Source organism: Pelmatolapia mariae, linkage group LG12, assembly GCF_036321145.2.
Source record: "Pelmatolapia mariae isolate MD_Pm_ZW linkage group LG12, Pm_UMD_F_2, whole genome shotgun sequence".
In the NCBI taxonomy this organism is placed as follows: domain Eukaryota; kingdom Metazoa; phylum Chordata; class Actinopteri; order Cichliformes; family Cichlidae; genus Pelmatolapia; species Pelmatolapia mariae.
In genome coordinates, this window is record NC_086237.1 from 32,403,923 (window position 1) to 32,472,982 (window position 69,060).

Genomic DNA, 69,060 nt, shown 5'->3' on the forward strand with positions numbered 1-69,060 from the left:
AGAACCATGAGATCAGCAAGGTCTTTACGTAAAACACATTGATTGTTTGTGTAATCACTACTTTTTTGACCTACGTTTGGCTCAAGAAAAATATCTCACTCGCAATCAAGAATACTGGTAATGTTATTTTCCATCTTTGAAATGCTAATGTTTCATTTGGGTCATGACATTCAATTAAATGCACTGCCACCATCTGAAACTATTGAGAAGACCCTGAAAGTTATGTTTATCAAATTCTAATTTAAAGCAACAAGTACATTTTGAAAGAAGCTTTATAATATTTCGTCCAATTTCAATGGGCCCTGTAATAAAAAAAAATATTGTAATAAACAAACAAATGAACAAAAAACACTAAAAAATATAAAAGAAAAAAGAAATCCTAAAAGTGAAGAATAACAACAATAAACACTTTTAAAATTTTACAGTTTAAATTTTTCTTTTTGTTCCTCTTAATATTTTATATTTTTATGACTTATAACTTCTAGCAGCACTGGATGAAATATATTGTTCTTCGCTCATTTTTCACATTTACTGACTTTCTTGCTTTTTTAAATAAACTAAAGGTGAGTACATCAAGAAAAAGTGGAAAAACAAAACCACAAACAACATAATACATAATAATATGTGATTTCTTCCTACTATTCATTAAAATCAAATGACGGTTTCATCTTGAGGTAAAAAGTGATACTACTGTGGTCCATCTGACACTTCACTGCATTGACCTGTGCTAATACTTCATAACTCAGACTGTGATGAGTTACAACATGACACATTTTGTGGGAAACGACTAACAGGTAGTTTTAGTTTTAAAAAAATGAGATGAATTTAAAATATGGCATAAAATGCTTTTGACAAATATTCCAGGGACTACTTTTTTAAATTTTGAGGGTCACATATTTTCACATATGCTCACTAATCTGAATGCCCAATGGTACAACCATACAATACAAAACAACAGTGTAGCTGTCTGTTTATAAAGATGAAGCCAATGTGAAAGTGCCTTAAACCTGCATCCTATGTGAAGGGCCGCTACAATGCAATATCCGTGGCTGCGTGAAGGCTTTCGGTACTATGAGTCTGTGGGTAAACGGCAATGGAAAACACAATCCTGTTGAGTTCATGGTCTTAGTCACTCATTTAGGATCATATTGAATAAAAATCAAAATGTATTTTAGAAAATTTGGTCATACCATGTTTCAAAAAAGGAGGATTAGCTGTAGTATTTTCTACTCACTGGTTAACGATTCATTTGCAAATGAGAAGCAGTTTATTAAAAAAATGAATCTGTCTCCATGTATTCTATATTCATTGTGTTGGCATTTTTCATTTGAAGAGATTTTTCTACAAAAGCCTAGACTGTGTTTTTTTCCGTGTCTTAACCAATGCCTGGAGTTTTCTGAGGGACCAGATCAACTACTGTGTCTTCAGTTGAGAGCAACACTGGAGAGATGTAATGATTTGATTCTTCAAAACTACCTGCTGTTTAAAAAATAAAAATTATGTTATATGTTATGGAGATTTTTTTTAAATATATAGATTTTTTACTGGAGAAAGAAGACCTACCTTTTTTAAGGATATGATAAAGAATCCAGAGTGGAGGAGCAAGCAACATGAGTTTGATGACCATCAAAACAGCAAAGATGATATCGTGATCTACTGAATTAGAGAGGATACAGAGACACAGATACAAAAGAGGGAGACGAGCACCAGTTTACAATGATGAGTAAACGGGCTGAATATAATAGAATATTTTAATTTAAGTTGTTGTCAGTTATTGTACACAGTATCTAGGAAGCAAGCCATGACACAAAAATAAACAATAAGTACTTCCTTACCTGTTTTAACTTCTGCTGTTGTAGGGTTACTTTGCAGGATGATGTTTCCACCAGTAACACTGTCAGGCCGAACAACAAAGGCAGAGATTTGTAGGAAATACTTTGTGTCTGATGTTAAATTGGAGATGCTGATGCTCATCGCTGCAGAACCATTGGTGCAGGAGTAAAGGACTGTCTCACATCTACTGTCACATATGGTCACATTGTAACTGTGTGGTGTCGTCTGCATAAAGGCAGAGATATTCCAACTAAGATTCACATGTTCCGCACCCACTGAGTCCACTGTCACCGACTGAGGGGAATGTGGACCTGTGGGAAGAAAAACAGTCAGAGTCGAGTAAGAGCTCAGGTATGGATCATGGATCATAAAAAAGAACATGTTATCAGATAGGTTTGATGAAAAATGATGGAGAAAACAGAGATTTAAATACCAGGTGATGGGTTATTATATGAGGAGAGCTAGATAGGTCAGTGAGGGGGCATCTAGCCAGCAGCAGAACCAGTATCTGCTCTTTTGTGGGGAGGAACAGGAGAATCCTGCCAAAATACTAAAAAATGATCTCCAGCATGAACTACGGTGGACTAGTACATCTATCTAAACTGGTTGGAGGTAGTGTCTCATGTTACTGTGCTTTGAGCAGGGATCTCCAACTTCAGTGAGCTGCGGGCCACTGCTGGCACTGTCATCTCATTGTATTATTTCAAATATTGTATGACAAGACAAAACTGCAAATGTGAACACAATTTTTTTCTCACTCTTAACTAACTGAAGCTTTTCATTGAACTACCAAATAAACAAATTGGTACTCTCTTTCTGGCCAGACACATTGCAGCACTTCTGCAATAATTATGTTCACATTTAACAAAATAAAAATGCAGACATGAGTGTGCACATTAGTTTTTTACTGCCAGTGAAAAATGTTTTCTTTACAAATAACTCTCTCACTGAACTAACGCAGGCAGTCCCTCAACATGTTTGTACTGTCTGCTCATATTGCCTTCATATTAAATAATTTTTTGCTTTTTAATGAACTTTTTAAGGAACAACAGGAAAGAAATCCCCCCTAACAAAAAGAGCAATTTCAAGGGCCAAATTGCATTATATTTCTTCACCTCAACATATGGGCCGCAAGTAGGGGTGACACGGGCTGGAAGTGTCCCCGGGCCGTGAGTTTTAGGGCCCTGCTTTAGAGGTTTAAACCAGCAAAACTATTTTAATAATGATTTTTTTTTTTTTTTTTTTTTTTTTTTTATGACTACAAAACCCGGGGGTTTGTAGTCATAACCTGGTTAGTGGCTCTGGTCGCTCTTAGAGGGTGTTCTCCTCGTGGCTGCGTGCAGCGGGGTTGGGGGATGGTCTGTGCTGGCGGACGTAGGTTACTGGCCTGGTAGCCTGGCTGCCCCTGAGTGGATCCGGGGCAGGCGTGGGGGCTTGGGGTTCGGGGGTGCTTCGTCTCCGTGATGGGGCTCTGGCTGGGCCTTGGGGGCTTCGGTCCTCGTCAGTGTGTCGCCGAGGTTGTGGGCGGGTGGGTGCACGGGGGCTCAGCCCTGGCGCAGGGGGCCTCTGGTGCATCGGCCTAACTGGGGGGCTCTTCAACTGGCAGGGAGGTTGTTCCATCCTTGCAGAAGTCCACTCTGCAGGTGGGGGAGAGACATAGGAGAGGTGGAGAATAAACCTAACCTGGGTGTCTGTTGTCTTGTGTAGTCTGGGAGATGATTGAATGTTGGGGTGGGTACAGATTCCTCTGCGGTGGGGTGGGGTGGGCTTCCCCGGGTCCTGTGGGGCTTGGCGGTGCTGCTGCCGTAGGCCCCGGTCTGGATGGGCCTGGGCTCCCTTGCCTTGGTGGGTACCAGAGGACGGGGGTGCCTACTGGGGTCAGCGGGGGAGCTGGCCCTAAGGAGGGGCATCTTGCCCCTCCCTTCTTTTCCTCCCCATCCCCGGCTGCCTCCCTCTTCCCGCTCCACCACACCCACCCACACAGGTAGGGCCTTGGGGTGCGGGTGTGTCACCAGGGTGCAGGGGAGGCATCCCCCCCCTCCCCTCTGTCCCCTTCTGGCCACCTGTGCCTCAATTTTATTCCACAACTTAGACATCCACATTATTCACACTCTCATAACACACACACATATATATAGGGGCTTGAGGGTGACCACGTTAACAGCGTCCAGTGGACGGTCTGTGTAACCCTACCTCTGGCGCCGGTGCCCACCTCTCAATTTTAAATCCATGTAGACATCGAGGGTTCTCGGGAGGGGCCGTGCTAACACCTGCTGCTCTCTGGCAGCAGCACCATGCCCTCCCTTGTTTTAAATGCACTTTAGAACAACACGCAGCAACACTACACATGAGCGGGAGGAGGGAGGTATGGGGTCTTCACACACCCCCGTTCTCTACTAGCTATCGGGGCGGGGGGCTGGGAGGAGGTGTTGGCTGTCCGATCGGCCTCCCTGCTGCTGCGGAGCCTGGGGCGGTCTGCTTGCCTCCACCCCGGGGGAAAGGGTCACATCTCTTGGGTCTGGGTGCCGTTTCCCCCTCTGGGGGCGAGGGTACCTGGACCCGGGGTATAGAGTATGTTTGGGGAGTGTGATTGTGTGTACATGTCCATGTATGTCTATCCCTACGTTGGGTGAGTGCTGAGTGTTTGTATATGTGTGCATGAGGGTGGGAATGCATGTTTGTGTCTGTGTGTGCCTGTTTGTCTGTGTCTATATGTCAGGTCGCGTCTAAGACTCCACCTCCCTGGGAACACCCAGGCCCTCCAAAGTGTGGAGGCCTATCTCCCCTCACCACACTCCCTGCCGGTAACTGATGCCCTCAGGGGTTGGTGCATTGGTGGTTCTTGGTGTCCGGGGCTGGGCGCTCAGGTATGCACCAGCTCACTCCCGGTGGCTACTTGGCGGGGCCTGGTGCCTGTCGCTCGGTCAGGCCTCTTCCGGGGCAAAGGGGGCCCTCGAGCCTCCGGCCTCGGGGCCTGCGGCTCGGTTCACTCTGGCACAGCTGGCTGCCGGCAGAGCCGGCGGGCACGCCAGTGCAGCCCCCTCTGGTTTCTGCTCCGTGGCTACTGGGTGACCCCTCGTCTGGGGATCTCCTCAGCCCTTCCCAGGAGGGTGGCACGGATGCCCCTCCGGTGGTACTCCTTGGGCTCTCGCACTCTGGGGCCTCTGGATGTCTGGAGCCTGGATCTCCTCCATGCCTGCTTCATGCCCTGGGGGACGGGGCTATGGCCCTCTACACCCTCTAGCAGACCGTTACATGGGGAAACCTTTTTTATACAAGCGCGCTGATCCACACAGGTGTGCACACGGGTGTTCACTGTTCGTAGACATAAACTACACCTTTCTTAGCTGCTACTTCAAAGCACATTGTGCGCTGTCTGTCCTGCGTGCTGCACAACAACATTCAATATTTAGTATTTACTGCTGTTTACACTTAGCTAGATTAACGTGATGGTGTTGTGTTTAGTATGTTGCTTTGTTTTTTTGCTTGTTTTCTATTCTTTTTCTCTCAACAGGTGATCCAGGAGATTTTTTTTCTTTGTCTTTGTAAGTGCCCTTTCTCACTGTCCCTTTTCCCTTCTGTTTTTCTTTTCCTTCCTCTCTTTCTTTCTCCCTTTCCTATCCCCCAGTCATGTCTGTCCCATCTGTAACAACTGAAAATAAAATAAATAATAAAATTTAAAAAAAATAAATAAATAAATTTTTTTTAAAAATTAAAAATTAAAAAAAAAAATAATAATGATTTTTTCAACTGCTACCTAACTAATCTGTTATAAATAATAACAGGCAGATGGATGCAGGATATAAACAAAGCACCATAACATAACCAGTAGAGGATGGGATCATTTTCTTGTGGCAACACACTCACCTTAGACAGGTAGAACAAGTTTTTAGTCACTGCATCATGTTTCAGTGAATCTGACTGTTTGCATTTTTTAGTTGTGTGGCTCATCTTTATTGAGTATCATATTTAGACTATGTAGTTACTATATTTGTCAATTTGTCAGTTTCTAACTCCAAAAACAGCAAAAATGCATTACTTACCCTGACAGACAACCATGTGTGGTTCCTTACAGTAGCGAGCCAACAGGTTCTTGTCTTTTTCCAGCATGGCCTCTAAACTTGCACAGCAGCCTTCATAGTTTCTCCTGTACCAGTGTTCATAGCCCAGTTGTTCCCCATTCACCCACTGCCAGTCACTGAAGACACTCTGGCGCTTCAGACCAAGCCAAAAGCTGACTTTTGTGGCAGGAGTAGCATTCAGGACAGTGAAGTACTGCTCCTCTGTGGTCAGGACAGCAAGGTCCACATAGTACTTCTGACAGAACTCCTGGGCTTTGACCCATGGCATAGGTCTTTGGACTAGGAAGTAATAAGAAGAGATCTGACCCACTGCTAAGCCATGACATACCACTGCGTAAGGAAAAAAAAACATAGATGAAGGCAGAGTAGTTAACAATAGCTATGTTTGGTTGTTGGATTGTAGTATAATCTATTAGACATGTTTTCATTATATACATTTAAATAGTGTGTTGCAGTATTTAGTAGAATAACTGTGTACAAGTGTTAAATAAATACGGAAGTATAGCCACCATTTTTCAATCTACGGAAATGCCCAAGTTGTAAAGACAGACATTAACCTTAAAGACGAAAATGCAACTGAGAGATTTGAGACTACATTTATATGTCATTGTAGAAGAGCATGGAACAGGGGGCCAAGGGTCTTCTCCCTCTAATAATCTGTCCTCGTGAGCAGCTAAGTCACACTTTAGGTAACATTAACAGCAGCTAGAGTATGCAGTCAGAACATAAGTACTAATAAAAAGCTTATTGCATCAGATGTTAGACTCATTTTGACATTTACGGACAATGAAACATGGAAAGACAACATGCTTGACTCATGTTAAAGAAGTTTTGCAAAATGTTACCTAAAATCGCCAGCTGTTGCAGAATTGCCGTCTCATTGCCAGACATAAAGTAGAATCCGTGTAGTTTTCTGGAAGGTGATATATATGTTTTTATTTCATTCCCATCAGACAGCTGACCATGAGCTGTCTGGTGTTTCTCAAGTGCTCCCTATAGTCATCCCATACTCTCTCCTTCTCATTTGCCCAGGACTCTGTTCGTGTGTAAATTTATAAAGCCTTAGGGTGATGCAAGAGGGGGGAAAATGGGAGTGTCTAAAGCTGAGTGCTTACCTGTATGAGGAAGTTTTCAGGAATTTGTTACACAAGATATTAAAATCTATAAATGCATTTGCTTCACATTGTTTGTTTTCCTAAACCTTTCCAGTATCAAATATCCTAAACATTACAATCTGCTTACTAACTGCTATTTGAATTTTTTTTTTATCTCAACTGGAAAACAGAAGATTGTGCTTGTTGGCAGACAAAAGCGTCTGGAAAAGCTCAACAATGCCACTGTAACTGAAGACTAGGAGAAAGCTGCCTAGCTTTTATAAGGGGGTTAAAAATACTGTGTAACTAGCTCCACCCTGCAGTCTATTTTTAGAACAGCCTGGTTGATAGTTTGTTAGTTAGAGTGTACTTTTTGACTTTCAAATATGACCCCGATTAAATATTTGAAGAACAGCAAACAACATTATTCAGGTTACAGACTCTCTTGTCTGTCAGGTCTCTGTATTACCCATATGGAAAATTATGCAAAAAATTAAGAATGATGTAAGGTTGAAGTACACATTCACTACTGTAGTCAATGGGAAATTGTTAAAAAAGAATGTTTTCTATTTTTTCCCCCATATGTTTGCACTTCATCACAGACATAGTAGTTTTTGCAACATAAAGCAAACACTAGAATTGTAAACACTCCCCCTAAGACACATCTAGATTCACACACTTGCCGAGTGGTGGATACTATAGTGAGTGTCTGTCAATTAGGAATGCATATTACTTCCTTTCAGTGTACAACATTTTACATAAGGGACGCAGAATATGTTGACCCTTTTTGTGCAGCCAGTTTATGCTGAGTGGAGCCATCATGACTTTGACCTGGTGTTAAAGGCCAGCATATTTGTAAAGCATTTGGGATGCAGTAAGCTCACAGAGAAACACAACTTATGCAGATTTCTTCTCAGTTCTTTTGTTAAAATTTCAGTTTCTTTGCTGACTGGGCTTCATTTTAGACTGCACTTGAGGCATGGTGCTGCTTTCAGCTGAGTGTTGACATTATTCATCTTGACCTTACATATCATCTTAGTCAAAAGTGGAACAGTGTAGGCTAGACTTTGCAGACATCTGAGGTTACAGGGACTATATAAACCAACCTCAGTCATTGCACGTTTGCTCCGACATCTCAGTGTGACTGTGAACATATAACCTATAAGAAATAACTCATGTAGAGAGGGGGGGTCTTGCTCTGTTTTTATAAAGGAAGTCTTCACCACAGTGCTTTTGCACAAAGTGTTCTCTTAAATCTTCTCTGGTCACACTTTTGCAAGTCAAATTTTGCAGCACATATGCTCACACACAAAGTCTTTTCAAGCAGAAATCTATTCTGCTTCATTTTACATTTAACTTAAGTCTAAGTGATTTAACTACTAAACACATAACTTTTAAAACAAACCACAAAGCTTTCACTCTATTTCTAGGTAAAATAGGTAGTAGGGATGTTTCATATCATGGGGGCAAGAATAAAAGCTACCTCAGGCTGACAGAGTGTATTCTACTATTAGGTTCCTAAATTTGATTTCATTGTGCAAAATACAATTAAAAAAACATTTCAGCAAGTCAAAATTTACAATGAAGACATATCAGAATGTAATATAAATAAAAACACAACAAACTCAAAGTGAACTCACATACAGAACAAATAAATGATGATGAGCCTTAAGTCAGCAGCAGCAGATTTCAACTGTTGGTGCTGAGCTATTTCATATGTGTACACTAAAACATGTCCCATGTCTGTCTTTTGTTACCTTTCATATGATAGTAGTCAGTATGGCATATCTGTCATATCTTAACTATATAAAAGATTCATGTTGTGTAGCTATTAAAACAGGAAACCTGTGCTACCAGCATGCACGATGCATGACAAAAGGTGTGAGCTGGTGGTAAACTGGCTTCGAATTGTGGTTGACATCATGGGAGGGAAATGTGTGGTCTCTATGACACAATTGCCAAGAAAGCAGCAATGTGCACTTATGTGGTGATCAATTGTATACCTATTTCTAACCAGATGCTAAAGAACTTTATTATCAATATGAATGTCACGGTTCCATGACGCTGGTTACTACAAATCCCAGATGTGAAAGCGCTGGTCCGCACCGGTGGAGAAGATCTGAGAATTGTCAGGGTTTAAGGCCAAGTGAAGGACTCGATCAGAGTGACCTGGTTAAAAAAAATAAATAAATAAAATTAATTATTTAAAAGAACTGAAAATCAGTTCTTGTTGTTGCTATAAGTAGTAAGAAAATGAAAAACATTAACAGGGAATTAATATTGAATTGTACTACCTTGATTATAATGCATTTTTACATTGATTTTTATGTTTTTTGATGGAATCACACCTCAAAAACCAGGATTAGAAAGAAAAGTTGACAGACATCTTGGATTCAGGAGATAATGAAATAAAAGCAACATGAAGTTAAATGGAAAAAATAGATAATACCGAAAACTGAACAATATAAGCACTCTGTTCCAAACCTCACTGCGCACATATTTGTCTGTGATTCAAACAAGCATTTCATTCAGTAACAACTTCTCCTTGTTTGCCAGTACAACTGAGTCAATCAGAGCCTTATTGGCAAAAATGAGAAGGGGGACTTTATGACTGTGGTTAACCAAGAAAATGGTGACTAAAAATCTGCCTACAGAATAACGGCCTGCATTGGTGCGACTCAATGGGAGCTACACTATTTTGTTTTTGTTTGTTTTTTTCCATTATGAAAACAAGTCAATTTCCCTATCTTATCACAACCAGTATTCTTATGGGAATAGGACTTTACCATAAGGGTTGATATCAGTAATTGCACTTCTGAAAAATAGCGCAGAATGACCGTCAAGTTTTCATTTAAAATATAAAAGTACAAAAAAACTTAAATTAAAAAAAAGTAAATTTTGAAAATTACTTGATCATTTTTTTTATTAAGTAAAATTATTCAATATTACACGTTAGCGGGTTGAAAAAGAAAGTGTGCCTTTTGCATTCAGTGCTTGGTTTGAGCCCCCCTGACCAGAAAAAACAGGAATTTAACATTTCTGTTAGCGGTTTATTTCTCATTTTTTCCCCCCTTAAGCCGTAAGTATTGGTTTTCTAACACCAGCTCACAATACTACAGGAAAGTGAGACAGCTCATATTAAAACTAGTAACCTTAGTTTCATATTCACAAGAGAGAAGCCCAGAACATGAATCACTCAGCACACGATGGCCATTAAAGACATTAGTGGTAGGTGACAAAGCTGCTGCACTGACAACAACTGCTTCTGTGAGAATATTACTCACTGTGTTATTGACACAGCAACATTTGTTCCTATGAGTGTGTTGTCAATGTGTTGAGACTAAGTTGAGATAGTATCAGACAGCAGTGCTGATACAATTTAATGTTGCATTAAACAGAATATTTACTTTATTAATAAAAAGGTTGTAGTAATGTAGAGCAGTCACGTGTTTTTTGGTTTTCTAACCTGTGAACTGGTAAATGGGGCTGAGAGAGTGAAACTCCCACACCCAAGATGTGACTTTGTGATGAGGTAGGCCATGACCTGTAACCAGATATCTCTTCTTTTCAGCCCATTGTAGAGAACATATCTGCAAATGAGGGTAAATAGTAATAGTTTATCCAGCATTTATATACAGTAAAACAAAAATATCCACAATACTGTAACTCTCAAGCACCTGTGAATTTGTTTGGACAGAAGTAACACAAGATGCTGATTGTGTGTCCCAGATTCTCAGCTCACCATCTTTCCATCCCCCTCCTGTAGCAATAATGTTTCCCTGCCATGGGCACCACCCCATTGCCTAAAAAAATAACACACACAAAGGTGGATACATTGACAGCATTTTTAAATCTCTGTTTACTAACCCAAAATCCTTACACATTAAAACCATTAGCCTCTTATTCACATTTAACTGCTTTGACGTCTGCTCAGACTCTGTAACTCTGGCTGTGCCAGCCTTTAAAAATGCCAAACATGTCATCACTTGTGAATGGCACTGATATTGTTTTGCAAGTCAGGCAAGTAATAAAAATCAGCATAGCAGGATGTGTGTTCAATAGAGTCTGCTCTATAAGACACACACAAGAATCGGTTTACTTTTAGCCTCCAAATCCAAGTACACAGACCTTGACAGCACTGGGCTGCTTCACTGTCATTATTGGCTGACTTGAGATTTTTTTTCCCATGATGTCATCATCCCAGATATGGAGAAGGCCTTCTGTGGAGCCGCTGGCCAGCCATTTGCCTCCTGGTGACCACTGCAGACTGCAGACCCCCTCCCTCTGGGTGGTTGCACCTACCAGAGGTGTGAAAGCCCGAGGGTCAAGGTGACAGATATGTCCAAGAACAGATCCACTGTCAGGAAAAACACTGCTTTTATGGACACTTTTATTGATTAAGTGTCTCCTACCCTGTCCGTGACTAATTCATCTACATTTCTTCTACTAAAGAGATAAAGCTGTATGACTTTAGCTCTTATCCTAAGCCTATCTATCCTATTTATTCATTCATTTATTTAGCATAATTCTTTGAAGATCTTTTCCATTTCATTATTAAACAGCACATTCTTTAAATACCAGAACAAACCAAATGGGTACCTGCTAAGTAACTGCTGTTTCCAGGAAAGAGCTCTCACCACAGTCAGGTGTGACAGCAGAAACCTCATGTTCTGCTTGTGTTCGACATCCCACAACTAAAGAGTCAAAGAGAGACAAAGACACCACAAACAGTCATCCTGCTTGACACTTCCATTCTCATAGAGCCCCCCATACCACATTTGGTTTGAATAAGTTTCCAACCTCTATGAGCTCATTTACCTGTATCTCCCCTCGTCTAGTCGCGATACTGAGGGCTCTTCCATCTGTGCTCCAGCACAGAGACGAGACCGACTGACGATATTGGCATCCTGATTGTGGACTCAGGTCCAGATGTCCAACCAGACCACGAGTTTCTGAATTCCAAATGTAAACTGAAGAGCCGAGTCCTAATGCAACCATGCCATTACAGCTGCAGTCGAGAAGGTTAGTGTCTGAAATGACAAAGTTGCAAAAACAAAGGACTACAGAGGACTATATTGTAGGCATAAATTATTGATGAACAGAATGAGCCTTAATTATAAACATTATAATTTTTTTGTTAAATCTGTTATATCCACCAAAGTGTTTTCAGTAAGTATTTTTCAGAAAAACAAAACAAAACAAGTAGCAGATGTTCCAGGTTGTATTTTTGTTGCCCATATGGCTATGCTATTTAAAATAATGAAATTTCACCAGCACACCCCAACACAACCACCATTATTCATCAAACATGATGGAAATGTTATAGCACGTAGATGTGCAACTTCTTAGTGGCCCAATACTGATAGAAGAAGAAGTGTCACCTGATCCTAATCCAGAACAGCAAGCTTATCAGTTTTAAATGCAAATAAGCCCACAAATAAGCACCAACCAACAGTGGTGAAGTAAAGGCCCAGCAGAGCATCTCAAGGGAGGAAGCACCACATTTAATCATGTCCATGCATTCTAGACTTCAGGCAGAATTAATGCAATGCAAAGGATTACTAGTTTGTTCAATTACTTCTGACCCTTTAAAAATGAGATTATTTATAAAAGTGACTATAATTCCTAAACAGCTAATGCAAAGCATTATTAACCCCAATGAATTTAAGGTGAAAACTACATTTCAGCCACATTTGGATTGTTTTACAGTCTACTGTGGTGTCTGTGAAGGTTCTCAGTCACCCGGGTCATTGTAGTCTAAGGAGCTTGGAAAGAAACATCTACTGTGGTGGTGTACAGAAGCAAAAAAACAGTATTTGTAAAAGTCATTTAGGGCTTCATTTTCTCTTACAGTAGTCATTCAGCAGTGATGGTGCACCCAACTTAACCACTGACTTCCCGTGCAGGCTCAGAGTGGCTTTGTTCAGAGTGGCAAATGGCTGAAGATCATATTTTCTTTCATCATAACCTTCAATGATAAAATATAATTTAAAAGATATTGTTACAAAACATACATTGTACATCTGCTGTTAATCCATTAATTTTCAAACGCTTTCTTTGTTGTGTCGTGTTTTTGACATAAATCAATAGTTGCAGCAAGCATCCACATTGATGTACATTAAGCACTTGTTGCATTAAACTAGAACGTGTTGAAACTAGTGATGACTGCTAAAGTGCCTAAGTGTGAATAAAGTCTCAAGAGAATTTAACACGTGATTTCTTTCAAACTTGTCTTCCTTATTGCTATTCAAATGTCATCTTTGTTGTCTTTGTACGCTACCAAATTTCTCCAGACTTCAAAAACTGGTGTGCAGTCTGATAAAGTAAACCTATAATTACATCATCCAGCATTCAAAAAACAAAACGAAAAAAAACTGCAGCGTGATCAAAGTATGTATTTGGGTTCCCCAGTATGACATCATGTAGTATCAGTCCAGAGATCATTCACACAATCATTTATATTTCTTTGAGAGAAAAAGAAACATGATCTACCTGAGCGATTGAGATTTTCAGGTTCTTGAACTGCAGGTCTCCACACCCATCGCTGTAAAACAAAAACAAAAAAAGGGAAAAGAATTATTACTATTCAGGTTTCAAAAATATCTAACATTAGCATATCATTGAAAGTTAGCATTAGCAATATATGCAGATTTACTTTTTTATATGCTTTAAACATCGATCTGTTGCAGGGCCATAACACAAGACAAGAAAAAGTATTCACAGTTAAAATCAATTCAGAATAACCAATCACCCACTGCATATCTTTGGACTTCACACAGAAAGGCCCCAGACTCTATATAAACCCAGGACCTTCATCCTGGGAGGCAGATGAGCTAGCCACCACACCACCATCTCTGATAGGATAATAACATTTTATTATTCTTATATCAAACCGATTGTGTTCTTTTATTTTATTTCACTTCGAGCAACTTTTGGAAACCACACACATACAAAACTTTCTGACTTTTTTCACTTTTAAATGAAAACTTCTATGTTCGTGTATGAGACAATGACTTGCAGAAGTCAGTTTAGCATCCCCCTCAAACTACTGCATCACAACCACACACACACACACAAACGAGGAAGTGCAGCTTCCTTAAACAAACCTCTTGTGGGGCATTTTCTGCAGCAGGCCATGTCTTGGCAGCGATCGTGCACTTTGTGTTCACCAAGTTAACAGACTCAGAGTGAGACAAGCCTCCCACCAATGCTGCCTCTGGTGAAATCAAATGACATCATAGAAAACGTCCAACAGCTCTCAAGTAAAAATGTACTGTGTCAGTATGATGATACACCTGGTGAAGATTAAAAAGAATGAATATTGTTTCTAGATATTGGCCTAGGGGAGTGCACGTCTGTGCATTTTAAAATCAGCAGTGTCATATAAGAACAGTGTTACCCAGCTGGACCATAAATATGTTGTTCAAGTGCAACACCAACAGCTTGGGTACAGTCCCCAGTGGTGACTAGTGTCTTCATGTGGCAGGATAAAGTTTTTTCGTTTTAGTTTGGTTGGAGTTTTTTAAACCAAAATATTTATCCAAATTACACAAACATTGTTGCATCTTTATGACATACACATTATGCTTTAAATCCTGAATCAGTCGTTTTTCCCCTCTTCTAAAAATCAGTCGTTTAAAACCTGACTTCGGGCAATATCTGAGTTTAATCACACTTTTAATGACCTAACTTATGTGAATATGCCTGGCATCAGTATTGGATTATTATCATTACTGAACTTCTATGTGTTGTTTAATACCTTGGATTTTTTCTCCCTGTCCTGGTTCATGCTTTCTCGGTGGAGAATCGAGCTCCAGCCTCTGACAGACGGTATCAAACTCGAAGCTTGGCTCACACTGCCGCCCAGGGGCCAGCGGGGTACTTGCAACAGGGCCTTCTCCGCAGCGCCTCTGGATGATCCGCCTCCTGAAGCATTTGTATGTGACTTCATGGGCCTCGTATTGTCCCTGAGCAGACAAATAATAATGATTTTTTTATACCATCTCAAAATAAGGTTATTTAAAATTAAGAATCTATTAAGAGCCCAACTTCCTGTTAAGATTTTCGAAACCTTTCAGAGCAGTATGCTAATATTCAGTAGTTGTTTAAATGCTTTACAGTGATTACTGAGGAAGCCACTGGAAAGTTTGTGTTGTTAAGTGGTTGCTGAGGTTCCTCTAGTGTTTATAAATGCACTGAGCATTCAGGCATGTTAATGTATTATTATTATGATGATTGTCATTATTATTATTATTAAAGAATAATAAGTTCCTGATCTCTGTTTTTAATGTTTTTACACATTAAAAACACACTGATATAGACGTCTGTCTCACTATTCATTCCTTCTTATGCTTTTTTACATTGAACACACCTAACAAAAACTAAAAGATAAGACATTGTTTAAAAATATACATTTTCAGCTGACCGTGTAGTCGGCCTATAGGATTCTGTAGTGTAGCTGAAAGTCGAGTATTTACATGTAAAGTTCACTTATTAGTAGTTTTATTTTGCTGCTGAGTTTCCGGTATAGTCTCTTGCACCGTTTCTCCGTCCAGCTTAACGCGACTATTTCCTCTGATCCGCCCCAGAACTTCTGGAAGGAGAGCCTCAGTTCAAGCCACGGTTTGTTCTTTCCCCTCCAAGATGGAGGCTTTGGGAGGTTATCCTACCAGGTCCTCCAACCCAAAAGCGAAAAAGTTAACTGTGCTGTTGAGCATGACGGTGGGTGTGGGGTGTTTATTTCTTCTGCAGACCCAGCTGGTGAAACCCAGAAAACCGAAGGATTTTTATTCTTTCGAGGTGAAGGACGCGAAGGGCAGGACGGTTTCTCTGGAGAAGTACCGAGGAAAAGTATGTCCACATCATCAGCCGTTGTTTCAGACTGAGAATAAATCTGTTTAACTGTTTAACTTACCCCGTGTCAGTTTAGACTTGATTTATTTTGCAGAGTGCGTATTTTTAAGAGCTTTTTAAAATAACTGTGCACTGCGCCTAATCCTCTCCTTTGCAGGCGTCCTTAGTTGTAAACGTGGCGAGTTACTGCCAGCAGACGGAGGCGAACTACAAGTCTCTACAGGAGCTCCACCGGGAGCTGGGCACCTCTCACTTCAACGTCCTGGCCTTTCCCTGCGGACAGTTCGGGGATACGGAGACCGGAACCAGCCGGGACATCGAAGCTTTCGCCAAGTCAGCCTACGGCGTTACCTTTCCTTTCTTCAGCAAGATCAAAATAATGGGATCAGAGGCTGACCCTGCTTTCAAATTCCTCACAGGTTGGGAGAAAGACTTTTAACGAATATCATGACTGTGGGATCACTGAGTGAGATCACAGAAACACTGATTACATATTTATACCTGCTCCAAGTGCAGGATGTATTTAAGGATGGAAGGAAGTCAAATTTGGAGCTGTCACCAAACCTCAAATACTTAACAATTGGTCTCACCTGTATTCCAGGTACAAGTGTTGATAGTCTAAAACCAAACTAGATTAGGCAAAGCCTACTTTTACTTCATCTGAGAGGAAAATAATCTGTTACTGTTGTAAAATGTGGAGCTGAACGTAAAGTTTTGTATTTTTCAATCACCCCAGGGTAATTTAATGAGTTTTTATGAACATGATGCACCTGAAAGAAGACCTGCAGAACAAGTCTATGAACTCCAGAGGTAACTGGAATATAAAGTATGGTTCTGATCTATTCTTTGATTACAAGACTTGATGGTATAAAATTTAATCAATTCAGTGTCATATCTGCTAAGTAACAACTTCATTTATGTTTGTAAAGCAGCAGAACTGACATTCTGCTCCATGCATTAGAATCTGTTTTTGTTAATTAACTGTATTTTTACAGTTAATATTATTAATATACAGTAACACAACAGTCGTGGTGAGCTATAATGATTAGCAGCCAAGGGGAATTTATCATTTAAATTAATGCTATTACAGCATATGAACATAAGTATGCACATTTGAGTTTTTTAGTATTAGGTTTTCACTTGATTTTCAGTTACAACACATACATTTTTCACTGCACTATCAAATTATATAATATTGAAATGATACTATAGGATTGTGTAGCTATTTTCTTTTATTCTTATTTTATTTATTTAATATAATTTTTTATGCATGTATTATTTTGATTTGATAGTGTCCACTTCTGTTAGGAAGTAGCTAAAAGGAGTTATTGGGGTTCTTTTTTTCTGTCATCATGGTACTCTGCTATTAAGTTAAGGCATTTGGTATTTTTGGTATTTTAGCATCCTGTAATCTACCTAACTGTCAGTGTTTTTAAGCATATTTTAGACCCTGATGTGTCTGTCTCTGTTTTATCCTGGTTTTACCTTTGAGGAATATTTTTTTGTCTTCAGTGTGTAATAGTTTGTTTTACTATATGGAAACTGACTACTTACTTGTTGCTGCCCATCTTGGGCAAACAACTTTAAAAATTGCTTAAAAATAAGATAAATTTAAAAAAAAAAAAAGAAAGAAAGAAAGAAATGTAGCATTAACAACTGTTCTGCGACATCTTGTTTGTTTTTCAGATTCTGTGAAGAAAATTCCAAAGTGGAACTTCTGGAAGTTTCTGGTGAACCCAGAAGGGAAGGTGGTTCGATTCTGGCGAATAGAGGAGCCCATGGAAAGCATCAGAGAAGAGGTCACAGCAATGGTGCGGGAAATCATCCTAAAGAAACGAGTGGAGCTATGATGGCCCCTAGTGATCGGTACTGGACATAGCACTGCTTTATGTCTGTGTTTCCTGAGCTGTGGCAGCCAGGAAGGACTGAACTGTTGACAGTGAGTGTTGCTTGGAGAGGGTTGTCGTTCCAGAAAGATGCAAGATGAAAATATCAGGCAATCACCGTGATGCAATGCAAGTCAGAGTGTGTGTGCGTGTGTGTAAATGAGTGTATGTGGGGGTGTTTATCCTGTGATCATTGATGAGCATTTCTTATAATAACCACTGCTGCAGCTGCAGTGGTTATTTAGCTTTTCAGTTGTTGGCATTTTGAAATGTTCAGCTTTCCTTCTTTCCATCTCTCCAGTGTTTACATTAAAATCTTTTTTTAAGAGGAAGCAAATTAACTGAGCCTGATTTGACTGATTTGAGCCCAGCAAACTGTGCAGCATCTATCCAACAATAAAATGCTCTCATAAGTATTTGATTTAACTAATGACTTGAAGGTATTTCATTTAGATGTCCTGTGTTGTGGGTATCAAGCGTCTTTCTTAACTGAATAATTAAATCACATTACACATTAGCTGCTAATGTTAGTGCATTGATATTAAGGCCATCTCCTTAAATATGGTGCTGATACCTTCCATGCTGTAGTTGATTTTTCTGAATATTTATGGCTATGAGAAAATAATATAAAATAGACAATAGAATCAATGAATCGCATCTTAGTACTAACTGATAGCAGTGAAGGGTGACTACAGACATCACTGTTGGTGTGGATTAAATGGACAGTTGGAGGGCAGCAGCAGGTGAGCTGGCACAGGAAGAAACTACCAGCTAACAAGACACTGCCTTCCAGACACCCACAATTCAACAGCTTCACTTTCATCTAAACTGTCCTTATAATAAAAAATTTATATTTTCTTTGCAGAGTTTGCAAACATTTAAAAGTCATATTGAATGGCTTTTGAGCCATTAGTGTGACCCACAGAGTGAAATGTAACTGTTAAAGTAGCAGAGCAGTGTGAGCTGGCTGAAGAAACGTCAGCTAACATTACACTGCCACCCAACCAGCCACAACTCTTCTGTCCATGTAAATGCAAATGCGTGGATTTGACTGCGCTGTACCGACGTTCAGCTGCTCATTTATCAGTATGCAAAATGTAGAATTGTCTCCCAGCTTTACTCTCGGCTGACTTCTTATTATATATTATAATAATAAGAGGGTTACGTGGCAGTGTCGGCAAACGTTTCAGGTGAGTTGACAGTAGCAGTGAGGAGTGCAGCTGACAGCTGTCGGTCAAATAGCACAGCCAGCAGCAGTACACTGCCGCACTGACACTGCAAGATCAGCAGAAAGAGGAAGGAGGCGGCCAACAAATGAAGCGGGAACATTTCTGATTATTTTAATGCCAGTTTCACTTTAGTTCCCCCTCTTACCTTGAAGGGAAAGTGCCGCTTTCCTGTAAAATCTCGCAGCATCCTCCTCCTGATCATAAAAACAAAAACACCACAAGCTCAGCTCATCATCACGTGAAACTAGTTTCTAACATCTTAGTTTATGTTTTCAGAGTTATTCACCAAGCTGAGAACTATTTCAAGTATGCTGTAATTAATATAAGTGACTGTGTGTTTTGGGTTTTTGTTTTTTCTACACCACTATACATAGCACATGCTGTGGTTAGAAAAACCCAAATAGGAAGAGTCCCTGTGTTTAGTGTTTGAGTTGCCTGGTAGCAGCAACAGCAACCGATCCTAAGTAACATATAACATGTCTTGACTGCTCTACTGAGGCTATTTTAATTGCCCGCAACTATGTTATAACTTACTTACCCATCTGCGTGAATCTTCACTCCAGCGTTTCAGGCGCATCTTCCATTTCCTTCATTTAAGCATGCCCCAGTCCCCACTATCTCAGTCCTCCCTATCTCAGCCCAAGTGAGGACACTGACCGGTCATGCCTGGTGCACCTGTTGTCTCCTCTCCTATATACTCTCGCTGGGCGGACGCCGGAGCGGGAAGCAAAGTCCTCTGCTGTGCTATTGGCAGTTAGGTCCATTTCCCCCCTGTTTTTAATTAAGCGGACTATAGACTCGCTCCTATTCAGGGATTCCCTTCGCGTCCTGGTTTCTAATGGAAACAAACAGACAAAGAAAGAAAAAGAAGAAAAGAACAACGCGGTAATGTTATAAAGGTGGAGGTACCTGCGTGTTATCAGTTTATGTCCTAACTTAGACAAGGACAAACTACTTCACCTTTATTTCTTTAGGGTGGTGTCAGTTTGCACACTTAACATGGTTTACAGATGCAGGCTTTTATTCAGCTTGTTATGTCGCTGAAGAAAGCATAATTTTAAATATGGAGGCTAATAATGATTATCGGCTATAGTTACATTAGGAAAAGGTAGGATCGTGCAGTTTGGCACCTTTAAAACACACGAAAATATAAGTAAATCATAAATCACAAATCCTGAAAAAATGCCAAAACGAGAACTGAGACCCTAACAGAGCGAATAACCTAAAATATTTAGCATGTTAAGAAATACAATTATTATTATTTATATATTTATTTATTGCTAAATTGTAGGCCTAATAGGTTGTTTTAGATGTTTGGCAGTGAATTCAAACATCAGCAATAAACACTCCGCAAACTGCAGATTTTACTGATTAGATTTAATGCGTTGTCATAACCTGTAACAGCTCCTCTGGTGGGCAATCAGTGGCCGTGTTTTGCGGGTAAAGGCCCTGTATCCGCGGGCCACACCGATTAATGAGGAGCTGCTCTGGCGCTAAGTGGGCCGAACGGCGCGAGAGCACGCACGTTCTTGCCACCTGCCACTTCCATATGCGCTCGCACCTCGAGTGCGAGCCCGGGACAGTGCGCCAGGTGCTCCATCAGGCTGTCATAGAGTCCAAATGATAGACACAAAAAGTTAAGCTCTCAAGATAACCCACAGTAACCTTTAATTTATCATCACGTCCAACAGAAACAACAACAAAAACGGCTCAGTGTTTATTTTTACTTTTAACCTAGAAAATTCACAAATCTGTGGCAGAGCAAACAAAATTACCACATAGCGTACTATAATCTAAATCTACCCAGTTCTCATTCATAAAATAAGAAAATGGTTAAACTAGTTTTGTTTTGTTTTTTTCATCAGTATAAAATGTATCAAATTTAAACAGCCTGCATTTTCATGTAATCTGTTATTTAGCCAGTTCATTTAAGTTTTTTAAATGAGTTAAATGTGAATTAGCTTTCATGTGCCCAGAACTTTACACGCCTGTATCCCACCACAGGAACAATACGTATTTTTCCCGCTGGACTCCGTCTGGCTTGCAGCCTCTCTCCAGGTTTGAGTTTAGTCACCTTAGAAACGCATTGTGCCTGTATTTTCCTTTCTCCTCCCGCATTGTTCCCCGCAGTTTGGCGGTAGCTTAACAGGTCAAAAGTGTCACAGCCAGCTTATACAATGCTTTGCCCTGTGCCATGCTCTCACCAGCGGTGCTGGTCAGTTACAAAAGCATTTGTTTGCTGTAAAAGTGGCTCAAGGCCAGGCTGGATGTCGAGCTCAGCACACGTGTACACTGTAAAATGTAATATTGTGTTTAATTAAAAATATTAAATAGGCTGAACTCAATTTTTATCAATTTGTTATTAGAACTCAATTTAAATAACTTACCAGTACTTTTTATGCAAAAACGCTGATAAACTCGATTAATTTGAGTTGTCCTAACTTAGAAAAACTAAGTAAGCTGGAAGTTTTGCTTCTCTGGGCGGAAGGATGAAAGATGTGTTTTGAAAATGCCACGTGACTACCGTCCTCCTCCCTCACGGATCAGTCCGCATGTTCACGGTGCCAGCATTTGTTATGGAATATGTTGAGGAAACCCGGAGGAGACTATTGTTGTCATTGCTGTGGATCTTTACCTGATACATTGACTTGGTGAGTAAATGTTTACTCTTATTCAAACTGATTTTGTGGCTTCTCTTAGTTTAGCACCAGGTTTATAATCTTGCTAGCTAGTTAGTGTTAGCCTAGCGTTGCTGCTGCCGCTGGGCTCATGTTACTTAAAAATTAACACCACAGCCTTAAAAACCTTACATAAAACTATGTCTGTGAAATTTTCTGTTGATCGTTTGAAATAAATAAGCGAGATAAGAGCCCAGACAAAATTCTTTGGGAGGTGCAGCCGTTAGGGGTGGGATAGGTGTGGGGGGTGGATAACAGAGCTCTCCGAAAACGTGGAAGCACTTTTGCAAATATGTGATATTTTTGATAAATTAAGTAGATATTTGAGCATTACACAGCTACATTCTCCCCTGAAAATATCTTAAAAGGTTATTTTGTGACCCAGAAAGGGTAGTCTGGGGAAAAGGAGGATCACATTTGTCGGCCACGGTTGTCGGAGCCTGTGCGTACTTAAGCGCGGCAATGGCGGAGGAGCGCGGCTAAAAAACTTATTACTATTTTCAGGCGAGAATGTCGCTGTGTAAAGTTCAAATATCTGATCGATTTATCAAGACATCACATATTTGCAAAAATGCTCCGAGGTTTTCAGAGACGTCCATTTTTTTATGCTTTGTGGCAGCTTTAGAACATCTGTGGCATCTATTAATGTCAAATCCAGCCTTTATTTAACAAAATAAGCAAACTCTATGTTACAATGATTGCACAGCCATTAAGGATCAAATCAGTTTCTGAAATATGTTCTGTTTTTTCTCCCTCTGCTTACTTCTTACTGTCTTTGAGGCCGATCGGGACCACAGCACTCCTGCTGTTGGACAGAAAGACATCAACTCAGTGGTAAGTATTTTTGGTTTTCCAATATATTAGCAACTGTCAGTGACATTTATATTAATCAGGCTGAACTTTAACCATACTTTAGATCAGCCTGTTTTACTTATTGTTTTGTTTGTGCTTTGGTTTGGGGAAGTTGTTTCTTTACTGATCTTTTCCTGTCTTCTGTTATTAGACTTGAGATATGACTGCACTATGCTGTTGCTGTGACTCCAGTTAATTCTACAAGACATGCTGTGTAAGTAAACAAACAACAACAGTTTGGTCTGCATTTCTTCAAACTTAGTTTAGAGGGTCTACACTGTATATAGTGAAGTCTGCAAGTTTTCGAACAGCAAAATTTGTTTTGTGCCCAAATCATTTTGCACATCATTAGAATGAAAGTTATTGCCCATGTTTGCATAGCCCTTTTTAAAATGATGCTTTCATGACATTATTGTATGTTGGGTGGTGGTCAGGGCTATCCAGACTGACAATTGGGACATTGAATGTCAGCTCTCTGGTGGGGAGGGAGCCTGAGATTTTCTAAATTGGAGTCTGTTTTATACCAAATGCAGAAAAAAATGTTTTAAGAAAGCAATTAAGTTCATGTTCCAAAAATATGATTGTTTGCTTGCAGGACAACAGGAGAGATGAGTCCTCCGTCACAGATGGTGTGGTCAGTGAAGATGGTCGCCTGCAGGTTCAAGCTCATTGCATCTCCAACCCACATCCACTGCCACTGTACTTAAGGGAAGTTAAAGACTTTCTTCTGCACCTACATTTGGATCACCTCGATCCATGACAGTCATTCAGGCAGTAATGCCTGGACTGGAAACAAGCATCCTTAAAATATTACAACATTCCAGCTCCTGTGTTGGAATGAAAAACAAATGTGTTGTTTAAATTAGAGACTGCACTTGTGACAGAACAACAAATATTTTATTTTGATTATATAAGTGAGTACAAAACAAACTTGTGGTAGGCCTAAACTTATTTTCAGAATAATTACATCTGAGACTTTGTTTCATTGTAAGATTATAACAGTGATGGCAATATAATTGTTTGTTGTTCAGCAGAACATGTCCAGTATGTTGGCTGTTATACTTTGTTGTGTTTGAAAATAAAAGTTGGGTTCATTTTAACATCATTACAAAAAGTGTTGTTAATTATTTTTAATCATATTCATGGTACCACAAATTGTTTTTTCATTTAGTTGAACTTGAAATGTTTGTCAGTAGGTAAACAATTAGTATTGTCAGAAAGTCAGAAATATCAAGTTATTCTTAATACTGCAGACTTGCAATGTATAAGGTGTCCTAACAGTCATCTTAAGTAAGCTTTACTTAGTTTTTTTGAGGCAACGAGTTTCCATAATTTTTTTGAGTTCTGGGAACTAACAAGGCTGTACAGTGTACTCAAAATGAGTAAGTTGCCCTAACTTGGTCATCTTACGTAAACTTGATCCAATTTTTTTGAGTTCTGGGAACAAATGAGCTTGTACAGAGTACTCAAAATAAATAAGTTGTCCTAACTTAGTCATTTTTAGCTAAGCTTTACTCAATTTTTTTGAGGCAACGAGTTTCCATAATTTTTTTGAGTTCTGGGAACTAATTAGATTTTACAGTGTAGATGTTTTCTATAATAAAGTGGCTGAAATTTGACATTAAGCATCAGATTGTGGCCAAGGTTGGCCAGTCTGTAACAAGGGAAGTAGGATGGTTTAACTAGATAATTATTATTAGGCTATCTGCATATCTATTTAGAAGCAGCTGGACAGGTCAGATGTAAGAATCTACCATACTGACTTGCTGAATGACAGATGTTTTGTAACACTTCTTCTCCTCATCCTTTTATCTTCCTCATTACTTTCTCTCTCTCCTTGAAAAAAAGGAACACAGCTCAGCTTTTGTATGTAATCAATTAAGAGTCACTGTTATGTGTAAAACCTGACTCTCCTCATCATTAAGTTTCTTCTTGAAAGTTAAACACCACATTTCTTTTGCAATGACTAAATTGATTTAAACTGGTTTTGCATTACAGAGAAACTTTTTAAAGCTTTAAAAAAAACATCAGTCAAGTGGTCTTTAAGTATAAATTTGCTATGAGTTATTTATCGGTTAAATGCACCTCAACTTCACTCGGTGGTGTAACTTTCCATGGTCTTTAAATAAATAGTCAGGCCTGTGTTAATCAGGTCTCCATCTCGCTATCAGGTTCTTCTTATCTGCACTCGCTGTGTTAAATGCGGTGTTCATGACAGCAGGAGTGTCAGTACTGTAAACTGTCCCCAGTCAAGGGTCTGCACTGTTGCCTTCACTGCTGTAAAACAAACAGGCCCTGGTTGTGGAAGTTTATACAGGTGCCTGACCTGAGATTGTCCAAATGTCTTGTGTACCAGCCAGGTTCTTACAGCTAAAGATTTCAACAGTGAGGTGGAAGAAAGATTTTCAAAGGTCAGAAGGTAACATCCTCTTTAGATAAGTTAATCTCTTTTTCTTGGTTTAATTTCCTTTTTTGTTTTGTTTTTGTCTGGTTTAGGGTGGTTTGGGTTTGTTTTTTGTGTGTTAAATCTGATTTTCTGTTTGTTTGCTTTTTTAGATAGATGGCACAGCTAAAGTCTTTCCCTCTGGGTATACTGTTTATACAACGATTGTGTTAGCAGTCAGGTTCATAAGAGTGATAAGTCAGGAAATACAGCCCCAAAAAAGAGAGAATCTGTTTAAATTTCCGAAAAGGATATAAACAAAGATGTTTATACATCATTGCTCTGTCCCCTCTTTCAGGCAACACAGTCACTCAGACAGAGACAAAGCCCCTGCTTCTTAAAGCAGGTCATAGGGTTACACTGCTCAAACAAGGAAATTTCACAGTTTAATTCCATTTGCCCAATTATCACCTAAGCTCCCTTATCATCTTAAAAAAAAAAAAACTTGAGTCAGCTACATGAAAATGTACACATTGTTTTACAGTTTTAAAAACATTTTTATTTCCAAATATGTAAAATCATTGGCATTTTCCAGGACAACAAATATATAGTGAGATGCAAACATAAACAAATATTAAACTATGTAAACCAAAACGCAATGTAAACAACAGCTTGGGCAGTTTAATTTCCTTTGTTAAGCACCTCTTCTCTGAATGATTAGCTTTCAAGCTACCTGAGGAAGACGTCACTGAATCATTTACAGATATCACTATAGATTATAAGTTAAGCATTAACAGTTGCAGCTCACACATACACTTCTGTCCACCCAACAGAATTAGGGCATCTGCATATGACTAATCGGAGCCACATAACAACTCCAGCTTTATTTGCTAATCTCTCATTTCAGCTTTGTTTGGGAACCCAGCGAAAGCGGTATCCTCCTTGCTGAGTCCTTGAGGTAAAGGCATGTCCGTGAGGAAAGACCTGAGTTCTTATAGTGCTGTGTTCTCTGACAGAGGTCCTAAAAGATGAGACACTCTCTCCAGCTTCTGCTGCATCCACAGTCATGTTACTGTCTTTAGCTATGGATGTCTGCAGGCCTGAGAAGGCACCATACATGCATATCGTCTTTGATTCCTGTTGCAGCCTTGTTTCTGTAGAGCTGCTGTGAAGTACAGCATTGCAGCGTGTGCTAATATCCCTCAACATGTCCTCCACTGAGTCAGAGGATTCAGTTTCGTATCCTTCATCCAGTCGCTGGCGCTTACAAGGACTCAGTGAGGTTTTATCACCACCATAAGGCATTACTGGTTCTTTTACATTTGAGTCTCTGACTGTCATCAATTTCTGAAAGAAAATGATCCAAATTAAAGACTAGTAAAAAGTTTGAAACACAATTTATGACAATACAACCAAGAGGTTACATCATATACATGATAAATACTGATTTGACTTCTCTCTTTTCTGAACTTACTTCAAGCACAGAGGCTAGGTGCTTTGCTCGACTAGCCAGCTGCCTGAGGTGAACGTTTCTTTCTTCAAGACAATCAATCTCGTCTTGTTGCCTGTGAAGGGACTCATGGAGCTGCAAGCACACAAAGCAAAATATTTTCTGTAATGTGTTCATCTTTAATAATTATTTTATTTTTTAATGTTGGGATAACTAAGTTTGTGTTTAGATGTGGACAAACAGTTATTTCAAATGTACCTGTAATTTACCTATGCATGTAGGTTTTCCACAATACCTTTATAAACCAACCTGTATACCTTTTAAACCAAACTGGGTTCTGATCAGGATAAGGTCTTGGATATTATAGCAGGTAAATAGGTTTATATAACTAAATCATTAATATAATTATAATTTTTAACAATTATAATTTCACAATTTAGATCCATTATAGTCCAAATTACATCAAACTTTGTATCATCATTTACATCATTTACATTGTGCAGTAATGCTCCATAAGACCTTACCTGTTTGTTGACTGCTATGCTATGTCCCAGTGCCTTTCCATGACACTCTGCTATCCCTTTCCAGGAATCTCCTTCCCGGGCGGGTGGGTTGCCTATTTCTGCAGATGAGTTCACCAGACTGTCTTCTGGTGAAAGGCTGTGCTGAGGGGTGAGGGGAGGTATAACATATCCTTGAAAAGGTACCAGCTCAGCTGAAGACAAACTGCTCTCCAGGGTTGTAGGCGAAGCTGACAGAGAAGACAAGAACCCAAGGACTTAGCCAACGTGATTTTGGAGGTGCACGATGTAACTGTATTCATGTCAATATAAAAGTAATAATAGCGATGAGCAGCACCCCAGCGGAGTGGAAGGTTTAGTTTTCTCACCTGCCATGAAATCCAGCCCATATTCTCCAAAATCCTGGTCATTTGCATCCAGTTCCTGTGTGGAAATAAAAATGACGATCAGCATTTATCAGTATTTCATATAAACAATTCGATTTAAAATAACGAAAAAGAAAAACGAAAAAGTGCATAGCAGTTTTACCTGAAAATCCCACCAGGAAAAATCAGGGCAATACGATGTTAAAGCAGAAAAGGTATTAGTTGTCATTTCAGTCAATATGTTTTCGTGTTGTCGCGTTATGAGCTCACGCTTGTCTGTGTCAGCGCGTGGAAAAAGGCTGGACCATTTTCTAGCCTGTGTGTCATGAGTTAAGTACAATGACATTCGTGTAGGATTCCAGCACATCGTGTCAAACATTAACAGAGTGATCCAGACCTGCAGCTCTGCTCACCATCCTACATCTCCATCCGTCGGGAAGGGGTTGATTTACATGGCTACATTTAAGCTATACCATTTGCGTGGAGATGTGACAAAACTGATGTCCATTTTTTAAAAGAACATTTGTCTTCGTTTTTTTTCTCTCACCTGACAGCCGAGGGAGTCTCTCTCCTGTCTCACAGAGGGCACACCCTCTTCCAAATCATCCCATGCAATTGTTGAGAAAGCTGCGACAGAAGAAAACAGTGGGACCCCTGAATGCATTTATGCGCTCAAAGTGACTTAAAGGCACTAATCCTGAAATTCAGCCATTGTGTCAGTGTGAGCTTACCTTGTTCGATGATACATGGAAACTCAACATACACAGTGACGGGACTGCTGCTTCTTGGCACAAGCACTTTATCCTGTGGGTAGAAAACACTATAAAAGTCTTTCCCACTGCACAGAGATGCTCTGTGTTTTGTTAAAAGGCAAATATTTCAAACCGTTTTGTTTGTGACAGCGTTCGTCCATTTTTGCCTCACTTGGTTGGGACAAATACCATCAAACGTTTTTCCGTCTCTTTGCATCTCGATGAGCTAAGCTCCGTCTGCGGAACTAGGAGGGCATGATTTGATTTAGAGCTGATATACTCGACGTTCTCCCGGTCTGCGTTTCTTCATGCCGCGGTTTCACACTTTCGACCCAATCAAATGCACCTATTTGGTCTCCAGGGAGTAACAGCGTCCTCGGAGATTAAACGGGTGCAGACTAACGGTTTTCTGGTCTGAAGTGTAACAGTGGTGCCGCGCGTAACGGCGCCATTAGGCTACAGCAGGTGTTCCTTGCCTCAGACCTGCTTTCCTTGAGCATTCAGCTAGATAGTCCCTGGACCAGATGCTGGCTATGGTTTCTTTTGGACATACTGAAATGTTTAGAAAAATGCCTTAGCCTCAAGGGTTATTGTATGACGTACATAAACAACAGACGTTGTGCAGGCTGAGCGTCACAAAATAAAGTCGCCAAAATATCTTATTTTATAATTATGTATCGTAATTATTATTACATATTTTATGTAATTATAAATAAATCCTCATCAATTTATTTAATAGCATTTTTGCGACCAGAACAGTCAGTGCGTAATTTCCATCTTACTGTGCGTAAAATATCTAATTAGCTTAGGTACAATCTTTCTGCTACACTTAAAGATCAGGGGGAAAGGAAAAGGGCAATTACAGCCGACAGCTCAGTAAACAGTCGTGACAAATGCCTCTATTAGTAAAGAAACAAGAGTACACCTGTGTGGTCGACACTGTGTCAGCAGGTCGAGCTGCCACGCGTAATGGATTATCAGTTAAAGCCCCTCTAATGACCAAACTGGGTTGGCACAATTCGGTTTCACATATTATAGCCAAGGGTAAACAAAAAACGAAGGTAAACTGACCTCCAGGCAAACAAACACAATAGCTTGTGAGCCACAAGAGTCAGTACATTGAGGAAAGTAATGTTACACACAGGGTCTTATCCTCACATTTACAGCACTTTCATACCACGTGTGTGTTTCTCTGTGTGTGTGTAGGGTGGGGGGTATTAGATTTATGCCTGTAAAAAACATGTGCTTTCTGGGGTGACATTTTGTCATCAGTCATTTAATACTGCAGTGCTGTGAAAACTGAGACTCCCCTTCCACATCTATTAAAACACAAAGACTTTGCAAACAGACATTCAACTGCTTTTTCTCAGGTGCCATGATTACCTATGCATGTAATCAAGGCAGATGTTTATGTTTTCGACTCACATGTATTCTTTAAGTTGTCATTTTAATTAATTTTATTCTGTTTCATATGATAGTCAAAATTATTTTAGTTGCATTCTTTGTGGTAGCTCACACTTTGTGTGGCACATCTTGCTTCAACCATAAACTCTGAAATGTGCTTTACAAAGGTTTATTTACTTGACTGCTTATAGTTGATTTATTTCAACAGTTAATGTAAGTTGCAATGAAAAAATAAACATAATTTTTCAGGATAAGTTGAGAAACCGGGACAAATGCATTTGCAGATGATTTTAATTAATTGTAGCAATCAATTCATTACAACACATTTTCCTTCATTAAAGATGTTCCAAAAGTGACAAAACTCATAAACCTGCAACAAATAAACTGGCATACAGAAGATTCTGACTTTTTGTTAAAAAATAATGAAAAATAAAAATTATATTTCAATATACTTCATAATTATATAGTAAATTATCTTAAATAAATAAAAAGCAATACTAAATAATAAGCATCCTGTAGCTGTAAACGGTTGACTGTCTATGAGGTATGTATAAGTAAAAGTAGGTCTGCATAAACACAAGAATTCTGAGCACCAAAACCCCCCAAATAGATATCTTATCCTCACTTCTTTGTTTAAGATATAACACTATAACCCAAAATTAAAGGGGAATTTAAATTGCTGTTATCAAAATAGTCACACTCATGTAGTCACATAGTAGACATCACATCCAATGTCTCCAGATTTAATGACACCAACAGCTTCAGGTTGTCTTTGCATTCCTGCACTAGACTCTGTTTGTAGCTCTCATCCTTCATTGCTAGTGAGTCTCCCTCATAATGCTGAGAACTGCCTGTTGGCTGAAAAGAAACTGACTGTGTGCATAGTTCATCCACAAAACGGTCCCACTGATCTTCGTGTGAATGGATGGTTTCATGCTCAGGAAGACCTCGTTCACTTTTCAGTAACTCACTAGCTACTCTCAGTGCACAGCTGGCAGTCAGTGACGGAGGGTATTTGTTGAAAGCATAGTCTGCAAGAGTCAGCTCACAAACGTTTTGTGCAAGGTTGCTGCACTGCCTGGGCATTTTTGTGTCAGGATTCATCCTTGAAATTCTGTCATCACCTTTGTTCCCAGTCACTAGCTGTGAAGCCTCGATGCAGTTGGTGTAATAGTCTAGAAAAAAGGCCAGGGTGGGTGCAGAAAGGCGAAAGTTAAGACGAAGCAGGATGAGACACTCTAGGTTGCAGAGCTGCTCTTTGGTGAACACATCACAGCACAATGACAAGAGATGGCTGATTCGTGGTGAGCAGACCTCCACCTGCAGAGGACAAGGAAAAGGATAGTAGAATGATATCCAAAAACACAAACCGTCTGCTCCACGAGCATACCACACGAACCTGTTTACTGGCTAGGAGAAGTGCGGTGACACCAAGGAGCTGGAAGCAGTCAGCAGCAACAGGTGTGGAGGCCAGGAACCTGTCCATGATGTTCACAGCCAAGCAGCAACACTCGAAAGACAGACGGAAATGTTTGTGCACAGGGATGAGCCAGCTGACCAGCTTACACCGGGCCTCTGCGGTCAACTGTAAGTAAAACACACACTCATCAAAATAAAAACGTTTAGTGACCTTGGTTCTTAAATATGATGTGCTTGCCTTCTCTTAATGTACAGCAAGGTATATATTTTCTGGCATTTCACAGTACAGTACCCTACATATTATCAATAAATGGTCCTAAAGTCGTTATGTATTCTGCATCTGGGGTGTTTCTTTAGTTGAACAATAGAACTAATTATTATCTGGAAGTCACTCTCACTGGAAAATTTAACTATCTGGCTTTAAACAAAAGGAGTGAATTACCAGTTCAATTTATATGACAACAAATATATTTGAAAATTTTTTTAAGTAGCCTAATAAGTCAGAAAGTATAAATATACGTCTAACACAGTTCATTTAGTTACAAGCTGTAAGTGTCTTACTTGCGGTTGGCGTGCCAGGCTTTTGCAGGGATGAAACTGCGCCTCTTTTTCCCTTTGGATCATAAACCCGATGTCTCCGTACTGAAGGTACCAGCTGCAAAGTGGCCCTGCAACAGGTTTTTGTGACATGAGCAGGGAAACCTCATTCTTAGCTGGGGATGAAATCGGGGAGCATGCCAAATCTTCTTCAAAACCAGAGTCTCTTAATTTGGACACGAGTTTCTGTTTTCTATTCCGAGCAGTTTGGCGCTGTTGAGCCAGCGTGAGAGTTTCTGGAGAAGGAGAGGCGACGTTCATTCGGCTCCTTTTGAAAACACTGTCGAAACCACTTTCACCGTTCTCAAAAGACACCATCTCCAGTGTCTGACTAGAGCCGGTTTGCACACACGCTGTTAGGCCAGCGACTGCGTATTTAGCCTACTGAGAGCAGTGCGTCCACAGCAGCAGTCTCCTGGATGCTGGTTTCTGGATTTAGTGGGGAGTTCTCTCTGATGACGTCAGTTTTCGCGGGGTCTTCCCCGCTCAGGCAGCTCACGGCTCTCCTGTGACCCCGGGCAACCAAAGCTAAACAATCACTGACACCATCTAATTAATTATCCTGAACCATATGTTATACTCTTAAGTCTATTACACGAGAGAGAGAGAGATTAAAAGACAATAGATGCCTTGCCCTTTAACTTTTTGCAGAAAAAACATTAAATTACTTGGGCTTATTATTTTATAGAAACCCTACATATGAAATGTTCACATGTGAAATATATATGAAATAGTTTACATATGATACAAGTATTTTTCTTCTTCTTGTTCTTCCTATAATCATGCTATCATCAGAAAATTATTAACAACAATAACAACATTATAATTTCAATTTTACTACAAAAATGTGAGCAGTGTATAAAGTTCTTAATATTCACGATGTTTTTATAAGTATTAAAAATGTAATTTTTGTGCAATATATCACAAGTTTTTTTTTCTTTTTTGCGGTGGGCGGAACACGGCCGCTGACGACTAGAAAATAAACGGCTCCTATGTCACCTTTCAAACTCTAGTGCAAGACAAGAGAGCGTGCCAAGTCAGAACTGAACAAGGCTTCAACTATGTCCTTTGTGCACTAGCGGGAGGTATTTGGATTAATTTAATAATACACGTGTATAGTAAAAGCTAGCGTGTAATTAATGGCTGCCTTTATCTCAGCTGTAGGCTGGGCAGCTCGACAAAAACTGCAAGAAACAGGGACGATAGCCGCTGCTAGCTGTTACCCTTAAGTGCCTGTGCTAGCAAGCTAAGTATGTGTAGCTAACGTTAGCATTGCTGCAACTGTGTGGCAGCAGGAGCTAACAAGTGTGGTTACTAGCACTTATTTGTTGACGAGTTGTAAGGCACTGAGGTGGCAAAGTTATAAACAGCCAACTCGAGGAAGTAGAAGAAGTAACAGTAGAGTCAAATAATAACGCTGCTGAAGCTAGGTAAGCTAGCTAACGTCTACACCATGTCATAATCTCACAATCGTGTAGTTTGGGTTAGCCTTTACGTGTGTACGCAAACTATTTCAGCTAACTAAGCGGCTGTGTTATACTAAAAATAGTGATGTAAAAATGTTGACACTTACAACAAGTTTTTTTATTTTTTAATTTTAATTTTAGAAATGTCAGCGTTCATGGCCATTGAAAAAGGGTTAACTGTTAACCCGAGTTTGCAGAAGTCAGCCAGTGTTTTAGAGAGGTTAATATTACCGTTTTTATCACCCGCTACCTATTGGCTCAGCATTTTCGAGCAGGTGCTGAGCTGCAAAAAGAAAAAAAAATGCGGCATCGCCTAGATAAGTTGTGCAACAGTCTGGTATGGATTACATGGCAAGTTGTGAAAATTGTGAGCACTTACAACCAATATACGTTTTTCTACATGCCAAAATAAAATGAACTGAAATGGGACACTGCTTCTTCAAACAAGGGACTTCTGCCAAACGCAAAAGTTTGGTAGGTCTCTTGTAACACAGTTTGTGTCAGTGCTGTTTTGATTACATAAGGACTATTACCACATTAACTGGACATTTTATCTTGCAGTTTTATCACAACAGTGTATCATGGAAAACTCGGGCAGGCCTTACCGAGCTAAGCAAGGTGGCAGGGAGAGGGGGGCGGCAGCAGCAGCGGCAGAGAAGGGAGAAAGCTGGTGGATGCAGGACCAGGTGCGAGGACAGAACTTCAGATCAGATGGAGGCCAGCAGGCCAAGAAAAATCAAGGTGGGCCTTACAGAGCCAGCCCTAAGAAGGGAGGACTGGGGCCCCTAAGCCACTCTCCTGGTGGATTAAGAGGAGGCCACAGCCCCTCACAGAGAGATGATGTCCGGTGGTTCTCAGGTCCTCAGGAAGATAACTGGAGAGAGCGCCCGCAGCAGAGCTGGAGGAGGGGTATGCAAGGAGAAAGTCCAAAGGAGGACAGGGAACAGGGAAGGAGAGAAGCCACGGATGATGGTTTTCAAAAATCAGGTAAGGGTTTGGAAATCAGTCTCTGCAGAAGGAATGAAACACTTTCAGCTTTATCACTAAGTCTATGTTGAAAACAAACTAGAAATTCATACTTCCCCCTGCATTTCTCATTTTCAAAGGCAAAAGACGGCGTAACAGAAACAAGAAGAAAGCTTTTGCTGAAGAGAACAGGGGCTTTGTGATTGAAGAGTCCACATTCTCAAACAAAGAGCTGCGCAGCCTACGGCAAGCAGAGAGGCGGCTTAACAGGGACGAGATCTACAGCCTAAAGAAGGTACAGACCCTAAAAGCCGTAAGAGGGATTTAAAGCTAAAAAAATTCATTCTTTTTGTAACCAGACTTTCTTCAGTGATGTAATGTTTGAGTTGGTTGGTGTAGGTGATTTACAGATATTTCTAACGGTGTAATTTTTTTTGTGTGTGTTGTATAATTGCTTTAGAGGTCCCACAGCAACCCTGCTGCTCTTTACAACTGTGCCCTGTGTGATGTTCTCCTAGAGTCTGTGTCTGAAGCTTACAAGCATATTCGGGACAAACGGCACAAGAGAAGGGCCAAGGTTATTTTACATTTACCGTATATAGATTGTGTTACTGTGTTGCTATTGTGGAGTAGTAGTTTTTATGCATTAAAGGCTGTGATCAAGACCCCTTTCCTGTATTTGCATGTTGGCTTATAGGAGCGACAAGAGCAGCTGATGCTGACTGAGATCCTGCCTCCTAGTCCAGAGCAGATCAGTGCCATAAGTGCAGTACTAGATGCTGTTGTCCAGGAACATGGTCTGAACGACCTGGACGTTGAGAAGAGACGTTGTGTTGTCTCCACCATGCAAGATCTCCTCCTGTCTGTTCTGCCTGGTAAGACGCATAAAGAGGAAAGTTCACGATATACAGGTCCTTCTCAAAAAATTAGCATATTGTGATAAAGTTCATTATTTTCTGTAATGTACTGATAAACATTAGACTTTCATATATTTTAGATTCATTACACACAACTGAAGTAGTTCAAGCCTTTCATTGTTTTAATATTGATGATTTTGGCATACATAACTCATGAAAACCCAAAATTCCTGTCTCAAAAAATTAGCATATCATGAAAAGGTTCTCTAAACGAGCTATTAACCTAACCATCTGAATCAACGAATTAACTCTAAACACCTGCAAAAGATTCCTGAGGCTTTTAAAAACTCCCAGCCTGGTTCATTACTCAAAACCGCAATCATGGGTAAGACTGCTGACCTGACTGCTGTCCAGAAGGCCATCATTGACACCCTCAAGCAAGAGGGTAAGACACAGAAAGAAATTTCTGAACGAATAGGCTGTTCCCAGAGTGCTGTATCAAGGCACCTCAGTGGGAAGTCTGTGGGAAGGAAAAAGTGTGGCAGAAAACGCTGCACAAAGAGAAGAGGTGACCGGACCCTGAGGAAGATTGTGGAGAAGAACCGATTCCAGACCTTGGGGGACCTGCAGAAGAAGTGGACTGAGTCTGGAGTAGAAACATCCAGAGCCACCGTGTACAGGCGTGTGCAGGAAATGGGCTACAGGTGCCGCATGCCCCAGGTCAAGCCACTCTTGAACCAGAAACAGCAGCAGAAGCGCCTGACCTGGGCTACAGAGAAGCAGCACTGGACTGTTGCTCAGTGGTCCAAAGTACTTTTTTCGGATGAAAGCAACTTTTGCATGTCATTCGGAAATCAAGGTGCCAGAGTCTGGAGGAAGACTGGGGAGAGGGAAATGCCAAAATGCCTGAAGTCCAGTGTCAAGTACCCACAGTGATGGTCTGGGGTGCCATGTCAGCTGCCGGTGTTGGTCCACTGTGTTTTATCAAGGGCAGGGTCAATGCAGCTAGCTATCAGGAGATTTTGGAGCACTTCATGCTTCCATCTGCTGAAAAGCTTTATGGAGATGAAGATTTCATTTTTCAGCACGACCTGGCACCTGCTCACAGTGCCAAAACCACTGGTAAATGGTTTACTGACCATGGTATTACTGTGCTCAATTGGCCTGCCAACTCTCCTGACCTGAACCCCATAGAGAATCTGTGGGATATTGTGAAGAGAAAGTTGAGAGACGCAAGACCCAACACTCTGGATGAGCTTAAGGCCGCTATCGAAGCATCCTGGGCCTCCATAACACCTCAGCAGTGCCACAGGCTGATTGCCTCCATGCCACGCCGCATTGAAGCAGCCATTTCTGCAAAAGGATTCCCGACCAAGTATTGAGTGCATAACTGAACATAATTATTTGAAGGTTGACTTTTTTGTATTAAAAACACTTTTCTTTTATTGGTCGGATGAAATATGCTAATTTTTTGAGATAGGAATTTTGGGTTTTCATGAGTTATGTATGCCAAAATCATCAATATTAAAACAATGAAAGGCTTGAACTACTTCAGTTGTGTGTAATGAATCTAAAATATATGAAAGTCTAATGTTTATCAGTACATTACAGGAAATAATGAACTTTATCACAATATGCTAATTTTTTGAGAAGGACCTGTACAACAACTGTACTCTTTCAATATTATTAAAATCGTAGCAATATTTACCTGCTTTCTCTCATCTGTAGAGGTCCGACTCAGGCTTTATGGATCATCTTGCACTAAATTTGGATTCAAGGATTCTGATGTCAACATTGACATTCAGTATCCAACTCACGTGAGTAACACAGTGTGAGTTCATGATGTGTGATACAATTTTATTGTATTTTTATGTTAATTTTATAATGATATTAACGTTAAAAATTAAAACTGGAGCCCTGTCAGGAGAATAATTGGTAGGGAAAAAAAGTCTTTCATCTGCATGTATATGTTACAAGTTACATGGGTTTAGGGTGACATTATTTAAGGTAACAAATACAAGAGTTGACACCAAAAAATTAGTATATGGCAAAGGTAAGACGTGGTGGTGTGGGTGGGAGAAAAAATATAATTTCACTTGATTTTAGATTTCACAAGTTGTGTTGTGTATGTTGTGCTTGTAGCATGCACCATAATTATGTTCTTTTTTATATTGTATTTATGCTGTATAAAGGCTTTGAAATGGAATGTATTCACAGATGCATCAGCCAGATGTCTTGATGTTGGTTAAGGAGTGCCTCTCTGTGAGCTGTGAGTTTTATTTTCTTTTTAGACTCAAGAGTCTTAAAGAAATCTTTCAGACATGGTAAAGTCAGTCATGTGCTTGAGTGTCATGGAAAGTTTAAATTGTTTCTGTTGTGCTATTCTCAGCTCTGTTTGTTGAGATGGAGGCGGATTTTCATGCCAGGGTGCCTGTGGTCATCTGTAAAGAGAGAAATAGGTCTGTATCATTTGCAGTTACATGGGTTTTTCTTGCATGTGACATAAAACTCCAAATTAAAATTAACTTCTTTTCCCCCTCCCTCCTCAACAGTGGCCTAATCTGCAAAGTTAGTGCAGGGAATGAAAACGCGTTCCAAACCACCACATATCTTTCTGCCCTGGCGACTCAGGAGCCTCTCCTCATGCCACTGGTTTTGGGCTTCAGACGCTGGGCCCGGGTATGTTTCTAGTAGACAAAGACTTGTTCCTCACATTAGCAAAGACATCAAAACTATTCACTCATTTTTTTTTCAAAGTGGCATTTGTTCTTAACATCATTTTTGGCTTTCTGTTAAGATCTGTGAAATTGATCGCGCAGAAGAGGGGGGTCTACCACCATATGTCTTTGCCCTTTTGGTTATCTTCTACTTACAGAAGCGCAAAGAACCTCTCTTGCCTACCTATTTCAACCAAGATGTAAGTCTTTATTTTCATTTCCATCCTTAAAAATAAATTTGAAAAAACATATTGGTTTGCTTTTCATTATTGGCTCTTTTTAGGGTTTTTTGGAATAAACTAATGCAAACATCTGCCCATCTTTAGATCAAAGTGTTTTCTCTCAGCCGGCTGTCAGACTTCAACCTTACTCATACAGAGGATGGGTATTTACACTGGGCCTACACCCCTTCCTCCAAGGAGTCATCTCAACCAGCAGAAGGCAACTCCATAAAGGGGAAGGTAATCATGAAGCTGGACAGACATAAATAAACTGAAAGACTTCCAAAGCACAGAAAATATAATTTTGACTTGTATTTGGAGACAGGTTTAAAAAAAAAAAAAGGCTGTTAAATAAATTGAAAACTTGAGTGATACTCGTAGTAATATAAGGCTGTCTTGCAGGTTCCGCTGGTGTTTCAAAGTCCTCATCCACCAGTGGAAGTTGGACTTCTCTGGGTCGAAATGCTTCGCTTCTATTCCCTGGAGTTCATCATGGCTGACAATATAATCAGTGTGCGGACTGGTGCTGTCCTCTCCAGAGAGATGAAAGACTGGCCTAAAAAGCGGATCGCTGTAGAGGGTCGGAAGCTTTCTCTTATGTTTGAATCATTTTCATGTCGTGATACTTCTGTAAGGAGAAGTGGTCACACAGAATCTGTTTTATTGTTGCTTATTTCTCTATTGATTCTGTCCAAACCTAGATTTTTATTTCTGTTTGATTCATGGATTAAAGCAGTGGTTCTCATACTTTTTCTTGCATACCCCGCTTCAGAAGTTGGAAAAGTTAACAACCCACAGTTTTGGGGGGGGGTTTGTTTGTTTGTTTGTTTTATCAGTCATTAACTATTAATTGTAGTTTTACTTGTAATACTTTAATTTAAAGTGTAATTTTGCTTAAAGCTCAGTGCAACATAATCAACAAACTGTTGTATACCCCTTATCCCACCCCCACCCTTTTAAAAGTTATTAATTCAATTTAACCTCCCCAAACCTGGTTGTTTGTGTCCAGTTGCAGTGGCTAAGGTGCGTTTGTGAACCACTGTGATGAAGAGACTTCTTTTATGTGTTCTAATGTTTACAAATGGTTCTGTTTCAGACCCCTTTGCCGTGAAGAGAAATGTGGCCCGCACAGTGAACAGCCAGCAAATGTACGAGTACATCCTCCACTGCCTCAAAACCACATACAAGTACTTTGCACAGTCACTCAATACACCAGCTGCTAATCACAAAAGAGGACTGAAGGGAGGATATGTTCAAGGGGCCAATGCTAAGGCTTTGAGTGACGAGAGTGTGTGCTTGTCAGATTTCAGTAATCTCAGCATTCATTCAAAATATACTAGCCAATCTAAAGCTGTAGAAAATGGCCCTGAGGACTCTGATTGCATTATTGAGGAAGAGGAGGAAATTGAAGAATTCAGTGACTCAGATGAAGAGCGGGAAAAAGAAAAAGTGGACTTGGGCAAAAGCAGCCTTTCGGAGGATGAGGATGATGAAGACGAGCAGGATGATGACATAAATATTGATGTCGACATGCATAACAGACACCACCTGGACAGCTTCACCATAGAAGATGAAGAGATTTTCCTAGTGGACGAGATCTCAGGGGAGGAGCTTTTGTCCGATGAGGAGGGTCCAGATTTGGACACACCTGGTTCAATGGATGAGGAAGAGGAGGAGGAAGTGGATTTGGCACCTGTCAGTGTTTCTCAAATTAAAGATGAAACACCAGAAAATAAAAGTGAAAAACAGAGCAGACCATCTTATGAGTTCACCAAGCAAGCTTTCACAAGAGGAAAGGTAAGTTTGCCTTCACTTGTCATCAGTTACTGGCAGCATTTGCAATTGTGTAATTCGATTAAACAAAAAACACATAACATTTTAAAGTTGTATGGTAAAGATTTAGGTTGTAAGTGAGGAAAACTATATGTGTAACTCCTTTCAATATCACATAGTCCCACATGGTCGTGTGCAGCTTGTGCAAACGTGATGGACATTTGAAGAAAGATTGTCCAGAAGATTTCAAGAAAGTGCAGCTTGACCCCTTGCCCCCAGTAACACCAGAGTTTCTCAGTGTCCTCAACAAAGTCTGTGAGCAGTGTTACAGTGAGTATTATGGGGTTGTTAAGTATTTTGATTCAGATGCGATGCTCTTAATGTGAGGACATGTAACCCTTACCTGTATTGTGATGTCATATTTCTACTCTTGCAAATTTTAGTAATACATACATTTGTATATTTTTGTCATTGTATTTAAAATGGTTGGGAAAAAAAGTGTTTTTGTCGATGGTATGAACAAGTTTTAAAAATGAGGCTCATGCAAACATTTTCATACTGTTGGACTCAACAAACTCTTAATTGTTGCAGGTTCCTCATTTCAACTTAATGAAGTCCACCTGTTCATGTTTTTGTGAGTTCTAATCATTAGCACTTAAGCAAAATTTTATGTAAGATTTAAAAAGTGCTTTGGAAGAAAACAGATGTGTCAGTGGTTTTAGGCTTATCTGGTAAAATTTATGTGAGTTTATGGTTTAACACGTGGGATCAGAATATGTTAAACTTTAAGTGTTAAAATGTACACAACTCTAAAAAGAGCTTAATGCAGGTGCACAAAAAGTGTAGTATAGCATCTACTGGACCTCAGCTTATGTGACTGTTTTTCACAAAATAATTTTGTATAAATAAATAAAATTGTATTTATATAGCACCTTTCTAGACAGAGTCGCAAAGTGCTGCACATAAGATAACAAATAATAAAAAGGTAAAACAGGCAGAAATGAACCAAAAACAGTTTTAAAAAGGTGAGTTTTGAGTTGGTTTTTTTTTTTTAAGTTGTTTCAAGTTGTTGTTTTGATATACTAGTTAATTTTAGTTAGTTATCATAATATGTCTAATTGGCATGTTCATATAATGTTATTTCCTGAGTCCTGTTGTAAAGCCAGTTATTTAAGACCACTTTTGGTTGAATAGTGCTTGTGTCCAGTAAATTACTTGGTCACTAAAAATCATTCATTCATTCATTTTTAAGGTGATTTCGCCCCAGATGAACTGGAAGTGGGTGTAAGAGAGCACATCCTTCAAGACCTTGAGATTTTCGTGAGAAGACAGTTTCCTGGTGAAGTTGATCTTTTAACTTTTTTTTTTTAAATTGGCGTGATGATGCATCTGAATGATTTGGTTAATAAATCATGTGTTGATTATTTATTTTAAATCACAGGTGCTCAGTTACAACTGTTTGGCTCATCCAAAAATGGCTTTGGATTTAGACAGAGTGACCTAGACATTTGCATGGTGTTGGAAGGACAAGAAACCATAGATGTGAGTTACCAATAATTCTTTATCATGTATTTTGGTTCTGTTCGTCAGGGAACCAGCTGCAGTTGGTCTTTAATTTACACCAACTTCATTTATCAAGCTTTTAATGACGATTTGAAGTTGATGCGTGTTCGACTTGCCGATATGCTTGAAGAATAAATTGGTAATATTATTTTACTTGGAGGCAAGTTGCCCTTGCTCCTTTTCATTGTTATGATTGAATTACTTATTATCTAGTGGGAGCTATTATTAAATCATGTTTGCCTTCATTCCATCATAGGATATTAACTGCATCAACATCATTGAAAGCTTGGCAAGATCGCTAAAGAAACACCCAGGTAAGACATAGTAGCTGTGGTATGAAACTGACATTCATGCACTTTATTTTGTCTGCAACCAGGCACTGTCACTTTTGATCAAATGACAACAAACTGTTCTGGTTTTAAGAGATTCTAAGGTTCTAATTTAATCTTTAAAATAATTCACCTTAAAAAAAATGTTACCTACCCATTTACATTAATTGGAAATGCATTAAGTTGAAATAAATTATGATTGAATTCTTATCTTTCCCATAAGTGCCAGTAATGTCATTATGTATCCACATCTGTTCTGTCATCAGGTCTGAGGAACATCCTTCCCATCACTACAGCAAAAGTACCCATTGTGAAGTTCTACCATGTTCGCACTGGCTTGGAGGGAGATATAAGCCTCTACAACACACTGGTGGGGCTCTTTTTGTCTTTGTATGTATTTGAAAATAAGAAAATGTGCATCTTTTGAAATTTGCAGTTTTTTTTTTCTTTTTTTTTCTCAGGCCTTGCACAACACTCACCTACTAGCTACATATGCTGCAATTGACAGAAGAGTGAAGATCCTCTGTTACGTCATGAAGGTTTTTGCCAAGGTGAACATGCTTTACAGACTTGTGACTAAGACATCTTTAAGTGTTCTTGCTATTGTATTGTTCAACATTAAATGTTGTTTCCACTTCCATTACAGATGTGTGACATTGGAGATGCTTCACGTGGTAGCCTCTCGTCATATGCCTACACCCTCATGGTGCTCTTCTTCTTTCAGCAGAGAAACCCACCAGTTATCCCTGTGCTGCAAGAGGTACAGATGTTTGAAAGAAGAGCCAATTTTATTCTCTTTACAAACAAGTTGCACATAGATGTGTTGATTTGGCTATGCAAGTGTAGTCTCAAATGCATGTATCCCCTTAAACTAAAACAACAAACTTATACCTCCATTTGGATGAATTTGTCAACAAGTCTCTTTGTAGTAGTTAATGTATTTCACAATATCGTGTGTCAAGCTTGACTGCTTGGTTTCTTGCAGATCCATGATGGGAAGAAGCCTGAAGTACTAGTAGATGGTTGGAATGTGTACTTCTTTGATGATTTAAAAGCATTAGTGAGTGTTTTGTATTTGATTTGTGCCTAAACAATATGGTTAATATAAATGTAAGACTGTGTCTTAGTAGCTCATCAATATCATCTTTTCCACCTTCAGCCCAGTCACTGGCCACACTATGGGAAGAACACTGAGACTGTGGGGGAGCTGTGGCTCGGCCTACTCCGCTTTTACACTGAGGACTTTGACTTCAGAGAGCATGTTGTCTGTATCCGACAGCATGCCCGCCTCACCACCTTCAACAAGCAGTGGACGTCCAAATACATAGTCATTGAAGGTAGCCTTGTGTGAGACTATTGCTGCAGTGTATTGTAACTAATTTATCCACAATCAAATGTGTAATTATTTTAATTTGCTGAATCAAAGTAATTGTGTATGTCTGCTTGTGAAGATTTTTCAAGTTCCTTTTCTTGGTCTTTGTTACAGATCCATTTGATCTCAATCATAATTTGGGTGCTGGTCTCTCGAGGAAAAGTAAGATGGATATAGATTCCCCCCCCCCCATTTCTGTCATCTCAGTGATTTTTCTTGCACTTTTCACTACTTAAAATGTGCATGTTTTTATTTTGGTCATCAAAACAGTGACAAATTTCATCATGAAGGCTTTTATCAATGGCAGAAGAGTGTTTGGCACACCCATCAGATACTTTCCTCCTGTGTATCCCAGTCAGATGGTCAGTATTTGTTGTCTGAACATTACATTTTTTTTATTGTGGTGATATTATCCTATCAACACTAAAACTGTGTTTTACCTGCATCTTTCCCAGGAGTATTTCTTTGATCCTGAAGTACTTACTGAAGGAGAAGTGGCTCCCAATGATCGCTGCTGTCGCATCTGTGGAAAGATTGGCCACTTCATGAAAGACTGCCCCCTGCGTAAGAAGTGGGTGCAATCTCAAGTATTTTGTCATAATATTTACTTGCTCAAAGGTCTGTTAGCACCTTGCGTGCCTGCCTTAATGTTAGCATTACATTGTTAATGATTTTGGCCCAGGTCTAAGCATAGAAGGGACTCGGAGAGAAGGCCAGAGTACCCACAAGACAAAATGGATACAGCAGAGGAATCGAAGGATCAGGTCAGACACAAAAGTGAACACTGGCGGAAAAGGGATGGAGTGGATATCCGCTGCTGCTACCTATGTGGATCAACTGCCCACATCAAGAAGGACTGTCAGCTGTACAGAAGCCCTGCTGGTAAGTACCTGCAAGTTCACTTTACGTTCTTTGAACTATGGAAAAAAAAAAAAAGTCACATACTTACTTTCAATGTTCACTTGTCATTTGGCAGGTAATGTGAAAATGGACAATTATTCTTCTTCGCCCCACTTTAGGAATTTGCGAGAAACAGAGAAACAGGTATGTTGTATGTTTTCAGTCAATCTAAATTATAATTAATTCTTCTTTGTACACTTCTACAACTGTACATCTTTTGAGCTGTCTTTTATTTTAGGGTATACCTATACAAGAAGATAAGAAGAAGCGAAAGCAGCAAAATGTGATATTAAGTCCACAAGCAGGTAATTTAATTTCCTATACTTTTTATGCATGGAATCAGATGTCTCAAAAACCTATACTGTTAGCACTATGTAGCTAATTTTAACATGTATTTGATTTATTTTGTTTTTAAATTGAAAGTAATTTAAACTATTTGGGCCCAACTAGTCCAAAAATAATCATAGCAACTACAGAAAAGCATACGGCTATTTATTATGTTACATCTTCGTTTAGTTTAGTTACACCGCATTTGTACTTAATCGTGGATTGTTAGCCAGCATAGTCATGTATAGTAACACTATAGTGAGCCTTTGATTAGGTGTACAATTAGCACCCAATTTAAAAATTATGCTTTCCCAACATATATTTCCATCCCTAAAGCACACATTTTGCCAACTTTTTTTTTTTTTTTTTTCATTAAACAAGAATTATCTGTAATTTATGGAGACAAAGTGCAATTTCAATTTTCAGAGAAATTAGACTTCGTTGACAGTGTATTTTTGCATTGGGTCAATTGTCTAGGGCTCATAACGAGTGACGACATGATTTCTATGCAGCAGGCTCAGATTCATCCATCTTTTTCTGGACTCTGGAGCAAACACTTTCTGATCTTTTTCCTTAAATGTAGCATTCTGGTCCTCATTTCGTCTGTTGTTTTCCATGTGGTCTTAGAACACATTCTCTGAGTTATTGTACCTGGTGTTGTTGCCTGAATTTGTTTTTGTTTTTTCTTGGTCAATAAAGTGATGTTCGGTTTGTCTGGATCAAGCAGTCTGCTTAGTTTTGTCACCTTCTTAATATACCGTGTGGGGTTTTTTTGGGGGGAGGGGGGGGTTGTGTTAATGCTGCTGTTGAGTTAGAAAATTGTGTTCGTAATAAATGTTGACGACTGCCTTCTGGTTTGTTTCAGGTAGTTTAACCTGCCGAAATTTGGGTCGCTCTGGTCAGAGGAAGAGCCCAGTGGAATGAGAAGCAGCTGTGAATAAAAAAAGAAAAAACTACGAGATTCTACTTTTGTCCAGGCAGACAGCAACCCAAAGTCCAGAAACCCTTAAATCTGAATGGTACTGTTGGGCCAATGGTAGCCCGTTCAAAGCCAAAGCCAGGACATCTTGACTTGAAGCCAAATAGGGCCTTTTTGCTTGTTGTGGGTTTTGTTTTTGTTTTTTTTCTCCCCCCCAAAGCTCTCCTCCTGAGAGTGTTGTTGTGGGGGTTTTTTTGTTTTGTTTTGGTTTTTTTTTTCATTTTCATTTTAAAAAAAGAAAATAAGTAAGCTTGCATGTCATGTCTTAAAATACTTTGCCAGTCAAGAGGTTTTCCTTTTTTTTTTTTTTCTTTTTTCTTTTTTTTTTTTTTTGTATATATAAAAATTTTACATTTAAAGCAATATTATTGCAAATTTGGTGTAAAATCTCTTAAAATTGGAATGTAAATAACTGTCTCCTAGACAACTAATGGCTTAGATCTCAGTAGGGTATCTTTTGACATCATACTGTATCTTTAATGCTAAATTTTATTTTTAATTTTTTTGGTGGACACTTGGAGGTTCAACCGTCCTTTAATTTGGTAGATTTGGTTAACCAGTGTTTATAAACACTGTTACACCTGTGAGTCAGATTGAAATGATAAACTGATTATGGTATTTGTCTGCTACTCAACATCAAAACGTCAAGGCTATTTCGCATTAAACCAAAAAGGTTTCAGTTCATACGCGTTCCTTTTTTTTTTTTTTTTTTCTTTTTTTTTTTTTTTTCCCCTTAAGTGTTGTTTTAGAGATTGGGGAAAAGAAATACATGTTTCTTAATGGCAGTATACCTTTTTAATGGCCTGGATCTTTGTTTTTTATTTTTATTTTTTTTATTGTAAATCATGTGTTTGTCCTCTGCACTGATGTCCATCGGTCCATGTCTCTGGTGTTCTTGAAGACAGAACTACCTGCAAGGTGTCTCCATGTTTGTGTGCCTTTTTGTTAGAGAAACCACCATGTAGATATGTTTCTCAGGATCAGTTTTATTCTGAGACTGCTGGTCCACTCAAGCTTCATGGATACATACTGCCCTAAAACTGACTGCAGATGTTAGTAGAGGGAAGGTAAAAGCTCATTACCTCTCAATTTTCTGTATGTCTTCACACTGCTTGGATGTGTTGTAACGATGGTCACATGCTTGAGGGAAGTTGGGTTAAAAACTTCCTGTGCAGACTCTTAAAATTTGTATTTTAAAAAGGAAGAAGGAAAAAAACGAAAAGCTGTTCTGGCTAACTGCACACACTGCGCTCCAACTAGAGGTAATCGCAGTTCATTGGAGAGAGAAATGTATTTATTTGCCACAAAGGCTTCATTTTATTATAATGTTGCCACGGATTGGTAGCTGCACTGTGGGGTGGGTGGGTGTCCAGGCTCTTCGATTATGTTGCTGCTAGTTATGTCTCAAAGGCCTGCTTATAATTCAACTTATGTGGGGTGTCTGGCTTCATTATATCTTACTCTTGCTGAATTTTATATTAAAAAAAATGTTGGTATTGTAATCATTTCTTATTTTAAAGGATGTGTGCTTTAATTGCTTTAATACCAACTGTATTTTTATTTTTACTAGGATTATATGGAGGATTTAATTTGGTGTCAGGGACCCTGATTGTGTTAGGAAAGGTTTGCTCATGGTCCATTTTGTCTCAAAGAATTAAACTGAAATCAAATTCCAGTGTGCTTTTTTTTTTTTTTTTTTAAATGTATTTTTTATTTATCCCCCCCTCCCCTTTCCTCCTCAAAATATTTTAAGTATATGAAGCAGTAATGCCAGGAGTCTTCAAAGTGTGTTATATCATATACTGCAAATCCTACAGGTGTCACCAAAGCTGAAATGGTGAAATTCTTTCATCGTTTTAAACTACAGGGTGGGCCATTTATATGGATACACCATAATAAAATGGGAATGGTTGGTGATATTAAAGTCCTGTTTGTGGCACATTAGTATATGTGAGGTTAGTATACGTTGAAACCAAGCACACCATTGTTTTTCTTGTGACATTACAAATAAGTTTGATGTGTCACATGGCCCTCTTCCTATTGAAAAAACAAAAGTTGTATCCAAGATGGCCGACTTCTAAATGGCCACCATGGTTACCACCCATCTTGAGGAGTTTGCCCCCTCACATATACTAATGTGCCACAAACAGGACTTTAATATCACCAACCATTCCCATTTTATTACGGTGTATCCATATAAATGGCCCACCCTGTATTTTCCCTTTCTGTGTAGTACATTGCTGTAGCAAATGAAAACTCGTTGCACTGTCAGTGATACGTCAATGCTGCACTCCCTGTGTAATTATAAGTCGATAGCGATGGTAAATTTGAGTCATTAATCATAACTAATTTTATTAAAATATTTATACGAACAGCTGGTGGCAACAAAAAACATAGCATAGTAAAGAGAAGATGTATTTTTCTTGTAAAGGGTGATTTGACCCCCCACCACGACCACAACTTAAGTTCTAGAAAATCTAGTAAGCCTGGAAAACCAAGTTTTTATTTAATAACAATGGGTGTAAATAATAAGGTGAAAAACTGTCCACACATGAGCACCGCCGCAAAAGTACGTAGTACCTATGGATTTTACACAAGGCTCGAGTCTGTAAGAGAAGGTTACATAACAGCGACATCCTGCCATTTTAACCCCTAAGTCAATTTGCAGCCACAACTGTCCGTCGCAATAGTAGCCAATCAGATGGACGGATATTTCTTTGGGGGCGTTTGCTAAGTTTTTACACGCTTGCGCAATCCTATGTTGTGATTTTAACAGTCGCGAGCAACATGTCTGCCTCCATGGTGCGAGCGACCGTTCGAGCGGTCAGCAAAAGAAAGATACTGGCCACAAAAGCGGCGTTGACACTGGTATGTTAATAATTTTTTGGTCATACATGCATGTGAAGCACTTTATGTGCGGTGAGTACATAGTGCTCGAATAAGGTTGGGGTTAACGGCTGCGTCCGGTATGATGTAAGTTGTGTAAGTTGGCTAAGCTAGCTAATCATCTGTTACACCCATATCAACTTAATTTCAACTTTTCTTAAACCTTATTGTAACGCTGCACTTTTTCATGTTGCATTGGCATTCACAGTATTTAGAGTAAACACTGTGGCGGTTCTGCAAGCACGACGTTAGGCTCAGCTAGATGCTAACGCTGATAAGTGGCTAGTCAAGACGCCTTTTGTTAGTGTGCTGCTGAAGTTTCTGTACCTTGACAGCAAACTGGACGTTCGTAATATCAAGCAGAGTCACCATTTCAAGTCATACGGTATGAAGTTAAGCTTCTACTGGGATTTAGGGGGGGGGGAGTGTCTGGCCTTAATATGTTGCGGATTATGGAGTAAAAGTTGTAACAAGTTTGATTGCAGCCTCAGGTTTGATTATTGAGGCTCGCAAAGAGTTGGCAGCATCGACAGTGAATAAAAACCACCCCGAATCATATCCCGTATCAGTCCTAAAGAACACTGGACACATTTCCCATAAGCCAAGTGGTAACACTGGTTCGTTTGCTGTGTTCCGTAAACTCTACATGCTCAGAAAATAGATGGGTTGAGTCTGGTTTCACTGTTTTTGGCCAATAAACTTTAAGTAGTTAATAAATGTAAAATTATTATTTTTGAACTAGTTTTCAAAATAATTGCAATTTTGTAGCTATATTATGGTGGCTCGTGTTCTGGTTTTTGCTTGCATTATATACCAAATATTTTGGTAATAAATATATTACCAAAATCCCCCCAAAACGGAGGGTGGGTTCCCAGAGTAGGTGATTGTACATAAATGTATGACAAATTTAAAGTACATAGTGTGATATTTAATGTTAATGTAAATAAAATTCTGAGAGTGCACTTGGCGTGTAGTAAGCTCTCAGTACAGGCCAGAGTCATTACTTGTTTTCATGCGTGGGATGAATATGCTCAGCTATTGGTGTTTCAGCTGATGAGCTCTAGTAACAGTGCTGTTGCAAGATAATGTACTTGCATGGTGGTTTCTGCTGATAACATTAGTGTACTGAAGTGAACTTAAAATAGTGGGACATCCTTCAGTGATGCAATAAAGAGTGGGTTTTATTTCAACAGCAGCTAAGCAGACAATATTCCTTTTCTCTGTTGTTTTTAGAAACAATCCTTTGCCAAGTGAATTGTTTCCATCTGAATGCAGTGTAAATTGTAGCTGATGCCAGTAACGTTTTAACCTTCTATTGTCTCTTTTTAGACTCCAGCAGCAGTGAGCAAGATCAGATTGTTGTTGCAGGACAGACCAGAATATGTAAGTAATGAATATGGCCAATAAAACATCATCCAATCAAGAAGACAAAGCTTCTTTATACATTGATTAAAAGTGTTCCTTTAGTATAGCACCAAATCAAATAAAATTCTGTCATATTGATCTGGTCAGTTAGGTAGCGGACAGGGTTGTTAATCAGTTTCAGCTGTTTTGGTGTTAATGAAATTAACAACAGGTGCACTAGAGGAGCAACAATGAGACGACTTCCAAATCAGGAATAGTTTTATAGGTGGAGTCCACTGACATTTTTTTTCCTCCCGTCTTTTCTGACAATTTTTCACTAGTTTTGCATTTGACTAGGGTCAGTGTCACTAGTGGGGAGGTGATGAGGATATACCTGGACCCTACAGAGGTTGCACAGGTAGTTAAACTCCTCCAGGATGGCACATTAATGTAGGCCATTGCGGTGTCCCCCAGCACAGTCTCAAGAGGATTGATAAGATTCTAGGAGAGCTGGACGGGGCCTTAAAAAGTCCTTAACTCATCAGCAATGTGGGTATCTGCTCCTTTGTGCAAGGAGGAACAGATTGAGCATGGCCACAGCCCTACAAAATGAGGCCACTCATGTCAATGTGTCTGATCAAACCATCAGAAACAGACTTCATGAGGGTGGACCCAACATCGTCTGTTGGGCACTGTGCACACTGATTGGCATTTGCCATAGAATAGGGATGCATACCCACTTGCACCCTGTGCTTTTCAGTATGTTCATTGGACATATGTACTGATGTAAAAGGGTCTGGGGAAACCATGGAAAGCATTATGCTGCTTGTTTAGCATGACTGGTTTGGCAGTCAGTCAGTTAGTGATTGTCTGGGGAGGCACATCCATCCTAGACTGTCCAGGAGTTCAGTGATGCCCTGTCCAGATCTAGGATGAGATCCCCGGGAGCATAGTGCGATGTTGTCAAGCAAGCATACAAGCATGCTGGGGCAATACAAACTACTGAGTAGCATTTTGAGTTGCTGCAATGAAATTTCAGCCAATTGGGCTACCCTGCCGCATAATTTTTACACTTTGATATTCAGGGTGTCTTTGAATTCAGTAGGTTGATAATTTATTTCCATCATGTTATGTGAAATTCTTTTCTTCCTAACACCGCACACAATCCATATCAGTATAGATACACCCCCATCCCTAAATGAGCTTTGCCTGTATGGATTAAACAGCAACATGTTCACCTTATTTTTTCATTTGCTAAAGTTTCTTTTTTTATGAATCATTTTACTTGAAATTAAATTTAAAAATGTTATAAGGAATATCTGTGGGGAGTAGACTACCAATGTCAGCAAATTGGTTTTTGAATTACAGCTCAAAATGTCAGTTATTTAATTAAAACAGGGACATTCAAGCATTCAGAGAGAGCTTTGCCTATGTAGAAAGTATCATCGCTGCCATTAAATTCACAGGAACAAAAGAAGCATTTTGAGACACGATTAGTGTCAAGACGGTTTACTAATTAAACTGCAACATTTTACTGAGAAGTATAATAATGCTTAAAAATAAAACTATGAAGATGTATTTTTTTCTTGTATCATTCATCCTTCCTTTAGTGCATATATTACGAAAAAATAGGGAAAAAAGTGTATGTTAACATATATCTGGTTCTCCATCAGATTGGTTTGAAGGTTGGCGTGAGAACACGTGGGTGTAATGGGCTGACTTACACACTGGATTACACCAAGAAGAAAGAAAAGTCTGATGAGGAAGTAGTACAGGATGGTAAGCTGTGTTTTATAATGAATCCAAGCTGAGAAAGGACTTCATTGTAAGACTGATTGTGTTTGCCACACTAGGTTCTTGGGTACTGTAATTGATTGAAAAAGTTTAAGATTTTTATGTGTTTCCAGGTTAAGCAAGTGCAATTTTTAAAAAGTTCCAGGATTAAAAATAAGATTAAAAAAAAAAATCTTTAAATTTAGATGATCTCACATTGAGCTCCCATTTATCTTCTTGGACCCCTCTCGACTGCTTTCAGCATGGTTTCTGTTTGTAAGTCTCTCAATGAAAGTCCCATTTTGACCACTTGTACTGTGCACACCAATTTCACCACGTACAACTTCTGTTTCAAACCAATCCAAATTTGGTGTGAATAATCATCACACAGACTGTGGTGCATGGCAGCAACTCAGTCATTTACAGTGGATTTATTTTTTCTTTTGGCCACAATAACCTGGGTTAATGTGGTTAACATCAACTCCACAGCTTTCCTTCTTGAGATGCAGGGAAATCTACATTGAGCATTTTCAGAAGAACATTTCTGTAACATTATCACAGATTTTAGTATTTGTGTTTCTCTGCCTGTAAACAATCCAACCCTAAACTTCTTAGATAGCGGCTGACCATAAGGCTGAAACCTGATAGTAGTGATGACATTGTTCTGACCTTTTTTCAGGTGTAAGAGTGTTTATAGAGAAGAAGGCCCAGCTGACCCTTCTGGGAACTGAGATGGACTTTGTGGAGTCAAAGCTGTCTAGTGAATTTGTCTTCAACAATCCTAACATCAAGGGCACATGTGGTTGTGGAGAAAGCTTCAACATGTGAGCACCATGGAGCCTCAGTCCCCCTTCCCTGCTCCAGACCCTGTCTCACTGATAAAGACTGACAAGGCAGTCTGATGTAAGGAAATCTTTGAGATGTGGGCATCCTTGAGTTACTACCACTGCTCTTCCTGCAAACCACTCGCACATATGTAGTCATGAAATCCATGTATGCATATTGATGCTTAGAAGATTTTAATGCAATTGATGTAGTCAGAACCATCTTGACAAAAATGATTTTTAGGTTCAGATACCTCTGATGTAGACAACTGTTTATACTCGGCTCTGCATCTTAAAAAAAATCTCTTAGGACCTCAAAAGAAATGACTTTTTAGGTTAAAGCTGTGTTATTCACACTGTTTTCATAAATTCAGTCAGGTCTTGCCATGGCTTGTGTGAGGAGAAAATGATCCATGTCCTGAGAACATGTTCACTAAAGCTGAGATCAGATGGGATTTGCACTGTTAAACAAAAGGATGAAGCATGATGTTTCAACGTTTGAATCTGTCCTCCAAAACTTGCAGAAAGCCAACAATCAGCTGTTTGACAAACACACCTTTAAGGTGTGCTATTATCCAGGGTCATGTACCAGTAGTATGCAGAAGTGGAAGAGCTTGAGTGTCTTGAAACTGTTTTATCAGTTTGTAAAAGCTTTTTGAAAAGTATATATTTATCTCTGTGTGTAAATAACTAAGATTGTAAATCCCTTGAACAACAACAACATACGCACAAAAAAAACCAACGCACAAAATATGCATCCCTCAAGTGAAACATGAGGTTTCTGTTTTTTCTTTTTGCTTGATGAAAGCCAGGATTTTGTTTGTATAGATGCTCTTAAGATTCGTAACCTGTGCAATATGTCAGTGTATATATGAAAGAATAAATAGATCACACCGCAGCCTGTGCTTCATGTTCTGTTTGCATGTAGGACTCCTACCACCTGTTACTGTCAGAATCATCACAGTTGTCATGGAGATGTGATTCTGTGTCACTGCTATGCCACAGAGTCCAGTTATTTGAGCCTGCTGCCCACCTGTCTTCGGCTTTTTTTGCCTGCATTTTGTAGTCAGGCTGGAGGCAGAGAGGGAGGTACTGTCATTGTGAAAGATTCAACTCTATTTTAGAGCTTTAACAGTGAAATGATGCAATTTCAGTTCACTTTATTGTTGGCGATTTGCTTACATTGTAGGTGTTCTACAGTCATGGACAGTCAAAACAAGGATGGCAGCAGAGAGTCTTATGAGCTCAAGGTATTAAAAATCAGAGTATGTGTAGAAGGATTGCCTTTTTATCTAGTTCTAGTTTCCCCTGATTTCTCTGAGGTGTTTCCCGAACACCAGCATCAGTCCATGATTTTTCATTAACCATTGCCAAATCTAAATGGTCCTAGTCTTAAGTGTTACTTAAAGTAACGTGAACACTCAAAGAATTTCCGAAACTCATCAGGAAACAACTGCTAACAAGTCTTTGTCAGAAAGACTCAAGAACAGCTCCCAGTAAAGTTCTACATCACAAATGAATTGGAACAGTAGCTGGGATAGGCTCTAGCTATGGGTCATGAATGATGGCTGAACTATTTGATTGCCTTTGTGCATTTTTTGTGAAACCCCTCATATACCAGTGTCTTTTGTGTGTCTTAGATTTCAGAGTTATTAAAGGGTTTAGCTGAGAGGAAAACATCACCCAATGAGAGCCATCATGCTAACATCAGCCTCTCCATCACAGAGCCAGGAACTTCTTACAACCATGGGAACTTCAGATCTAGAGCTGTCCTCCCTAAAAAACTCTGTCAGCTGTCCACGTGTCAGTGTGAGAGGCAAGATCATCTGAGAGAAAGCTTCAGAGCTCCGGTACTCGTTCTTGCCTGCATCCCTGCATCTCAGGCGGGACAAAAGCAACCCATGTTATCATTCTCAGATCCAGTCCTCTTTGCACACCTGGTGGAAAAATCAGAGATCCTTGCCTCTGACTCAGTCATTCTTATCAGAGAACAGCTTGAAAAGCAAGAGATATATCCGTACATCCTAGGAGTGCAGGCTTGGAGGAAATGGGAGCAACGTGAACCACAGTTTATGCTGCCTAAACAGTTTCCCCAAACTGGTCAGTAAATAGTTGTAGCTGCAACTGTCACATGTAGGTCCTTATTGGCTTACATTTCACATGACTAGGCTGAACAAGTTCACTGCTCTTAACTGCTCGAAGGTTGAATAGTAGCCATGGCTATTAAGCAGTTACAGCTTAGTTAAGTGGGTTTTATATCAGTATTAGTTGGGTGGACATCTAGATTTTGAGAAGTCCATTTTTTAATGAAAAACTCCAGGAGAGCAGTTTTATAACTTTTTCCATACGCTGACATACATTTGGTCAGCCACAAACATAGGCAAAGATGCATACTTTATTCAAACTGACAAAAGAATATCTAAGATCTGAAAACTAGTTTCTCATGGATTTTTCATGAGCAAATATTTTTTGAAAAGACTTGTAAATATTTTGATACATATAATTACTAGATCAGCGATAGATCCTTCACTGACTGTTGTTGCTTCATCCTGGCTCAGGGACAACGAACAAATGGTTCTTCAAGGACTTACTGGACCTCCAGAGGAAGCTGTTTTTGGGAAATCTGGAGCCCTGAGGATATCTCAGACACCTTGGAAAACTTCACACCACCAGTCAGAATGTTCTTCTTTAATGCTTAGGAAAATTCAAGACTGACAGAAGAAATAAACTGCAAATGAAACTAGCACTAACACTCAGCGGCAGAGTGGTCATTGAGGCAAGAAATGCATAATTACGTGTCAGAATGGTACCATGTTCCATAAAGCATTCTGAGACTTGAAAAGCATAGTCCTAATAATATGAAATATCCAATAAAATCATCATTAGATATGCAGGGAATAAAGTTAGATATTTTTTTCACCCAAAAAATAAAAATAAAATATAAAGATTTATAAAGACATCTCAGCACATAGATGTTTCTTATTGTTTCAAGCAAAAATAATTTTAAAGTGTCTAGTGGCCAGGTTAATATGTCAAACAACAAAAACAGACATGGATTATATACTCAAATGCATCTTTTTCTGTGTATGACATTGTGAAACTGGCAAGTTTTACTTGTTACTTTTCAGCCAAGGCTTCAAAGGTTCTAATGAGAGCTCCAATAACGGTTAATTGTACTGGAGGTGGCGAGAGATCAAGCTGTGCAGATCTTGTGTAAAGTGGCGTACCTCAGCATTTTCTCCCTGTTTCCCTTCCTCAAGAGTGGCTTCTTAATAGTCACCTGTCACCTGAGAACATTTCTGGGTTTTTTATTTTGTTTTTTTGTTTTGTTTTTTTAGCCCTGCTTCTTTTTGTCCTCCGTTTGTCTGTTATTTTTAAGCACAGTACACACCACACCAAGATATGCCACATTTTTAGCTAATAGTTCTTCAGGAATCAACTTTTTGGTGAATAAGTAATATTACACTGACTATCAATCTGTATTATCGTTTATGTTTTTGCAGATTTAACTAATGAATTGGAAACAAGTTATGTACTTTTACAGTAGGCTGCTAATAACAAAGAACCTAAAGATACAATTTAAAACTGTACTTATCTATTGTATGTAGAAGCAAATTACTTTTTCCATCCCTTTTTTATATATTTGAATGATTCATAGGTCAGTGTTTAGTGGTTTGAAAACATTAGTAATAAAAAGAAAACTGAAAATGGTCAGATTTATCAGCTTGACTGAAACTGTGCAGCAATATCTAAATAACATTTCTGAAAAACTTTCAGAAAGTTTGATAATGATAGATCCATTCTCTTCCACTTATCTGGACTCAACAGACTTGCTCATAAGACACACAAATTTTGAGCACAGTGACTCTTTTCACTTGGCACAGAGGCAACAGCTTATTAACATTAACCTGATGAAGGAATAGAAACAATTTTAGCTTTTACAAGGTCACCCAGTCCTGGTTAATTACAGGTAATGATATTGAGTCTCTCTCACTCTTACACACACACACACACACACACACACACACACACACACACACACACACACACACACACACACACATAAATGACGCAAAGCAAAACAAATCGCCCATCATTTCCTATATGCCCACCCACCAGGTCTAGTGGTGTATAACAGTCTTTTCATGTCAGACCTGCAGAGAATCCATCGACAACAGTGCTGCACCTTGGTTTAGAACACAAAGAGAGGAGCACTGCCGAAGCAAATAAGCACATCACAGGTAAGAGAAGCTTATTATAAAAAATAAAAAAAAATCACTAAATTTGCATATATATTAGTTTATCTTTACTTGATGCCATACAGTTCTGTCCAATTATTTTCAGTTTTCTAAAAATGAATACAAATGTATAAAAGTAGCTCAAATGTCAAAACATGTCATCTAATACTTTTGTTAAACCACCTAAATTGAAGCTGATAGTTTTCATTCACATCTTGATTATTTGATTTAAAATCCATCTCTGTTGTCTTTGTTCTTTCGCATTTTTTGCACTCTGCTTTTATATTGAGAATTATACACTGATATGTTCTATATTTATTGCAGAAATATAATTGGCTTTGATGTGTGAAGATGATGGTGGAATCAGACTCTGATCACGGTCCAGAGTGTGTGTCTGTATGCAACAAGTCTGCAACTCTGACAGGCCAAGGGCCACCGGTGTTGGTTAATGCCTGGCTGGTCCCCACTTTCTTTGGCTTCATCATGCTGGTCGGTCTAGTTGGGAACTCTTTAGTGATCCATGTTATCACCAAACACCAGAAGATGAAGACTGTTGCCAATTTCTTTATAGGTAAATATCTCTGAAACACTGCTGTTTTTAGAAAGAAGCTCTCATATGTTTGCTTGTTTTAACTGTTCCATGAAATGTTTTATTTTTTCAAATGTAAATAAAACAAAAATTTGTTTAACATATGAATGAATAAAAAAAACAGCAACTCTGCTGTTCTGTCTTTTTGATTCCTTTAATTTAAATATTTTTGTTTTACCATGAAAAGCCATTAACAATGAAATAAAAATAAATGCTAAGACATTTAAAAGACTTAAAATGATACTAGCAATAACAGTGACCACCTGTTTCATTCATCATTACAGTTTTATCTTGAGTTGTGTAATTTTTCCCTTTCAGTGAATCTTGCTACAACTGACATCTTGTTTCTTATTTGCTGTGTGCCTTTTACTGCTACACTGTACCTGCTGCCCAGCTGGATCTTTGGAGAGTTTATGTGCCGTCTGGTGAACTATCTTCAGCAAGTGAGATACACTACACAGAAACAATCCCACTATGACAGGCTGGAAAAATGAGAGTGGCAACAAAATTGAAACATAATATCAGTCACCATTAACTGTTCAACATTAATGATGTTAATGACTTCAACAGATGTTAATTCAAACACCATGTAAGTAATAATATAATTGAAAAGTCCAGTGAGACATTAGCTTATTATACAAAGTACATCCGATAACTAATGTGCAGCTTCCCAAATAATGCAAAAAAAGAGAAAGAAAAATACTGGGAAAATTTTTTTTTTTAAATTTACACTTACTAAGAAATGCAATAAAAATATTTTTTTGCACTTTGATAGCTGGTACACAATATCAGTTTAATAATTGGCTATAATTAAAATACTGCTACTAAAAAAGCACTGCCATAACATCCAGGTTAACATCAAATTAATAAAAATAATAAATAAGGCTGTTAAAGTTACATTAAAAATTCCTGGTTTATGTCCTTTGTGTTCCTCATGCAGTTCAAATTTCTGTGAAAAAGTCTTCGTTGACAGATTTTTCAAGTTTAAAAGTCTTCTTTATTTACACCAGCTGATGAGGAGCACAACTTCATGCCTGTTAGTTCAATTTCCTTCTGTCTTTGAAAAATGCCCAGAATCACGACTGAATGAATATACCCATAACTATCAGTTATGTAGCGTAGCCATGCAGTCTCTTTGGCAATGGCATTACTATCTGTAGACATCCCCAACTCTCTAAGACACATCAGATGATTACACATGAGGCATCTGATTAAACTACATAAGTAAATCATAGCTGTAAATAAGGTTATACCACTTGAACCACTTGTTAAGAAACATCCTACCATATAATCCCCATCTATGCAGCATAGCATGGCTTGATCAGCTTGTGGCACTGCTGAGGTGTTTTTTTAAGCCTGGGTTGCTTTGATGGCAGAATTCAGCTCCTTTTTTGGGGTGTATATTTTTCACATTCTTCCTGACAATACCCCATAGATCCTGTGAGGCCAGTTAGGCCGGGTCAGGCCAGTTATCTATCAAATCAAGCAGTAATAACATGGTCAGCATGTTACGTTATTAGATGTTTAGTACTGTGGGCAGGTGCTGCTCGAAAAGGAAAACTGAATCTCCATAATGCTTGTTAGCAGATCAAAGAATGAAATGTTCTCCTGGCTGAAACCAGCTCGATTTAGTGCCCAGATAAGCTCCTCGATATTATGAACGCAAATACTGAAAATTCATAATACATTAATTGCATATATTTCTCGTGTTTTCACTTTCTACAAGATATAACACAATGAAATACACCAGACACCACAGGTTTAAAAAGGTTTTGTTGCACAATGATAGTAACAAGCATACCTTGTGTTCCTGGTTTTCAGGTGACTGCACAGGCGACATGTATCACTCTGTCAGCAATGAGTGTCGACTGCTGCTACACGACTTTGTACCCTCTGCAATCTCTGAGACATCGCACGCCTCGGAGGGCTCTGGCCATCTCCCTGCCTATCTGGATAGGTATCATACAAACATACCATGCACACATGTGCACCCACATCAGAAATAGGACTCTAGTCATTTTATCCATGAATTTAATGGACAATTAATTATCCAATAATTGATCTATTATCCACTGATGCATGTGTGCTTGTGTTTCTGTCTATAAACACCATTCTCAAAACGTTTTTAATTAATTCTGATAAAACTATATAGCGGTGTAGAGTGGGGTCATGTTAACAGTCCATTATGATTTGGCTTACATCCACCAAGGTCATAAAGGTTGGCTAAATAATTTATTTGCCAAAAATCTCAAAAAGTTTTATAATTTAGGACCCCAAAACATCTTATAGGATAGAATAGAATGAAAATATGCTACGGGAAAGAGATTACCTATTATCCATTATCTTCTCCTATATAAGGTTTGTGTAATCAAAACAAACATCTGGTACACTTATATGATTTTACTTGGATTACAAACCTCTTAAAGTACATTTAAAAGAACAAATACAACAAAATTAATATACACAAAATGCAGTACTGTTCCCTCAAAGGTAAATCCTGTGCAGAGAGTGACCTGCCTTCTCGAAGGTTTGCACTTCTCTGAGTGCTTCTTGTTATTTTTTATTTGCCACAGTAGAAGAAGGGAAACTACGCTAACCCTGTCCTCCAGGCTCCTTGATTCTGTCCATCTCTGTCGCTGTGTACGAGCGTCTGGAAGTGGGATACTGCTGGTTCGGTCCTCAGACATACTGCAGTGATGTTTTTCCCTCTGCCCACCTCCAGAGTGGTGGAGGTGGGCAGAGGTCACCATCTAAAGCTTTCTAGCTGTCTACCTCTTACCCCTGCTTACCATCACTGCGTGTTATGCCATCATGCTCAAGCGGATGGGCCAGCCCAGCGTGAATCCCATTGGCAGTGGCTACCAAGTAGGAAATGCCTCTAAACCTTATTTTTCACATATTAAATCCACTGAGAATTCCAAATATTCCTTTTAATTACAAAGACCTGGCAATGCCTCCTTTATTCCAGTTAAATCGTGCAGTAGCAGTACGGGCGCGAGTCTCTCCTATGGTGGTGGTGATGGTGTCTCTGTTCCTCGTCTGTTGGGGGCCGATCCAGGTTTGCATCCTCCTGCAAGCTTTTGGCCTCCGGAGTTACATCCCGTGATCTCTTGTATTACTGATTAGATGGTCATCGTTTCATTTTTGTTTTATATGTAACACCAGCTCAATACAATAAATGCAAAATCAATATCCTACAGTATTAAAGAGAAAACCCAAACAACCAGCTGTCAAGCAGGGTGATAGGGAGGAAGAGCTCCCTTTTAACAGGAAGACAGCAATTTTTTTATTGTTGTCAAGGTTTTGGGAAAACTACAACTACAAAACTATTACTCAGATGTTTGGTTATCCCATTGAAGTTTGTTGTTGTGAAAATATCTAGCGAGAAATGACAAGAAGATCCAGATGTAGGGAAGTCTGCAAAACTCCTAACAGGCGTCATCGCTGGTGCAGCTAACCCTTGGCTCCTCCCTAGAACCTCAGAACAAAGTCAAATACACCCAGAATTTACTTTTTTTTCTCTCAGGATCTATGTCTATCAAATGCCAGGGGTGGGGAGTAATAGGGAGTGTCATTTTCAGGGTGTCACTAGGTGAGTATACAGTCTTAGTGTAGCTCTTAAAGGTGTGACAGTGAACAAAAGTACTGTGATGACAGAAACTGATGCTGTCGCTTTAAAAACAGCGACAGCGTTGAATTATTTTCATCTGCCACAGGTTTCTTCCTGTTAAGACGGAGTTTTTCCTTCCAAGAGTCCAACATTATTGTAGGTTTTTTATAATATTAAGCACCTTGAGCTGATTGGTGTTGTGATTTGAATTGAAAAACTTGAAAATCAAGTGCGCCTTAATTTTGCATTCACAGCTGAAGATTTGGGGTCACTGCATGTCTTACTCCAACTCTTCTGTAAACCCGTTTGTGTATGCTTTCATGGGCAACAACTTTAGAAAGGCTTTCAAGCATGCCTTCCCTGCCATTTTGCTGTGGCGCTCAAGAGGGAAAGTCAGAGTGGGAAATACGGACACAGAGGAAGGAGTAGAGACGGATCATCGGGCACCCAAAGGAGAAGCAGAGATGCACTTTCTTTCATCTGGCCCCTAAAGGCCATGCTGAGCATTTGGACACGGTGCACTCATTGTTTATTTATACTTTCTCCTGAGATGAGAGCAGTCTACTCACTGTAGTATATGTTTGCTTGGACACGCACACACACACACACACACACTGAAACATTGTATAATTCCATGTGATCTCTAAAAAGGGACAAACCGGTCAAGCGAGTCTCGTGTGTTTCACGAGCTGCTGAAATACAATTATCTCTGTCACGCTTTTCTAAGTTACGGTTAAATTAATGCTGTCAGCCTGACTGCTAGAGCTTCTGGTTTTACCTTTGTTACAACTTCGTAGAAAAAAACAAACTGTGCCAACAGCAACTGCAATGGACTATTTCCATTTGATAGAAAATTGTCTTGCTGAATCTTTGGTAACACAACACTCTGTGCAATACTGTGCAGTAAACACTCAAACGGACTCAATTTAGTCTGTTATGCTTACATTTTCAAACGTTTGTTTACTTTCATCTCATCTTTTTAAAAGAATGCCCATGTTCACACTTACACCTTTGACTGTATCTTGCAGTTTTTGTTCCAAATTCTGCTTCTTGTCCCTCTGCTGTGCTGATGTGTCATATTTTACAAGTTACGAAAACAGAAATGAAACAAAGCTTCTGTGTCCTTCAGTGCTCTTATGTAAGCAATCTGTACTTGTGTTATATTTGCATTATAAGTACTGTGAGAGTTTACTTTTTAAATATCTTTTTAAACTGTAGCATGCTAATGGGAAATGTTGTTATTTTGAGGACAAAATATAACAAATATATATCAGTCTGCGTTTGAGTTTGGTTAGGATTAAGAAGAGATCAAAGTTTAGATTCAAATAGTGAAAACCGTGTCTTACAGAGTCTGTCTGAAATGAAAGAATTGTGTGTGACAAGGTGGTACAGTGTGCAGCTACTGGTGACAGTGACTTCAAATGAAGGGCATTTACGTCTTTACATCCATCCTTACTCTTGTCTCTCTCAACCACCCAGGTTAGGAGGGAACTGAGGAGGATTAATGGCAAGAAGGCAGCGGGTCCAGATGGCATCAGCTCGAGGGTCGTCAGGTCCTGCGCGGACCAACTGTGTGGTGTGATGGAGCACCTCTTCAACCTGAGCCTGAGGCTGGGAAGAGTCCCACAGCTCTGGAAAACCTCCTGTGTTGTACCAGTGCCAAAGACTTCACGCCCCAAGGACCTCAACAGCTACAGGCCGGTGGCTCTGACATCCCACCTGATGAAGACCCTGGAGCGGCTGGTCCTGGCTCAGCTTCGGCGCCTTGTGAGCTCATCACTGGACCCACTTCAGTTTGCCTACCAGCCTGGCATTGGAGCGGATGATGCCGTCATTCACCTCCTACATCGCTCCCTCGCTCACCTGGAGACCGCTGGGAGCACTGTGAGAATCATGTTCTTTGATTTCTCCAGTGCCTTCAACACTATTCTTCCCTCGGTTCTGAAGGACAAGCTGGAGAACTCTGGAGTGGACCATCACCTCACTACCTGGATTTTGGACTACCTCACCGACCGACCACAGTATGTGAGGACTCAGGGCTGTGTGTCGGACAGGGTCGTCTGCAGTACGGGGGCCCCACAGGGAACGGTTCTGGCTCCGTTCCTCTTCACCATCTACACTGCAGACTTCTCCCACAACTCCACCCAGTGCTTCCTGCAGAAGTTCTCTGATGACTCTGCTATAGTCGGCCTCATCACTGATGGGGACGACAAGGAGTACAGAGGACTGACTCAGGACTTTGTGGACTGGTGCCAGCTGAACTACCTCCAGATCAATGCCAGTAAAACCAAGGAGCTGGTGGTAGACTTCCGCAGGCACAAACATCCTCCACTGCAACCACTGAACATCCAAGGTATGGACATTGAGACTGTGGACAGCTACAGGTACCTTGGTGTTCATCTGAACAACAAACTGGACTGGACTCATAACTCAGACGCCCTCTACAGGAAAGGGCAGAGCAGGCTGTACCTGCTGCGGAGACTCAGGTCGTTTGGAGTGGAGGGCCCACTCCTGAAGACCTTCTATGACTCTGTGGTGGCCTTAGCCATCTTTTATGGTGTGGTCTGCTGGGGCGGCAGCATCTCTGCTGGGGACAGGAAAAGACTGAACAGGCTGATCCGAAGGGCCAGCTCTGTTCTAGGATGCCCTCTGGACCCAGTGGAGGTTGTGAGTGACAGGAGAATGGTGGCTAAGCTGTCATCCCTGCTGGACAACATCTCCCACCCCATGCATGAGACTGTGACAGCACTGAGCAGCTCCTTCAGTGGGAGACTGCGGCACCCACGGTGTGGGACGGAGAGATTTCGCAGGTCTTTCCTCCCCACTGCTGTCAGACTCCACAACAAAGACTTTAACTGATCATACACACACATCCACAAATGTGCAATAACACAAATGTGTAATAATCTTTCTGGCACCGTTGTATTTTTCACTCAGTTGTATATAGCATTTGTATTCTATTTTTATCCTATTGTATATTTTATTCTATTTTATTCTACTGTATATAGTATTCTATTTTTATTCTATTCTGTACAGTTGTGTACTGTATTTATTCTTATTTTATTTTATTCTAATTGTCCTTCATAACTTTTGCACTGTCCACTTCCTGCTGTGACAAAACAAATTTCCCACGTGTGGGACTAATAAAGGTTATCTTATCTTATCTTATCTTATCTTATCTTATCTTATCTTATCTTATCTTATCTTATCTTAACAGAGAACAGATGTGTAAAAGACAGTGTGGGATGTTCATTTTCTCTATCATTGCAGATATTAGACAGAATCAAATCTGAAGGAAAACACAATATGTTGCGTTTGTTTGCTCGGATATATTATATTTTGTTGTTTTTTCACGATGCTATCCTATGTACTCTCTTTTGATGTTGACTTTTTGAGGAAGCAGCTGTGAGCGCATGCGACTTGTCTCCATTAAACCCCGTTAATGTTTCTGCTCGTCAGATGTTTTGCTGTTGTGGGGGGAAATAATCTGTTCAGTGGTATTTATAAGTGGGAAGTGTGTTTTTCTCCTTCTATAGTGTGCAGTTAGACCCAATACATCAAAATAGGAAAAAATAGAACGCTGAAACACAGTTCTATGAAAAGTAATCAGAAGCTATCAGGATAATAAGGAAACATTTGATCAAAATGTGTCTAAATGTTGAGACTCTTTCTTTCTTATCCAGGCACAGACACAATATGAGAGGTTCCATATAAGCTCTATGGGATGTTGTTATTCCCCCTCTTCTCAATGCCATAACTTTGCAGAATCAACTCATGCTGGCAGGCAATATGAATTTGTCATTTCCAGAAATTCCAAATTCCTGCAGCATTGATTAATTGATTATTGAATAAACAGGATACTGTGAAAGAGCAACCAGTGCTCTTCCTGCGTCTAAATTGCTTTCAAGTTACTTGAGACTTGAAAAGTTTTGCTCGCTCACATTTTCGGTGGCGTGACGATGCACTCAGCCAGTCATGTGACAACGGGTCCTAGTTTGGGTCCCGGTGGTGCCTTCAAGTGCTGCCAAGTAAGTAAGTAACTTAGTTGGCGTGAACTGGTCAAAAAAAATGGCAAGTGTAAAATCTATGTATAGTTTATTATATATGTGAAATAATTGAAATGAGGAAAAAACAGAATCAACTTTTTGAGGATTTGAGCATGCATCAAGACTTCATTAATACTCCATCTACATTGTCAACTATGCTTTGTAACCTAGATTGCATGGCCCTATTTTGTAATTTGAGGCAACAAATTTACGAGGCGTTCCCAAACGCAACATGCTATATACATAACTGGCATCCAAGCCAACCAGTGCTGGAGGAGGAGAGCAGGGACACGGCCGAAGCTGAGGGTTTCACAGCGCTGAATCTGGTAGAGGCAGCAGGCAGGGATAGCATCCACCAGCCGGAGTTTCGAGCTCGCTTTACATCATGGAGCACAAACAAACCATCAACTTTGGAGCCGGACCTGCAAAACTTCCCCCCTCTGTAAGTTGGTATCCCTCTCTTGCTTGTGTAACGTTAAAAATATGCGGAAACGCAGAAAAAAGCGAGCTAATTGTAAACTGCATTAAAGCAAATTGCCACTTTATAATTTGTTTAACCGCAGGCTGGTCGCGGACGCGATGGCCTTATTTTCCTTTCATTTTCGTAAAGAGAGACACTGTATGAGGAAAAGGACTTCTGGTTTAATGCCATTGTCAGCTTGGCATTTGTCAACAGTGTGTTGAGTTGCATCAGCCTCATTCATTCATGTGGAAACCTGCTCCTTTGTGATTCACTGGCAGCGGCAGAGAGAACCTCTAGATGGCAGAAGAAACACGCTTAGATGAGAACAAATCACAGCTCCCAGATAACACTGACGCCTCCCGCGAGGTCTTTTCGGTTGACTGCAGACTTAATGTACTCTGAGTGGTTTGTACTGCTGCCTGTGGGGCTTTGTAGAGCCCAATAAACCCAATGAACTGTAAGGATTTAGTCATGCGGCGTTTAAATGGTCAAAACAAAATAAAATATTGTAAAACGGAAAGAGACTGACAAGTAAATTCACTGTTGTACAGTTGCAATGCTGATTATCGACTGTTTTAGTGCTTAGGCAAGTTTGTTTTTTGCTATTTTGCAGCCCACCAAGATTTTGGCCTTCCAACAGTGTTTCAAAATGTGGTTTAATTTACTCATGCTCAAAAACACTGTAGTTTATCAAATGGCCAGAAACAGCATATATACATAACACATGCACAAACTTCTCTTAGCAGTGACTCTGCATTAGTCATTTACTAAAAGCCCATTTTCTAGACTAGAAAAACCTTAATGTGATAGCAAAGTTTACGTTTAGGAGCATCAGTTGGTCATTTTATTTTTTTTTTTCAGGTCAAATAAGATTTGTGAAGCTAAAATGTGTATTCATTAGTTATTAATAGCAGTCCTGTTTATAAGATAGTGATCAGAGATGCAACACATTTTTAATTTTAATTTACAAACCAACATGTTGGTTAGTAACAAAGACCAAACACATCTATGTGGTTTCATTAACAGCTGTTTTCTTGTTGCAGTCCAAACTTTATTTTTAGTGCAATGAAAAAAAAACGTGTCCAGTCACCATCATAGTTTTTGAAGAGATACTTACACGATGTGTTGCAGGTGCTGCTTCAAGCTCAGAATGAGCTCCTAAACTACAGCGGCACTGGCATCAGTGTCCTCGGTGAGTAGAAAAACAGATCAGTACACAAACATGTTAATGTATTGTCTCTCGATTTTTCAGTAAAGGATGACTCTGTTGAGATGGATCCTTTGTGACCTCTTGTTAATTGTGGCCTGTAGCTGACATTTCATACACAGTGTGTGTTTACTGTACTGTGTCCAGATTAATAAACCTTGAGAGATTTCCATATGTCCAGATGTTTCATTGCTGATCACTGCTTCCTGGAATCTGTGAAATATTAAATATCACAAATATCACATTTTCATCAAAGGTGCTTCTACGTCATATACAGTGAAATAAAATCCCCCAAAATGTTCTTTTTGTACTAGAGATGAGTCACCGATCATCAGACTTCAATAAAATTATCAACAAAACAGAGAGCCTCCTGCGAGAGCTGTTGTAAGTAACTTTTGTTGCTCTGTTGTGTTACTTCAGATATGCTGCACTATAATCATGCCTCTTAACAAAGGTGTTAATTTCTTTTCTTGTAATTTCAGCTCACAGTACATAACGTGTTGTAATCATAGTGTATAGGAATTTCTTTTACTTATGTATTAATCACATTATTGTATGATGCCTTGGTGCCACTGGATTTTAACATGTCTCACACTCATAAAGTAAGACAAATGGTGGGGGTCTAGTAAGGAAGTTGGGGGAAGCAGACAACGCCACAGGAAGAATCTTTTGTCTCTTCTCCGACTCTGGGAGGTAGCAAGGGAGTGTGAACCTTAAGGTGTGAAACAGCTGTGTACTGCCTTTTGTTCCTGGAGAAGGTATTTAACTGAGAGCCATGTTAGACTCAGGTGAGACTCTGCTGACCGTCTGCCCCGCGGTCATGCAGGCTCTCCACCAACTTGGTTGTCTGTTCTTTGTGTTTTGATTAAAGAATGTTAGCTACCACTCACCGCTCGTCTGCAGGCTTTATTTAATGGAAAACTTCCACAACAATAGTCAGACTTCTTTTAATGATTAAAACCCTCATACCCTTTTTTTCTCTTTCGTACAACAGCGATAATGACAGGCAAACCGGTCAAACGAGATGGTTGTGCACCTTTTCTTTGAAGTTATTCTTAGACAGTCACATGCTGTCAATCCGATGGAGACAGATAGAGATGTACAAGAGATCGCTGCATATTTTACCTATCACATTTAACCCACACTAGTGTCTCAGCCGAGTAAAGAGATGCTATTTGCTTTCAAACTACCTTTGCTTGGTTTAAGAATCAGACTTCCTGTAAGTTTACGTCTGCACATGATTATGTCTGGATTGCCTTTAACACACACTGGTATTTTTTTTCTCAGAAATATTCCAGAAAACTACAAGGTACTGTTCCTGCAGGGTGGTGGGTCTGGACAGTTCAGCAGTGTTCCTCTCAACCTGATCGGCCTTAAGGAGGATAGGTGTGCCGATTACCTGGTGACGGGCACGTGGTCGGCCAAAGCAGCAAAGGAAGCGGAGAAATATGGCAAAGTGAATGTTGTTCACCCAAAACTGGATAGTTACACGAGTAAGTGCAAAAGATTTTTCTTTTGTTTTTGTTTTTTTCTGCCATGACATTAAAATGGAAAAAAAAGGAAAAACTAGTATAAGCTGAAATAGTCAGTAATTGTTATTCTGACTGCATCAGGACAGTGAGTCTACAAAATCTGGCTGTGTACCCGAGCGGTTGCATAATAAACAATAGGGCCAAGCACCAGTGAAAGACTCTGGTATGCAAGTGGTCATTTCCACATGGTTGGGCGTGATTGGGTTTTCATTGGGGTTCTTGTTTATAGTAATATTTAGAATCAACGCTATGGTGCTTTGAATTACAGTACTGTGCAAAAGTCTTAAGCCACCTTTCATTTCTTTATATTTTGTGCCAGGAAAACAGACTTTCTTCTAATTTTTTGCAGCGGTTTTGAGAAGTAGTTTTTCAGGCTTTCAAAGGTTTTTTTTAAATTGGCGGCTTATTCACTTATTTTCAATTCAGTTACTCCACCTGACCATTTTCAGAGGCGTTAATCATTCAAACCTTAAAAAAGCCATGTAACTCCAGGGATTAACCAGTGTTGTGTCCACACAAAGCAGTAAAAGCTGACAAAGAACAATTTTAACTGAATTATATTTAGACTCTAGCTGCATATTGCAAACATACATTTTCTCCCGTTTCTTTAATTGAATCTATGGGAAAAAACAAAGATAACATGACCTTCTTGGGGACGGCTTAAAATCTGGGACTCTCCACCAATTGCTGTCAGAGCTGAAGAAGCTTCTCGGATGAAAGGTGAAACGTCTTCAAGGAAACTTAAAGAAGTCCAGAAGCTTTTCTTTCCGAGCTCCTTATACTACGATGACCTGGATTAGTGAGAATCTTCACAGACAAAGATAACACTGTTTGACAGACGTAAAATTGTATTTTTGCATCAGTAAGCTGATTCCCAAAGTGCTATTATATTGGTATGTCTCGCTACCAATATAGATATTGGCATATCTCGGTATGGTGTGCAGCGTGTCCTTTAAAAAATTTGAGGAAACTGGAAAAATGGAGGAAAAGAAGTAAGAGGCCTAAAAATTATCTACAGCAGCAAAATAGTATCTGAAAGTCATGACCTTAACAAATGGCAGAAAATCCAACAAAAACCTGACACGAGGTTCAAGAGATACATCTGGCCCTTCAGCTGATCACTGTTCACCAAAGCATCATCAGAAATGGATACAGTGGAAGGGTAGTTTTCATTTTTCAGCATGGCAGTATTCCCAAACACACATTATTCAAGCAGTGTGGGATCACCTTGAAAGTGAGCAAAATAAAAGGCAGCCAACATCCAAAAAAGAGTTTTGGATGTCCTTCAGGAAACCTGGAAAACTATTCCTGAAGACTACTTCACAAAAATTACAAGAAAGCTTGCCTAAGAGCCGTCTTACCTGATACGACTTTCTTCACATTCTGCTATCGCCATAAAGTTTTATTTTAATAAGTTTTTGATTGCTCTCACTGTGCTGCTAGCATGGCTATAGATGCTTTGTTAGTCTTCTTTTGATTTTATTATGCTGGGTTTTGTGTGTGTGTGTAGAAATCCCTGACCCCAGCAGCTGGACCCTGAACCCCTCAGCCTCCTATGTGTACTACTGCTCCAATGAGACAGTCCATGGTGTTGAATATAACTTTACCCCAGAAACAAATGGGGTGGTCTTGGTGAGCGACATGTCCTCCAACTTCCTGTCCCGACCTGTGGACGTCTCT

General features: G+C 39.6%; 8 protein-coding genes across 12 annotated transcripts in view; 5 read left to right on the plus strand and 3 right to left on the minus strand.

The window, feature by feature from the left end:
* Positions 1-9,080: 9,080 nt before the first annotated feature.
* On the minus strand, positions 9,081-15,220 carry LOC134638334 (cell division cycle protein 20 homolog B-like). Its single transcript, XM_063488841.1, has 11 exons — positions 15,206-15,220; positions 14,769-14,976; positions 14,116-14,225; positions 13,502-13,553; positions 12,861-12,977; positions 11,810-12,039; positions 11,609-11,703; positions 11,138-11,366; positions 10,687-10,812; positions 10,476-10,599; positions 9,081-9,178 (listed from the first exon to the last, which is right to left on the minus strand). Exons 1-11 carry the CDS (start codon positions 15,218-15,220, stop codon positions 9,081-9,083), a joined length of 1,404 nt encoding a protein of 467 aa, XP_063344911.1.
* Positions 15,221-15,604: 384 nt separating this feature from the next.
* Positions 15,605-18,169, plus strand: gpx8 (glutathione peroxidase 8 (putative)). Its single transcript, XM_063489882.1, has 3 exons — positions 15,605-15,859; positions 16,020-16,281; positions 17,549-18,169. The coding sequence occupies exons 1-3, from the start codon at positions 15,653-15,655 to the stop codon at positions 17,710-17,712; spliced, it is 633 nt and encodes a 210-aa protein (XP_063345952.1). The 5' UTR covers positions 15,605-15,652; the 3' UTR covers positions 17,713-18,169.
* Positions 18,170-25,793: 7,624 nt separating this feature from the next.
* On the minus strand, positions 25,794-28,195 carry mcidas (multiciliate differentiation and DNA synthesis associated cell cycle protein). Its single transcript, XM_063488842.1, has 7 exons — positions 28,151-28,195; positions 27,958-28,030; positions 27,774-27,853; positions 27,230-27,284; positions 26,865-27,091; positions 26,365-26,475; positions 25,794-26,237 (listed from the first exon to the last, which is right to left on the minus strand). The coding sequence occupies exons 1-7, from the start codon at positions 28,193-28,195 to the stop codon at positions 25,794-25,796; spliced, it is 1,035 nt and encodes a 344-aa protein (XP_063344912.1).
* A 1,895-nt stretch (positions 28,196-30,090) lies between these two features.
* Positions 30,091-31,716, minus strand: LOC134638336 (cyclin-O). Its single transcript, XM_063488843.1, has 3 exons — positions 31,363-31,716; positions 30,782-30,967; positions 30,091-30,702 (listed from the first exon to the last, which is right to left on the minus strand). The coding sequence occupies exons 1-3, from the start codon at positions 31,714-31,716 to the stop codon at positions 30,091-30,093; spliced, it is 1,152 nt and encodes a 383-aa protein (XP_063344913.1).
* A 662-nt stretch (positions 31,717-32,378) lies between these two features.
* tut7 (terminal uridylyl transferase 7) lies at positions 32,379-46,543 on the plus strand. Of its 5 annotated transcripts, none has more exons than XM_063489982.1 (29): positions 32,379-32,483; positions 33,426-33,851; positions 33,971-34,125; positions 34,291-34,407; positions 34,528-34,705; positions 36,386-36,504; positions 36,905-36,956; positions 37,077-37,146; positions 37,240-37,366; positions 37,485-37,604; positions 37,731-37,865; positions 38,028-38,205; positions 38,722-39,422; positions 39,578-39,728; positions 40,651-40,737; positions 40,840-40,940; positions 41,218-41,275; positions 41,557-41,660; positions 41,752-41,841; positions 41,937-42,050; positions 42,276-42,350; positions 42,450-42,627; positions 42,777-42,824; positions 42,933-43,024; positions 43,118-43,233; positions 43,345-43,544; positions 43,639-43,706; positions 43,801-43,867; positions 44,755-46,543. In XM_063489982.1, exons 2-29 carry the CDS (start codon positions 33,446-33,448, stop codon positions 44,811-44,813), a joined length of 3,966 nt encoding a protein of 1,321 aa, XP_063346052.1. In that variant the 5' UTR covers positions 32,379-32,483; positions 33,426-33,445; the 3' UTR covers positions 44,814-46,543. The 5 variants fall into 5 exon arrangements, with proteins under 5 accessions (XP_063346052.1, XP_063346053.1, XP_063346048.1 ...); XM_063489983.1 differs by having other exon boundaries at positions 36,416-36,504; XM_063489978.1 differs by lacking the exon at positions 44,755-46,543 and adding an exon at positions 44,367-44,583.
* Positions 46,544-47,615: 1,072 nt separating this feature from the next.
* isca1 (iron-sulfur cluster assembly 1) lies at positions 47,616-52,587 on the plus strand. The gene is made up of 4 exons (XM_063489455.1): positions 47,616-47,736; positions 49,084-49,137; positions 50,772-50,877; positions 51,551-52,587. The coding sequence occupies exons 1-4, from the start codon at positions 47,656-47,658 to the stop codon at positions 51,697-51,699; spliced, it is 390 nt and encodes a 129-aa protein (XP_063345525.1). The 5' UTR covers positions 47,616-47,655; the 3' UTR covers positions 51,700-52,587.
* Positions 52,588-55,545: 2,958 nt separating this feature from the next.
* kiss1rb (KISS1 receptor b) lies at positions 55,546-61,001 on the plus strand. The gene is given in 9 exon segments (XM_063488845.1): positions 55,546-55,936; positions 56,258-56,504; positions 56,841-56,965; positions 58,344-58,479; positions 59,132-59,244; positions 59,247-59,387; positions 59,491-59,624; positions 59,823-59,880; positions 60,387-61,001. Coding segments are annotated over 8 exon segments (1,164 nt in total). The 5' UTR covers positions 55,546-55,936; positions 56,258-56,284; the 3' UTR covers positions 60,624-61,001.
* A 3,439-nt stretch (positions 61,002-64,440) lies between these two features.
* Positions 64,441-69,060, plus strand: part of psat1 (phosphoserine aminotransferase 1) — a 7,079-nt gene continuing 2,459 nt past the window's right edge. Inside the window, exons 1-5 of the mRNA XM_063489459.1 lie at positions 64,441-64,620; positions 65,773-65,833; positions 66,163-66,232; positions 67,136-67,341; positions 68,891-69,060. The exon at positions 68,891-69,060 is cut by the window's right edge and continues 3 nt beyond it. Of these exons, the coding sequence (XP_063345529.1) occupies positions 64,564-64,620; positions 65,773-65,833; positions 66,163-66,232; positions 67,136-67,341; positions 68,891-69,060 (564 nt within the window). The 5' untranslated portion in view covers positions 64,441-64,563. The remainder of the gene's footprint in view (positions 64,621-65,772; positions 65,834-66,162; positions 66,233-67,135; positions 67,342-68,890) is intronic.

Bases quoted from the DNA above. Each gene is read 5' to 3' on its own strand.
- LOC134638334 (XM_063488841.1), bottom strand. The intron at 12,978-13,501 runs GTAGATCATGTT...TTATCATTGAAG, and splicing joins TGAAAATCTCAATCGCTCAG to GTTATGATGAAAGAAAATAT. The intron at 11,367-11,608 runs GTACCCATTTGG...TTTTCCTGACAG, and splicing joins AAACAGCAGTTACTTAGCAG to TGGATCTGTTCTTGGACATA.
- gpx8 (XM_063489882.1), top strand. From the start codon at position 15,653: ATGGAGGCTTTGGGAGGTTATCCTACCAGGTCCTCCAACCCAAAAGCG. The intron at 15,860-16,019 runs GTATGTCCACAT...TCTCCTTTGCAG, and splicing joins TGGAGAAGTACCGAGGAAAA to GCGTCCTTAGTTGTAAACGT. The intron at 16,282-17,548 runs GTTGGGAGAAAG...TTTGTTTTTCAG, and splicing joins TGCTTTCAAATTCCTCACAG to ATTCTGTGAAGAAAATTCCA.
- mcidas (XM_063488842.1), bottom strand. From the start codon at position 28,195: ATGCAAAGAGACGGAAAAACGTTTGATGGTATTTGTCCCAACCAA. The intron at 27,854-27,957 runs GTAAGCTCACAC...CTTCTGTCGCAG, and splicing joins TCCATGTATCATCGAACAAG to CTTTCTCAACAATTGCATGG. The intron at 27,285-27,773 runs GTGAGAGAAAAA...ATTTCCACACAG, and splicing joins GAGACTCCCTCGGCTGTCAG to GAACTGGATGCAAATGACCA.
- LOC134638336 (XM_063488843.1), bottom strand. From the start codon at position 31,716: ATGGTGTCTTTTGAGAACGGTGAAAGTGGTTTCGACAGTGTTTTCAAA. The intron at 30,968-31,362 runs GTAAGACACTTA...TTTTACTTACAG, and splicing joins GCCTGGCACGCCAACCGCAA to TTGACCGCAGAGGCCCGGTG. The intron at 30,703-30,781 runs GTTCGTGTGGTA...TGTCCTCTGCAG, and splicing joins TTCTCCTAGCCAGTAAACAG to GTGGAGGTCTGCTCACCACG.
- tut7 (XM_063489978.1), top strand. From the start codon at position 33,446: ATGGAAAACTCGGGCAGGCCTTACCGAGCTAAGCAAGGTGGCAGGGAG. The intron at 34,408-34,527 runs GTTATTTTACAT...GTTGGCTTATAG, and splicing joins GGCACAAGAGAAGGGCCAAG to GAGCGACAAGAGCAGCTGAT. The intron at 37,866-38,027 runs GTAATCATGAAG...GCTGTCTTGCAG, and splicing joins GCAACTCCATAAAGGGGAAG to GTTCCGCTGGTGTTTCAAAG.
- isca1 (XM_063489455.1), top strand. From the start codon at position 47,656: ATGTCTGCCTCCATGGTGCGAGCGACCGTTCGAGCGGTCAGCAAAAGA. The intron at 49,138-50,771 runs GTAAGTAATGAA...GTTCTCCATCAG, and splicing joins TGCAGGACAGACCAGAATAT to ATTGGTTTGAAGGTTGGCGT. The intron at 50,878-51,550 runs GTAAGCTGTGTT...ACCTTTTTTCAG, and splicing joins TGAGGAAGTAGTACAGGATG to GTGTAAGAGTGTTTATAGAG.